The 72,089-nt window shown below is 47.4% G+C and overlaps 1 protein-coding gene across 1 annotated transcript; it reads right to left on the reverse strand.

Moving 5' to 3' along the window:
• Positions 1-14,376: 14,376 nt before the first annotated feature.
• On the reverse strand, positions 14,377-53,369 carry CAMKV (CaM kinase like vesicle associated). The gene is made up of 10 exons (XM_044301585.1): positions 53,275-53,369; positions 51,634-51,765; positions 51,307-51,381; positions 39,260-39,398; positions 35,008-35,128; positions 32,247-32,322; positions 32,033-32,169; positions 31,640-31,718; positions 30,214-30,301; positions 14,377-14,565 (listed from the first exon to the last, which is right to left on the reverse strand). The coding sequence occupies exons 1-10, from the start codon at positions 53,367-53,369 to the stop codon at positions 14,377-14,379; spliced, it is 1,131 nt and encodes a 376-aa protein (XP_044157520.1).
• Between the last annotated feature and the right edge of the window lie 18,720 nt (positions 53,370-72,089).

Below are 72,089 nucleotides of genomic sequence, written 5' to 3' on the forward strand. Positions count from 1 at the left end.
GCTTTGTGACATGTATAGAGGTCACTGAGCAGGGAGGGGAGTTGATAAGCGGTGTGTATCACATATCTGGTAGAGTATTGTAAGCATGCTTTGTGACCTGTGTATAGAGGTCACTGTGCAGGGAGGGGAGTAGATAAGCGGTGTGTATCAGCTATCTGGTAGAGTATTGTAAGCATGCTTGTGGCCTGTATAGCGGTCACTGTGCAGGGAGGGGAGTAGATAAGCTGTATCACCTATCTGGTAGAGTATTGTAAGCATGCTTTGTGACCTGTAAGGGTCACTGTGCAGGGAGGGGAGTAGATAAGCTGTGTGTACCACCTATCTGGTAGAGTATTGTAAACATGCTTTGTGACCTGTAAGGGTCACTGTGCAGGGAGGGGAGTAGATAAGCTGTGTGTATCACATATCGGATAGAGTATTGTGAGCATGCTTTGTGACCTGTAAGGGTCACTGTGCACGGAGGGGAGTAGATTAGCTGTGTGTATCACATATCTGGTAGAGTATTGTAAGCATGCTTTGTGACCTGTAAGGGTCACTGTGCAGGGAGGGGAGTAGATAAGCTGTGTGTATCACATATCTGGTAGAGTATTGTAAGCATGCTTTGTGACCTGTTTATAGGGTCACTGTACAGGGAGGGGAGTAGATAAGCTGTGTGTATCACATATCTGGTAGAGTATTGTAAGCATGCTTTGTGACCTGTATAGAGGTCACTGTGCCTGGAGGGGAGTAGATAAGCTGTGTGTATCACATATCTGGTAGAGTATTGTAAGCATGCTTTGTGACCTGTATAGAGGTCACTGTGCAGGGAGGGGAGTAGATAAGCTGTGTGTATCACATATCGGGTAGAGTATTGTAAGCATGCTTTGTGACCTGTATAGAGGTCACTGTGCAGGGAGGGGAGTAGATAAGCTGTGTGTATCACATATCTGGTAGAGTATTGTAAGCATGCTTTGTGACCTGTATAGAGGTCACTGTGCAGGGAGGGGAGTAGATAAGCTGTGTGTATCACATATCGGGTAGAGTATTGTAAGCATGCTTTGTGACCTGTATAGAGGTCACTGTGCAGGGAGGGGAGTAGATAAGCTGTGTGTATCACATATCTGGTAGAGTATTGTAGGCATGCTTTGTGACCTGTATGGAGGTCACTGTGCAGGGAGGGGAGTAGATAAGCTGTGTGTATCACATATCTGGTAGAGTATTGTAAGCATGCTTTGTGACCTGTATAGAGGTCACAGTGCAGGGAGGGGAGTAGATAAGCTGTGTGTATCACATATCGGGTAGAGTATTGTAAGCATGCTTTGTGACCTGTATAGAGGTCACTGTGCTGGGAGGGGAGTAGATAAGCTGTGTGTATCACATATCTGGTAGAGTATTGTAGGCATGCTTTGTGACCTGTATAGAGGTCACAGTGCAGGGAGGGGAGTAGATAAGCTGTGTGTATCACATATCTGGTAGAGTATTGTAGGCATGCTTTGTGACCTGTATAGAGGTCACTGTGCAGGGAGGGGAGTAGATAAGCTGTGTGTATCACATATCTGGTAGAGTATTGTAGGCATGCTTTGTGACCTGTATAGAGGTCACAGTGCAGGGAGGGGAGTAGATAAGCTGTGTGTATCACATATCTGGTAGAGTATTGTAAGCATGCTTTGTGACCTGTATAGAGGTCACTGTGCACGGAGAGAAGTAGATAAGCTGTGTGTATCACATATCTGGTAGAGTATTGTAAGCATGCTTTGTGACCTGTATAGAGGTCACTGTGCACGGAGGGGAGTAGATAAGCTGTGTGTATCACATATCTGGTAGAGTATTGTAGGCATGTTTTGTGACCTGTATAGAGGTCACTGTGCAGGGAGGGGAGTAGATAAGCTGTGTGTATCACATATCTGGTAGAATATTGTAAGCATGCTTTGGGACCGGTATAGAGGTCACTGTGCAGGGAGGGGAGTAGATAAGCTGTGTGTATCACTTATCTGGTAGAGTATTGCTCCGATCTCTGGAGCATTTCCTATAGTGTGGAAGCACGACCACTACTAGTGGATCACACTGTCATTGTAATCCTGCCTGTAATAATGATGAGGTGACTGCTGAGGTGTCAGCCCATTGTGAGGGGTGAAAGCTGCAGGGTATCGTATGGATAGTGACATGGAAAACCCTTCAACAGGTCTTTTTATGACACTTCTGAAGTGTATTTCCCTGTCTACTTACCTGCTAAATGCGCGCCGTTTTGCTGCTTCCTGATTCCAGAGTATTGTAAGCATGCTTTGTGACCTGTATAGAGGTCACTGTGCAGGGAGGGGAGTAGATAATCTGTGTGTATCACATATCGGGTAGAGTATTGTAAGCATGCTTTGTGACCTGTATAGAGGTCACTGTGCAGGGAGGGGAGTAGATAAGCTGTGTGTATTACTTATCTGGTAAAGTATTGTAAGCATGCTTTGTGACCTGTATAGAGGTCACTGTGCAGGGAGGGGAGTAGATAAGCTGTGTGTATCACATATCTGGTAGAGTATTGAAATCATGCTTTGTGACATGTATAGAGGTCACTGAGCAGGGAGGGGAGTTGATAAGCGGTGTGTATCACATATCTGGTAGAGTATTGTAAGCATGCTTTGTGACCTGTGTATAGAGGTCACTGTGCAGGGAGGGGAGTAGATAAGCGGTGTGTATCAGCTATCTGGTAGAGTATTGTAAGCATGCTTGTGGCCTGTATAGCGGTCACTGTGCAGGGAGGGGAGTAGATAAGCTGTATCACCTATCTGGTAGAGTATTGTAAGCATGCTTTGTGACCTGTAAGGGTCACTGTGCAGGGAGGGGAGTAGATAAGCTGTGTGTACCACCTATCTGGTAGAGTATTGTAAACATGCTTTGTGACCTGTAAGGGTCACTGTGCAGGGAGGGGAGTAGATAAGCTGTGTGTATCACATATCGGATAGAGTATTGTGAGCATGCTTTGTGACCTGTAAGGGTCACTGTGCACGGAGGGGAGTAGATTAGCTGTGTGTATCACATATCTGGTAGAGTATTGTAAGCATGCTTTGTGACCTGTATAGAGGTCACTGTGCAGGGAGGGGAGTAGATAAGCTGTGTGTATCACATATCGGGTAGAGTATTGTAAGCATGCTTTGTGACCTGTATAGAGGTCACTGTGCAGGGAGGGGAGTAGATAAGCTGTGTGTATCACATATCTGGTAGAGTATTGTAAGCATGCTTTGTGACCTGTATAGAGGTCACTGTGCAGGGAGGGGAGTAGATAAGCTGTGTGTATCACATATCGGGTAGAGTATTGTAAGCATGCTTTGTGACCTGTATAGAGGTCACTGTGCAGGGAGGGGAGTAGATAAGCTGTGTGTATCACATATCTGGTAGAGTATTGTAGGCATGCTTTGTGACCTGTATGGAGGTCACTGTGCAGGGAGGGGAGTAGATAAGCTGTGTGTATCACATATCTGGTAGAGTATTGTAAGCATGCTTTGTGACCTGTATAGAGGTCACAGTGCAGGGAGGGGAGTAGATAAGCTGTGTGTATCACATATCGGGTAGAGTATTGTAAGCATGCTTTGTGACCTGTATAGAGGTCACTGTGCTGGGAGGGGAGTAGATAAGCTGTGTGTATCACATATCTGGTAGAGTATTGTAGGCATGCTTTGTGACCTGTATAGAGGTCACAGTGCAGGGAGGGGAGTAGATAAGCTGTGTGTATCACATATCTGGTAGAGTATTGTAGGCATGCTTTGTGACCTGTATAGAGGTCACTGTGCAGGGAGGGGAGTAGATAAGCTGTGTGTATCACATATCTGGTAGAGTATTGTAGGCATGCTTTGTGACCTGTGTATAGAGGTCACTGTGCAGGGAGGGGAGTAGATAAGCTGTGTGTATCACATATCTGGTAGAGTATTGTAAGCATGCTTTGTGACCTGTATAGAGGTCACAGTGCAGGGAGGGGAGTAGATAAGCTGTGTGTATCACATATCTGGTAGAGTATTGTAAGCATGCTTTGTGACCTGTATAGAGGTCACTGTGCAGGGAGGGGAGTAGATAAGCTGTGTGTATTACATTTCTGGTAGAGTATTGTAAGCATGCTTTGTGACTGGTATAGAGGTCACTGTGCAGGGAGGGGAGTAGATAAGCTGTGTGTATCACATATCTGGTAGAGTATTGTAGGCATGCTTTGTGACCTGTATAGAGGTCACAGTGCAGGGAGGGGAGTAGATAAGCTGTGTGTATCACATATCTGGTAGAGTATTGTAGGCATGCTTTGTGACCTGTATAGAGGTCACTGTGCACGGAGGGGAGTAGATAAGCTGTGTGTATCACATATCTGGTAGAGTATTGTAAGCATGCTTTGTGACCTGTATAGAGGTCACAGTGCAGGGAGGGGAGTAGATAAGCTGTGTGTATCACATATCTGGTAGAGTATTGTAAGCATGCTTTGTGACCTGTATAGAGGTCACTGTGCCTGGAGGGGAGTAGATAAGCTGTGTGTATCACATATCTGGTAGAGTATTGTAGGCATGCTTTGTGACCTGTATAGAGGTCACTGTGCCTGGAGGGGAGTAGATAAGCTGTGTGTATCACATATCTGGTAGAGTATTGTAAGCATGCTTTGTGACCTGTATAGAGGTCACAGTGCAGGGAGGGGAGTAGATAAGCTGTGTGTATCACATATCTGGTAGAGTATTGTAGGCATGCTTTGTGACTGGTATAGAGGTCACTGTGCAGGGAGGGGAGTAGATAAGCTGTGTGTATCACATATCTGGTAGAGTATTGTAGGCATGCTTTGTGACTGGTATAGAGGTCACTGTGCAGGGAGGGGAGTAGATAAGCTGTGTGTATCACATATCTGGTAGAGTATTGTAGGCATGCTTTGTGACCTGTAAGGGTCCTCTGACTGCAGCAGGTGAAATATATCAGGTAGAGAAAGTTCCTAAAAGGCTCTACCTAATGTACTGTGATTCTCCATGTTGCCTCCTTTGCTGCTTCATTCATTTTTCCATCACATTATACACGGCTCGTTTCCATGGTTACGGCCACCGCTTCAACGCAGGAGCTGCCATGCATGCGTGCCTATGCGGGCTCCCACAGTCCCGATCTCTGGAGCATTTCCTATAGTGTGGAAGCACGACCACTACTAGTGGATCACACTGTCATTGTAATCCTGCCTGTAATAATGATGAGGTGACTGCTGAGGTGTCAGCCCATTGTGAGGGGTGAAAGCTGCAGGGTATCGTATGGATAGTGACATGGAAAACCCTTCAACAGGTCTTTTTATGACACTTCTGAAGTGTATTTCCCTGTCTACTTACCTGCTAAATGCGCGCCGTTTTGCTGCTTCCTGATTCCAGCGATGACACGTCGTGCTTAGTGACATCATCGCCGAATTCTTATAAGCCTCTTCTGGATTCACTCTGATGGTGAGGGTGGGTTTAAACGTCAGGAACCAGTGACATCAAAAAATCACAGCAAAATACGCAGTTTCTGCGACTTGTCAACACACCTGGAGGACTACGGTAACGTGGCAGCAATGTCTGCGTGCACGTGGCCGATCTCAGCGGCGCCTCTTATGACCGCGTCTTCATCACCTGCGCCATTCCCACATGATGACAATCATTCATCTCCCATCATGCAGAAGCCGCCAGAACACACAGGAGCTCGTGCATCAGTCCATGGGGGAGCTGGTGTCGTACGGAGGTCTGGCGGATGCCATTTTGTCCCTTCAGTAACTGGATTCAGCTCGAGGAGAATACTAGTCGATAGAACAACCATGACCGGTAAAGAGATGACGCAAAGCGCTTCATATTTGTTAGGATTGATCTTTAAAATGCTAGACTTAAAATAAATTGTTGGCCTATTTGCACTAAATTTATTAAAACCTCTGCACCTCTTTTTAGTACATTTAGTAACATTGGGGCCCATTACTGATATACACCACTTTTGCAAATTTTGTGGCACACTATTATAACCGGTGTGAAAAAAAAAGCCAATATTGATAAATGAGCCCCATAGTTTGTAAGGCTAGTTTCACAACCTAAAGGCTAGGTCTACACAACATGTAGTTGATGTCGCACCAATGTCACGTGACAATTTCTTGCCCATTCCATTGGGGGACACAGACCATGGGTATAGCTTAGGCCATTACTAGGAGGAGACACTATGCAAATAATAAAAGACAGCTCCTCCTCCACTGGCTATACCCCCATGCTCCCACAGGAGGACCTCAGGTTTTAGCTTAGTGTCGGATAAGGAGGTGACACTCCTGCTCCTGCAGGCTTGTCCCTGTAGTTTTTTCTTCTCCTGTTTGTTTTTTTTCTAAACAGAGGACGCAGGGTCGCATGGTGCGTCCCTGGTCTCTCAGTGGAGCGAGCTCCGCGGTCGAATGGCCGTCCCCGGCTTCCTCCTTTTCCCCCCAGAAGATAAGTGGAACCGGGCTCGACCTGCAGCTCCGGTGGGCTACCAGATCCGGGGTCACCTAGTCCTGCCCTATATCCAGTGCACTGCCACTCCTTGTGCCAGATGACTGAAGAGGTGACCCCATGCTGGTCCGGAACAGAGGGTGAAGACTGCAGGACTCAGATAAGTACATCGGCTCTCCTGCAGCTTCCCCTCCCCCCGTGCTCACACTGTGACACGGTTGTTTAGGGCTTACCTGTAAGAGGGAGGAGGGATTCCTTCTTGTCCCCTGTATCCTGGTGGTGGGCGCCATTTTCGGAGCCGGGATCTGCCTTTTTTCATATTCCCACAATTTTTCCCCCCGCAATTTTTTCCAGCGATTTCTGTGACGCGACTGGGGGGCGGAGCCTATTGCGTCAGCTCCGACGTTTCCGCTTTGCATCAGCGCCTCTCCACGCTTGGCTGCTACTCCAGCTCCTCACAGGTCACAGTAGGACTGATAGTGTTCTGCAAAACTTTAGGAGACCCTGACTCCGGGATTGCCGCCATCATGCCAAGACCTGGGGCCTCCCAAAAATCTAAAGCGACACTTTATGTCCCACTGGGATCCTGTAAGATCTGCTGCTTGCCACTATCGGTTACAGGCTCCTGTGACTCTTGCCTTGCCTCGGGACAGGATCATCCACCGCCTCCTCCCCCTCCACCAAACCAGCCCAGTCCCTCCTCCGCCCCTTCGGAGTCCACGGAGCCCTCCTGGGCCTCTGCCATAGCTAGGGCGGCCGCAGACTTGGCCCAAGTCTCGCACGCGGCCATGGCCTTTATGGAACGCATGGTGGCCACTGATCTGATGCCTGTGGTCGGCACCGCTCAACCTCCCGGTGCCCCCCACAGAGGACACTCGACCGCTAAAAGGCAGCGTACGCAGCAGGGAGGTCTGGTTGAAGGTCTGGGACGCCGAAGCTTCCTCCAAGCGCTCCATCACTAGCCTCCCCTTTGCGGGCTCCAGGCTCTTCGGTGCTAAGCTGGATGAGACTATCTCTGACGCTACGGGTGGCAAGAGTACACACCTGCCCCAATCTAGATCCAAGCGTGCCTTCAGAGCTCGCCCCTCTGGCTCTAGAAACCAGTCCTTTCTGCGCTTCGCCTCCTCTAGGTCCGGACAGCCCCCTCCTCCGGTGGCTCTCAAGACTCCCGCAAGAAGCCTTCCTTTAAGCCTCAACCTTCCTGGCGCCCGCGGGCACAGTTCCAGGGGAGTTCTGCCCACCCCGCGGTTCCCAAGCAGTCCTCCGCCTGAAGGTGCGCCCCACCGCTTGCGGTGGGGGGCCGTCTGCTCTCCTTTCAGCGTGTCTGGAGAGCTCACGTTTAAAACGCCTGGGCCCTGGAAATTGTAACGGTTACAAGATAGAATTTGTTTCCAGACCTCCGGAACGTTTCTTTCAGTCTCGTGTTCCGGGGGATCCGGCCCAAGCCTCAGCCCTTTTACAAGCTGTCTCTTCCCTTCTGGTCCGGGGGGTAGTTGCCCCAGTTCCGCTGGAGGAACAGGGAGCAGGTTTTTACTCAAATCTCTTTGTAGTGCCAAAGAAAGAGGGATCAGTGCGTCTGGTCTTAGACCTGAAGCTGTTAAACATATACCTGCGGGTGCGGAGGTTCCGGATGGAATCCCTCCGCTCCGTTATTGCTTCTCTTCTTCCAGGGGAGTTCCGCGCCTAGGTGGACATCCGGGACGCCTATCGCAGAATCTCGCCACAGGTTCCTGCGCTTCGCCATTGGCGACCGTCATTATCAGTTCGTTGCCCTTCCCTTTGGGCTGGCGACAGCCCCGTGGGTATTCACAAAGACCTTGGCGCCGATTATGGCGCTTATCCGTATTAGGGGCATATCTCTGTTGCCCTACTTGGACGACATTCTGATAAAGGCTCCCTCTCGTCCCCAGGCCGAAGACAGCGTCAGGATCACTGTTCAGACTCTGCAACAGTTCGGCTGGCTGATCAACTTCCCGAAGTCCTCTCTCCAACCTTCCCAGAGGGTATGATTATGGACACTACTGCAGCCCGAGTATTCCTTCCGGATTGCAAGTTCTCACGGATACAGGAGTCGGTGTCTCGCCTTCTACATTACCCGTGTCTCTCCATCCGGGAGTGCATGCAGGTTCTGGGGCTTATGGTGGCCTCCTTCGAGGCAGTCCCCTTTGCCCAGTTTCGCACTCGGCAGCAGGCGATCCTGTCCTTCTGGGACAGTCCAATAAATAGAAGTGGAGGCAGCATGTCCGGTACAAAAAATCCCTTTATTGGGAGCCGCTTAAGTGAAAAAACACGTGCAGAGGGTCTGGGATAGGACATCGAGGGGTCTGGACTCTCGGATCCGCCTTCCTCCTCGGGTTCGCATGGAACTCCCGTGGTGGCTGTTCCCTCAGAATCTGACTTCGGGGAAATCCTTCCTCCCAATCTTGTGGTCAGTAGTCACCACCGATGCCAGTCTCCTGGGTTGGGGCGGCGTTCTCCAGGCTCAGACGGTTCAGGGGGTGTGGTCAAAAGTGGAAGCCCGCCTTCCGATCAACATATTGGAGCTCAGAGCAATTTTCTTCTCTCTGACTTATTGGACCCCCTCCTAATGGGTCTCCCGGTAAGGATCCAGTCGGACAATGGCACAGCCATGGCCTACATCAATCATCAGGGCGGAACCTGTAGCCGGCCGGTGATGCAGGAGGTAAAGAGGATCCTCCAGTGGGCGGAAGTTCACGTTCCAATATTGTCTGCAGTATACATTCCAGGGGTCGAAAACTGGACGGCGGATTTTCTCAGCCGCAACAGGGTGGATCCGGGAGAGTGGTCTCTGCATCCGGACGTATTCGAGGGCCTCTGTTGCCCTTGGGGCCGCCCGGATGTGGACTTGATGGCGTCCAGGCTCAACAACAAGGTTCCCATGTTTCTGGCCCGAGCTTGGGATCCGGAGGCATACGGGGTGGACGCTCTGGTGTCTCCGAGGCAAGACTTTGCACTCCTCTATGTCTTCCCACCATTGCCTCTACTCCCAAAGTGTCTTCGCAGGGTCGCGGCAGAAGGAATACCGACCATCCTCATCGCCCCTGATTAGCCTCGCCACGCCTGGTTCTCGGAGGTCACTCGGATGCTGGCGGACGTCCCGTGGCCTCTTCCTCTCAGGGAGGACCTACTGTCTCAAGGACCTCTCTTCCACCAGAATTTACAACCACTTTGTTTAACGGCGTGGCTGTTGAGACCACCATCTTGAAGAAGAGGGGCTTCTCGGACTCTGTCGTGAAGACCATGATCAAAGCTAGGAAACCAGTTTCCTCCCGGATATACTATCGTACCTGGAAGGCCTTTCTTGCCTTTTGTGAGAAGATGGGTTTTTTTCCCCTTCATTTCTCCATTCCGGTGGTCCTCTCCTTTCTCCAGTCGGGTCTTGAGATGAGAATGTCCCTGAGCTCTCTTAAGGGTCAGGTCTCCGCTCTGGCCATTTTCTTTCAGCGCTCTCTGGCTCTGCTAGGTCCAGTGAGGACCTTCCTGCAGGGGGTGGCGCATTCGGTCCCTCCGTATGTCCCTCCTTTGCCCCCCTGGGATTTGAACCTGGTTCTGTCTTCTCTCCAGGCGGCTCCTTTTGAGCCCCTGAGGGACATGTCCCTGAGTTTTCTCACCTGGAAGGTGGCCTTTTTGGTGGCCATCACTTCTATCAGGAGGGTATCGGAGCTGGCGACCCTTTACTCTAAGGAGCCCTTTTTGGTCTTCCACTGCACCCTGTCCCTTCCCTTTTGCCCAAGGTGGTCTCTGCCTTCCACCTTAATGAGGACATAGTCCTGCCATCCTTTTGCCCCGCTCCGGCGAACCCTAAGGAGCGCACTCTCCTTTCTCTGGATGTTGTCCTTGCTTTACGGGTGTACCTGTCGGTTACTGCCCCATTTCCCTGCTCAAACTCCCTTTTTGTGGTTCCTGAGGGGCCTCGTAAGGGTCTGCCGGCCTCCAAGGTCACTGTGGCTCAGTGGATTCGGTCGACTATTGCCATGGCCTATCGATCCCGGGGTAGGGTTCCCCCAGCAGGGGTTAGGGCCAGGCGCAATCGAGCTTCTACATCACATCTTTGTAAGGCGGCCACCTGGTCGTCCTTGCATACCTTTACAAAGTTCTACCAGCTGCACTCTTTGGCGTCTGCTGATGCTGCCCTAGGGCGCAAGGTATTGCAGGCTGTGGTTCCTGTTTAACCGTTGGACGTTTTCCCTCTGGAGGTGCTGGTCTTCCCACCCCATGGACTGCTCTAGGACGTCCCATGGTCTGTGTCGCCCAATGGAATAGGCGAGAAAAGGAGATTCTTTGTGAAACTCGCCTGTAAAATCTTTTTCTCGTCTTTTCCATTGGGGGACACAGCTCCCACCCATTCTTGTCTGTTGCAGGAGGGGTTGGTTCTATTCTAGTGGGACCTTATGGTTAACGGCCTGATGGCGGTGTTCCTTGGTTCTGCTTTTCTTTGTTAATATTTGGTCTCTGATCTCCTTCTCCTACTGCTTTTGCATGCACTGAGGTCCTCCTGTTGGAACATGGGGGTATAGCCAGTGGAGGAGGAGCTGTCTTTTATTATTTGCATAGTGTCTCTTCCTAGTAATGGCCTAAGCTATACCCATGGTCTGTGCCCCCCAATGGAAAAGACGAGAAAAAGATTTTACAGGTGAGTTATAAAATCTCCTTTTTTATAATGATAGTTTATTTCAAATAGATTTTTTACGACTGTCGCAGTCGCAACATGTCGCTGTCCGACACCATAGACTATCATTATAAAAACTGTCGGGCGACAATGGTGAGACAAAATGTGTCGCGCAACAAATGCCGTCGTGTAAACCTAGCCAAACTGTTCCAGCTGTAAAGACTGAGGACCGAACCTGCTATAAAGACTGAGGACCGAACCTGCTGTAAAGATTATATACAGGAGACACCCAGGTTATACCAGCTGTACATATATAATTATATACAGGAGACACCCAGGTTATACCAGCTGTACATATATAATCATATACAGGAGATGCCCAGGTTATACCAGCTGTACATATATAATTATATACAGGAGACACCCAGGTTATACCAGCTGTACATATATAATCATATACAGGAGATGCCCAGGTTATACCAGCTGTACATATATAATTATATACAGGAGATACCCAGTTTATACCAGCTGTACATATATAATTATATACAGGAGATGCCCAGGTTATACCAGCTGTACATATATAATTACATACAGGAGATGCCCGGGTTATACCAGCATGCTCCATATCACTATATACAAGAAGATGTATAACTGATGCCAGCTGTACATATATAATTATATACAGGAGATGCCCGGGTTATACCAGCATGCTCCATATCACTATATACAAGAAGATGTATAACTGATACCAGCTGTACATATATAATTATATATAGGAGATGCCCAGGTTATACCAGCTGTACATATATAATTGTATACAGGAGATGCCCAGGTTATACCAGCTGTACATATATAATTATATACAGGAGATACCCAGGTTATACCAGCATGGTCTATATCACTATATACAAGAAGATGTATAACTTATACCAGCTGTACATATATAATTATATACAGGAGATGCCCAGGTTATACCAGCTGTACATATATAACTATATACAGGAGATGCCCAGGTTATACCAGCTGTACATATATAATTATATACAGGAGATGCCCAGGTTACACCAGCTGTACATATATAATTATATACAGGAGATGCCCAGGTTATACCAGCTGTACATATATAATTATATACAGGTGATGCCCAGGTTATACCAGCTGTACATATATAATTATATACAGGAGATGCCCAGGTTATACCAGCTGTACATATATAATTATATACAGGAGATGCCCAGGTTATACCAGCTGTACATATATAATTATATACAGGAGATGCCCAGGTTATACCAGCTGTACATATATAATTATATATAGGAGATGCCCAGGTTATACCAGCATGGTCTATATCACTATATACAAGAAGATGTATAACTTATACCAGCTGTACATATATAATTATATACAGGAGATGCCCAGGTTATACCAGCTGTACATATATAATTATATACAGGAGATGCCCAGGTTATACCAGCTGTACATATATAATTATATACCGGAGATGCCCAGGTTATACCAGCTGTACATATATAATTATATATAGGAGATGCCCAGGATATACCAGCTGTACATATATAATTATATACAGGAGATACCCAGGTTATACCAGCTGTACATATATAATTATATACAGGAGATGCCCAGGTTATACCAGCTGTACATATATAATTATATACAGGTGATGCCCAGGTTATACCAGCTGTACATATATAATTATATACAGGAGATGCCCAGGTTATACCAGCTGTACATATATAATTATATACAGGAGATGCCCAGGTTATACCAGCTGTACATATATAATTATATACCGGAGATGCCCAGGTTATACCAGCTGTACATATATAATTATATATAGGAGATGCCCAGGTTATACCAGCTGTACATATATAATTATATATAGGAGATGCCCAGGTTATACCAGCATGCTCCATATCACTAGGTATAATAAGATGCTCAGGTTGTAGCAGGATGACCTATCTTGCTGTGTCCTCGGAGATTACTGGGTTTTTATGGCCATATTCAGTAGATTATACAGAACATAGATATAATATTATCCTCCGTATACAGTTTACGCCTCCCTCGCCCCCCCCCCGCTCACCGTCGGCCGCACTTCTGCCTCCACACGGTGTAACGTCTGTCCTCTTCCGTGAGACCTTTCAGCCCCATCTGTCTGACACATCTCGGTGTAGATAGATATGTGATGTAAGAGTATAGAGGGGATCAGGAGGCGGATAATGCTGTGTGCCTCATATATTACAGGAACCAGTCACAGAACGTGTGCTGGATGACATGGAGGAACGTCTTGAGATTTTCATACATTTCTAACCTTTTCAGATTCCATCCACGTTCAGTGATGACTGCTCTGAAACATAATTTTCTGTGCAGAGAGGGGTGCGTGCTTTTTATATGAAGGTGGTGCTTGGAAATGGTTCAGAAGGGGAGGGATTTTGCTCCCCCTTAGTCTCCGCCCCCGAGGAGTTTTCATGCAGGCTGTGTACATCACACTCACGGTTTGCAGTCAGTCTGGGACCCCTCCCCAATGATGGACACTGTACAACTGGGACAAGCAGCACATTTATTCAAAGAAAGCTTACAAAACACAGGGCAAAGGTCTGTACAAGACGTGTCCCCCAAGTGGGGCACAGAGGGGTTGAGAAACAAGGGGCAGCCTGGAGATAGAAGCTTGCCACCTGTCAGGTGAACAGGAATATAATACAGCCCAGGCTTGAAGTGGACCTGTCAAGCCTGTGACGTCCTGTACCGAAGAGGGGGGTATGGCTCTCATGTTCTAACGCTTCCCCTCCCAGGCACAGGGCAGAAGCCATATTACATGCTCTTTATAAATACCAAGGTAGTAAGGAAATGCCACAAAGAGGCAGTGAGCTAAAAAGGTACACTTCATCAAAACGCCTCAGTAATAAACTTTTTGTATGTAGATTCACGTTTGTGGCGAGAGGTCCACTTAATGACGGTGCAAGACGCCTTCATTCCTAGCGTCATAGCGAGGAGGGGATGAGGGCAAATAACGTTCCTCTAACAGTGCACAAATCTCTAGCAACTAAGAGGATGCGGAATCAAAATAAAGGCTCTGCTCTAGCAGTGGAGGGGTTAATGGGGCAATGCAATGGGGTTAGTGCTGCGGTTCTGCCTAGCATTCGACGGATCTGACATGGCTCGTCGCTGCAGTCAGGTGCAGTTCTCTCTGACAGCGACAATGTTAATGACATGACTGCAGAGAACCCCTCCTGAGCGGAGGGGAAGGAAGGGTTAATGAGAGTATGCTCTGCGGTGAAGAGGGTTTCGGGTTGGCAGCTCTCCTCTCCAGAACTCTCAGCCGGTTCCATCAGGAGATGGAGTCAGCAGAGTTGGAGTGTCCTCGGCTGGCGTGCTGGCCGGTGACGGGGCCGGGGTGGCCAGGCCTGGTGTCCTCTCGTTCTCCGTGGATGGAGAAGGGGTTTTGGACTCAGTCTGTTCCGGAGCTCTCAACCTTTTCATCATGGTGGTCACTCGTACGGCTTTCTGAAATAGACAAAGGGTTGTGGAAGGGGTGAGCAAGCAGAAGGAAGGAACCCGTATAGCAGAGCTGAGCTTGTCATTTTGTTCTACTGCTTAAATATCAGGCAGCACAGTCTGCCAGCCTAGTCCTAGCACTGACATCACATCGCCCCCTGCTGGTTCATTGTCTGCGCAGAGCGTATTCGGCTGCGCTCACTACAGCACACGCATTGCAGAAGTAGAGCTTTAGTGGCATGGCCTTCATCACAGAGCTGGTAGATACCTTGGTAACCAGCAGAATTGTGAATGCAGCTCTTGATTTGACTATGAGACAGGTTAAAACTCAGTACAAATTATTGAAGAACAGAATTCACTAAACTTCTGCATGTAGTGAATATAGAGAATCCCTGAGGGGGTCCGATATCCTGTAACCCACAATATTATTCTGACAGGAGGGAGTGAGGGCGTGTGATGGGGGTCACCTTATATCATGGTGGTATCTAATATCAGAGTGCTTTAGTTTAATCATCTAATATCAGAGTGCTTTAGTTTAATCATCTAATATCAGAGTGCTTTAGTTTAATCATCTAATATCAGAGCGCTCTCATCTCACATCAGAGTGCATTCATCTAATATCAGAGTGCCCTCATCTCACATCAGAGTGCATTCATCTCACATCAGAGCGCTCTCATCTAACATCAGAGCGCTCTCATCTTACATCAGAGTGCATTCATCTAATATCAGAGTGCTCTCATCTCACATCAGAGTGCATTCATCTAATATCAGAGTGCCCTCATCTCACATCAGAGTGCATTCATCTCACATCAGAGTGCATTCATCTCACATCAGAGCGCTCTCATCTAACATCAGAGCGCTCTCATCTCACATCAGAGTGCATTCATCTAATATCAGAGTGCCCTCATCTCACATCAGAGTGCATTCATCTCACATCAGAGCGCTCTCATCTAACATCAGAGCGCTCTCATCTTACATCAGAGTGCATTCATCTCACATCAGAGTGCATTCATCTAATATCAGAGTGCTCTCATCTCACATCAGAGTGCATTCATCTAATATCAGAGTGCCCTCATCTCACATCAGAGTGCATTCATCTCACATCAGAGTGCATTCATCTCACATCAGAGCGCTCTCATCTAACATCAGAGCGCTCTCATCTCACATCAGAGTGCATTCATCTCACATCAGAGTGCATTCATCTCACATCAGAGCGCTCTCATCTAACATCAGAGCGCTCTCATCTTACATCAGAGTGCATTCATCTCACATCAGAGTGCATTCATCTAATATCAGAGCGCTCTCATCTCACATCAGAGTGCATTCATCTCACATCAGAGTGCATTCATCTAATATCAGAGCGCTCTCATCTTACATCAGAGTGCATTCATCTAATATCAGAGCGCTCTCATCTTACATCAGAGTGCTCTCATCTTACATCAGAGTGCTCTCATCTTACATCAGAGTGCATTCATCTAATATCAGAGCGCTCTCATCTAATATCAGAGCGCTCTCATCTTACAACAGAGTGCTTTCATTTAATCATCTAATATCAGAGCGCTCTCATCTCACATCAGAGTGCCCTCATCTCACATCAGAGTGCCCTCATCTCACATCAGAGTGCCCTCATCTCACATCAGAGTGCATTCATCTCACATCAGAGCGCTCTCATCTTACAACAGAGTGCATTCATCTAACATCAGAGCGCATTCATCTCACATCAGAGCGCTCTCATCTAACATCAGAGTGCATTCATCTAACATCAGAGCGCATTCATCTCACATCAGAGCGCTCTCATCTAACATCAGAGTGCATTCATCTCACATCAGAGTGCCCTCATCTAACATCAGAGTGCATTCATCTAACATCAGAGTGCATTCATCTAACATCAGAGCGCATTCATCTCACATCAGAGTGCATCCATCTAATATCAGAGCGCTCTCATCTTACATCAGAGTGCATTCATCTTACATCAGAGTGCCCTCATCTAACATCAGAGTGCATTCATCTAATAGAGTGAATTAATCTAATATCAGAGCGCTCTCATCTGACATCAAAGTGCTCTCAACTTACATCAGAGTGCATTCATCTAATATCAGAGTGCATTCATCTCACATCAGAGTGCATCCATCTAATATCAGAGCGCTCTCATCTTACATCAGAGTGCATCCATCTAATATCAGTGCTCTCATCTTACATCAGAGTTCATTCATCTGACATTAAAATGCTCTCATCTTACATCAGAGTGCCCTTGTCTAATATCAGAGGGCATTTATCCAATATCAGAGTGCTCTCATCTTACATCAGAGTGCATTTATCCAATATCAGAGTGCTCTCATCTTACATCAGAGTGAATCAGATTGCATTCATCTTACATCAGAGTGCATTCATCTAATATCGGAGTGCATTCATGTAATATCAGAGCGCTCTCATCTTACATCAGAGTTCTCTCATCTTACATCAGAGTGCCCTTGTCTAATAAATCAGAGTGCATTCATCCAATATCAGAGTGCTCTCATCTTACATCAGAGTGCATTCATCTAATATCAGAGTGCATTCATCTTACATCAGAGTGCATTCATCTAATATCGGAGTGCATTCATCTAATATCAGAGCGCTCTCATCTTATATCAGAGTTCTCTCATCTTACATCAGAGTGCATTCATCTAATATCAGAGCGCTCTCATCTTACATCAGAGTGCTCTCATCTTACATCAGAGTGCATTCATCTAATATCAGAGCGCTCTCATCTTATATCAGTGCCCTCATCTTACATCAGAGTGCATTCATCTTACATCAGAGTGCATTCATCTAATATCAGAGTGCATTCATCTTACATCAGAGTGCATTCATCTAATATCAGAGTGCATTCATCTTACATCAGAGCGCATTCATCTAATATCAGAGTGCATTCATCTAATATCAGAGCGCATTCATCTAATATCAGAGTGCATTCATCTAATATCAGAGCGCATTCATCTAATATCAGAGCGCATTCATCTAATATCAGAGTGCATTCATCTAATATCAGAGCGCATTCATCTAATTCATCTTGCATCAGAGTGCCCTTATCTTACATCAGAGTGCATCCATCTAATATCAGTGCTCTCATCTTACATCAGAGTTCATTCATCTGACATTAAAATGCTCTCATCTTACATCAGAGTGCCCTTGTCTAATATCAGAGGGCATTTATCCAATATCAGAGTGCTCTCATCTTACATCAGAGTGCATTTATCCAATATCAGAGTGCTCTCATCTTACATCAGAGTGCATTTATCTAATATCAGAGTGCATTCATCTAATATCAGAGCGCTCTCATCTTACATCGGAGCGCATTCATCTAATATCAGAGTGCATTCATCTAATATCAGAGTGCATTCATCTAATAGAGTGAATTAATCTAATATCAGATAGCTCTCATCTGACATCAAAGTGCTCTCAACTTACATCAGAGTGCATTCATCCAATATAAGAGTGCTCTCATCCAATATCAGGGCGCTCTCATCTTATATCAGAGCGCTCTCATCCAATATCATAGCGCTCTCATCTTATATCAGAGCGCTCTTATCCAATATCAGAGCACTATCATCTTATATCAGAGCGCTCTCATCCAATATCAGAGCGCTCTCATCTTATATCAGAGCGCTCTCATCCAATATCAGAGCACTTTCAGCACTTTAATCTAATATCAGAGTGCTCTCATATCAAAAGGCTCTACCTTAGTGGCAGCCAACACTGGATCCTTCTGGAGTCTAGCTTTGGACGCCATAATGGAGACCAGCGAGGACCCTGGTCACTTCTAGATCTGGTAGATGCGAGGTCCATGCTAACCGTGTCTGATGGTGAAGTCAGCACTTATTACACCATCATAAAGAACCTGCTCTACAGAGGATGATCCACGTTGGGAGTTGTGCTCCACTCAGCCGCCGCCGGTCACAGCGCCTCAGAAAGAGAACGTGTAATTCAATCAACTCTTCTGAGACTAAGATGCTGAGAGCAGCGGCGTCGTGTGCATGTGAGACGCTGACATGTGCTGAGCACATTACATGCTAATCACACGCTGCAGATGTAAATGAGCACCATTTTATTTACCGCTAAATACATTACAAGCCTCAAATCCACACAAGCAGATTGTAATGAGCGAGCCGAGGTCAGCGGCACGAGCACAGCGACGCCATATCAGCAGAGAGAAGAAGCCTCCAGACATCAGTAATGTCACAGAAGATCCAGGAGACGTCCTCATTACAGAGACTGCCGAGAGAGAGGAGCAACCATCTGCAGAACACGCTCTGTTCTGTATATACTGTCACCATACAGCTTTATGGACCTGTCCGTAGGAGGTGGATAGTCTGTAGATATATTCTTGTACATAGGAGGCAGTATTATAGTAGTTATATTCTTGTACATAGGAGCAGTATTATAGTAGTTATATTCCTGTACATAGGAGCAGTATTATAGTAGTTATATTCTTGTACATAGGAGCCAGTATTATAGTAGTTATATTCTTGTACATAGGAGCAGTATTATAGTAGTTATATTCCTGTACATAGGAGCAGTATTATAGTAGTTATATTCCTGTACATAGGAGCAGTATTATAGTAGTTATATTCTTGTATATAGGAGCAGTATTATAGCAGTTATATTCTTGTACATAGGAGCAGTATTATAGTAGTTATATTCTTGTACATAGGAGCAGTATTATAGTAGTTATATTCTTGTACATAGGAGCAGTATTATAGTAGTTATATTCTTGTACATAGGAGCAGTATTATAGTAGTTATATTCTTGTACATAGGAGCAGTATTATAGTAGTTATATTCTTGTACATAGGAGCAGTATTATAGTAGTTATATTCTTGTACATAGGAGGCAGTATTATAGTAGTTATATTCTTCTACATAGGAGCAGTATTATAGTAGTTATATTCTTGTACATAGGAGCAGTATTATAGTAGTTATATTCTTGTACATAGGAGGCAGTATTATAGTAGTTATATTCTTGTACATAGGAGCAGTATTATAGTAGTTATATTCTTGTACATAGGAGGCAGTATTATAGTAGTTATATTCTTGTACATAGGAGCAGTATTATAGTAGTTATATTCTTGTACATAGGAGCAGTATTATAGTAGTTATATTCCTGTACATAGGAGCAGTATTATAGTAGTTATATTCTTGTACATAGGAGCAGTATTATAGTAGTTATATTCTTGTACATAGGAGGCAGTATTATAGTAGTTATATTCTTGTACATAGGAGCCAGTATTATAGTAGTTATATTCTTGTACATAGGAGGCAGTATTATAGTAGTTATATTCTTGTACATAGGAGGCAGTATTATAGTAGTTATATTCTTGTACACAGGAGCAGTATTATAGTAGGTATATTCTTGTACATAGGAGCAGTATTATAGTAGTTATATTCTTGTACACAGGAGCAGTATTATAGTAGGTATATTCTTGTACATAGGAGCAGTATTATAGTAGTTATATTCTTGTACATAGGAGCAGTATTATAGTAGTTATATTCTTGTATATAGGAGGCAGTATTATAGTAGTTATATTCTTGTACATAGGAGGCAGTATTATAGCAGTTATATTCTTGTACATAGGAGCAGTATTATAGCAGTTATATTCTTCTACATAGGAGCAGTATTATAGCAGTTATATTCTTCTACATAGGAGGCAGTATTATAGTAGTTATAGTCTTGTACATAGGAGCAGTATTATAGTAGTTATATTCTTGTACATAGGAGCCAGTATTATAGTAGTTATATTCTTGTACATAGGAGCAGTATTATAGTAGTTATATTCCTGTACATAGGAGCAGTATTATAGTAGTTATATTCTTGTACATAGGGGCAGTATTATAGTAGTTATATTCTTGTACATAGGAGCAGTATTATAGTAGTTATATTCTTGTACATAGGAGCAGTATTATAGTAGTTATATTCTTGTACATAGGAGCAGTATTATAGTAGTTATATTCTTGTACATAGGAGCAGTATAAGGCTACTTTCACACTAGCGTTCGGGCGGATCCGTTCTGAACGGATCCGCTCATATTAATGCAGACGGAGGCTCCGTTCAGTACGGATCCGTCTGCATTAATAACTTTAAAAAAAATCGCAAGTGCGCAAGTGCGAAAGTAGCCTGCGCGGATCCGTTCAGACTTTCAATGTAAAGTCAATGGGGGACGGATCCGCTTGAAGATTGAGCCACATTGTGGCATCTTCAAACGGATCCGTCCCCATTGACTTACATTGAAAGTCTGGACGGATCCGCACGGATCCGCACGCCTCCGAACGGCCAGGCGGACACCCGAACGCTGCAAGCAGCGTTCAGCTGTCCGCCTGTCCGTGCGGAGGCGAGCGGAGCGGAGGCTGAACGCCGCCAGACTGATGCAGTCTGAGCGGATCCGCCTCCATTCAGACTGCATCAGGGCTGGACGGCTGCGTTCGGGTCCGCTCGTGAGCCCCTTCAAACGGAGCTCACGAACGGAAACCCGAACGCTAGTGTGAAAGTAGCCTTATAGTAGTTATATTCCTGTACATAGGAGCAGTATTATAGTAGTTATATTCTTGTACATAGGAGCAGTATTATAGTAGTTATATTCTTGTACATAGGAGCAGTATTATAGTAGTTATATTCTTGTACATAGGAGCAGTATTATAGTAGTTATATTCTTGTACATAGGAGCAGTATTATAGTAGTTATATTCTTGTACATAGGAGGCAGTATTATAGTAGTTATATTCTTGTACATAGGAGCCAGTATTATAGTAGTTATATTCTTGTACATAGGAGGCAGTATTATAGTAGTTATATTCTTATACATAGGAGCAGTATTATAGTAGATATATTCCTGTACATAGGAGCAGTATTATAGTAGTTATATTCTTGTACATAGGAGCAGTATTATAGTAGTTATATTCTTGTACATAGGAGGCAGTATTATAGTAGTTATATTCTTGTACATAGGAGGCAGTATTATAGTAGTTATATTCTTGTACATAGGAGGCAGTATTATAGTAGTTATATTCTTGTACATAGGGGGCAGTATTATAGTAGTTATATTCCTGTACATAGGAGGCAGTATTATAGTAGTTATATTCTTGTACATAGGAGCCAGTATTATAGTAGTTATATTCTTGTACATAGGAGCAGTATTATAGTAGTTATATTCTTATACATAGGAGCAGTATTATAGTAGATATATTCCTGTACATAGGAGCAGTATTATAGTAGTTATATTCTTGTACATAGGAGCAGTATTATAGTAGTTATATTCTTGTACATAGGAGGCAGTATTATAGTAGTTATATTCTTGTACATAGGAGGCAGTATTATAGTAGTTATATTCTTGTACATAGGAGGCAGTATTATAGTAGTTATATTCTTGTACATAGGGGGCAGTATTATAGTAGTTATATTCCTGTACATAGGAGCAGTATTATAGTAGTTATATTCTTGTACATAGGAGGCAGTATTATAGTAGTTATATTCCTGTACATAGGAGCAGTATTATAGTAGTTATATTCCTGTACATAGGAGGCAGTATTATAGTAGTTATATTCTTGTACATAGGAGGCAGTATTATAGTAGTTATATTCTTGTACATAGGAGCAGTATTATAGCAGTTATATTCTTGTACATAGGAGACAGTATTATAGTAGTTATATTCTTGTACATAGGAGGCAGTATTATAGCAGTTATATTCTTGTACATAGGAGCAGTATTATAGCAGTTATATTCTTGTACATAGGAGACAGTATTATAGTAGTTATATTCTTGTACATAGGAGGCAGTATTATAGCAGTTATATTCTTGTACATAGGAGGCAGTATTATAGTAGTTATATTCCTGTACATAGGAGCAGTATTATAGTAGTTATATTCTTGTATCTAGGGGCAGTATTATAGCAGTTATATTCTTGTACATAGGAGGCAGTATTATAGTAGTTATATTTCTGTACATAGGAGCAGTATTATAGTAGTAATATTCCTGTACATAGGAGCAGTATTATAGTAGTTATATTCTTGTACATAGGAGCAGTATTATAGTAGTATATTCCTGTACATAGGAGCAGTATTATAGTAGTTATATTCCTGTACATAGGAGCAGTATTATAGTAGTTATATTCTTGTACATAGGAGCAGTATTATAGTAGTTATATTCTTGTACATAGGAGGCAGTATTATAGCAGTTATATTCTTCTACATAGGAGCAGTATTATAGTAGTTATATTCTTGTACATAGGAGGCAGTATTATAGTAGTTATATTCTTGTACATAGGAGGCAGTATTATAGTAGTTATATTCTTGTACATAGGAGCAGTATTATAGTAGTATATTCTGTACATAGGAGGCAGTATTATAGCTAGTTATATTCTTGTACATAGGAGCAGTATTATAGTAGTTATATTCCTGTACATAGGAGCAGTATTATAGTAGTATATTCCTTGTACATAGGAGCAGTATTATAGTAGTTATATTCTTGTACATAGGAGCAGTATTATAGTAGTTATATTCTTGTACATAGGAGCAGTATTATAGTAGTTATATTCTTGTACATAGGAGCAGTATTATAGTAGTTATATTCTTGTACATAGGAGCAGTATTATAGTAGTTATATTCTTGTACATAGGAGCAGTATTATAGTAGTTATATTCTTGTACATAGGAGGCAGTATTATAGCAGTTATATTCTTCTACATAGGAGCAGTATTATAGCAGTTATATTCTTCTACATAGGAGCAGTATTATAGTAGTTATATTCTTGTACATAGGAGCAGTATTATAGCAGTTATATTCTTCTACATAGGAGCAGTATTATAGTAGTTATATTCTTAACCAAATCTCTTTTTATTGAGAAAGCAAATAGATATAAAGTGCCACAATACAGCAAACGCCATACGCAGATGGCAGCAGAATAGTGCAATCAAATATAACAAAAGTCAAACAAATGAAGGGGGGGGGGGGGGGAACACAAATAGACAAACAGGACAACGGACAGGGATAAAGAAATACCAAACAAGAAGAAGGGAGGGAGGGAGAGGGAGGGAGGGGGGGTGGTGGGTTCAATAATGGCGGTGTCAGTCAGATCATGACAGGGTCTTTCAAGACGCCGGGTGGCGATAGGCTTTCCAGGGACTCCATATGTCCAGAAAACGAGGGCGAGTGTGAGATTCCCAGTGAGCCAGTTCTTCAAAACGACATATCTGATCCACTTTCTCTTGCCACATCAGCAGCGTAGGTGCAGAGACGTTCTTCCACAGCAGAGGGACTAGCAGGCGGGCAGCAGTTAGAAGTAACGTTGGTAGGTTGTTTTTAGAAGGGGCGAGGGTTATATTGGGGCACCAAAGCAGGACTAATTGCGCATCTAGACTTATAGGGGAGCCGCAAATGCGCCCGATTAGGCTCTCAATCTGTGTCCAGAAGGGACGGATTAGACTGCAGGACCACCATATGTGAGATAGGGACCCCTTCTCTGTTCCACACCTCCAGCACTGATTGGGTATTTCGTGATTAAGATTATGGAGGAATTCAGGCGTTTTGTACCAACGCGTAAGAAGCTTAAAGGAATTTTCCTGTATTTTGATACAACGACTGAATCCGTGAGAGTTGGAGAGGATAAATGCTTTTTCGGGTTCTGAGAGGGGGTACGAGAGCTCCTTCTCCCAGGCCACTAAAAAGGATAGTACTGGGGGTGTGGAAGAGAGTAACTCCTTGTAGAGAGTTGACAGGGGCTTCTTCGGGGGGATCGGCATATCTAGTTTCTTTTCCAGCCAGGTGGATTCTTCCGTGCAGAAGGGAGGGAGTTTCAAAATCGCGATATCCTTGCGAAAGGCAGCAAGAGCCAAGAAGGATTGCTTTCGAACCTCAGGCAAGGCCCGAATCGTGTCCCATGCCAAGTCCCCACTCGCAGATACAACCTCCTGTAGTGTGTGGTTAGACAACTGATACCAAACACCTGAAGGGGCAGTGGTCTCGGGATGAACTAAGTTTTGCAATAAGTGCAGAGGGAGGCGAGGATTCGGGAATCTTAGATCTTTAGATCTATAGAGTTTAGCCCATTCAACGAGCATGCCCTTCCAAATGGGGGAGGCAAAGGAATGTGAGGGCGTACAGCTACGGACCCCCCACAGGACGAGATAATCTTTGTATGTAACGAGGCCTCGCTCTAGAGCTGTGCATAGATTTGGGGGGCTTCGGGAAAGAAGAGAGAAGCACCTATTTAGGTGCGTGGCAGTGTAATACAGGTGTACATCGGGAAGGCCGAAGCCACCAAACCTCTTTTCCCTCGTCAATGTGGAGTAAGCTATCCTAGATGGTTTGTTCGACCAGAGGAAAAGGGAGAATCTCCTACGCAACTCTGTAAAGTACGAGCGCGGGAGCCATATGGGCAACGTCTGCAGCAGGTATAGGAGTTTGGGGACAATGAAGGTCTTGAGATAATTCTTCCTGCCTATCCAGGAGATGAAGGGAAGTTTAACCGACTGTAGATGGGATTTAATTGAGTTGAGCATAGGGGTGTAATTAAGGCTGTAAAGGTCATTCAGATTCGCAGAGATGTGAATCCCCAAAAATGTGATGTCCCGAGCGGCCCAAGTGAAGGGGGTGGAGCGTTTAAGCGACGCAACAAGAGCGGGTTTACATGTAACATTCAGGGCAAGGGATTTGCTATAGTTGATCTTGAAATTGGAGACCCAACCGAATTCTTCAAATATAGAGTGTAGCCGGGGGAAGGATGTCTCAGGGTTGGTGGTCATAATAAGGAGGTCGTCTGCAAATGCCGCCGTGAGGTGAGTATGGGAGGCTCTCTGGAGACCTTCAATATCGGGATCTTGCCTGATTTTGCACAGGAGAGTTTCCATGACTATCACAAAAAGCGAGGGGGAGAGAGGGCAACCCTGCCTAGTGCCATTAGTAATGGCAAAGGCGGGTGAAAGAGTGCCGTTGACTTTGACCCTGGCAGAGGGGGCAGAGTACAGAGAGAGGATAGCGGAAATGAGTTGGTCAGGAAAGCCAAATTTCGACAGAGCCAGTGACATATACTGCCAGCTCACTCTGTCAAAAGCTTTCTCTGCATCAGTGCTCAGCAGAGCTAGCGGGGTAGAGGTAGACCGTGCCCAGTTCATGAGATGAAGGAGGCGAACAGTATTCTCATTACCCTGTCTGCCAGAGACAAAGCCAACTTGTTCTTTGTGAATAACATCCGGGAGAACTTTTTGAATCCGTTGAGCCAGGATCTTAGCCCACCATTTAATGTCCGTGTTTAGTAGGGAGATAGGGCGGTAACTGCCACATTGCAACGGGTCTTTATTCTCCTTATGGATAATGGTGATGTGGGCTGTGAGTGACTGGGCAGGGAGGTGGCCACCACCCAGGAGATAATTACATAGGGAGCTAAATTGAGGGGCTAGGACAGATTTAAAAGTTTTATAATAAGAGATGGTGAAACCGTCAGGGCCGGGACTGCGACCGGAGGGGATAGTGGCTAGGACTTTCAGGACTTCCGGGCCAGAGATGGGAGCTAATAGTTGGGAGGACTGATCCGGGGATATAGAGGGAAGCTGAAGGGAGGAGAGGAATTTATTCGAGGCCTCCGCGACGGAGCAGGGAGATGACCCAGGAGGGGGCGGGAGGTTGTAAAGGTCTTCGTAGAAGGCACAAAATGCTTTGGCTATATCAGGGGTAGACTTAAGGTGATTGCCCGCCGCATCTTTGATCGCCGGAATGAAGGAGTCAGAAAATTGTTGTTTAGTTAGCGCCGCCATAAGTCTGTTCCCTCTGTCGCCATGTGCGTAGGATTTGAAGCGTGCACGAAGGAGCAATTTAGCTGAAGTAACGTTCAACATATCTTTTAATTGAGATCGCGCGACAGAAAGCTCCTCCGCAAGGCTTAACGCTTGGGATTGCTTATGGCTGAGCTCGAGGGTGGCGATACGGGATAGGAGGGTGGACATGGCCTGGGCTCTTTGTTTTTTAAGATGGGAGCCGAGAGCGATAAGCTCTCCACGGATCACGGCCTTGTGGGTTTCCCAGATTACAGCGGGGGAGGGAGGGGAGGGACCTGCGGTGTTAGTACTGAAGAACTCCTGGAGGGAGGTGGCTATTTTCCCCGATGACACCTGGTCCTGGATGATGGTCTCATTGAGACGCCAGTTCCATTCCCGTGTAGGGAGAGTGGACAGCGAAACTGTCAGAAAGACAGGGGCGTGGTCCGACAACGTGATGTTGCCTATTCGGGTGTTTACAATTTGTTTGACATGCTCAGAGGAGAGAAAGACATAGTCTAATCTGTGGTGTGAGGACTTGGCATGGGAGTAGAACGAGTAGTCACGACCCGTGGGGTTCAGGGTACGCCAGGTATCAATAACACCTAGTTTACGCAGAGCCACCTTCAGGCGTCTAAGACGTACGTGAGTGATAGCCGATTTCCCCGAGGAGGAATCCAGAAGTGGGTCTAGGGTCACATTAAAATCTCCCCCCAGAATTACCATACCCTGTTTGAATGCAGCCAGCGCAGCGAGGGTCTGAACCAGCCATGCAACCTGTCCCCTATTTGGCGCGTAAATATTGGCCAGTGTAACCGGAGTGCCCGCTATAGAGCCCTTCACAAATAAGTACCGGCCATCAGGATCCGAGGAGGAGGCTGTAACCGCAAAGGGTACCTGCTTGTGAATGGCAATACTGACACCCCGGCCAGCGGAGGCCTGTGCGCTGTGGAACCACTGAGTGAACTTTTTGGAAGGAAGATTGGGAATCTTACCTGCCCGGAAATGTGTTTCTTGAAAAAAGGCTATTGAGACTTTGTCTTTTAGTAGTAAGGAAATCACCTGGGATCTTTTGCACGGCTCGTTCAGGCCCCGGACATTAAGGGAAGAAACTATAAGAGAAGCCATGTTAAGTCAGCAGGAAAGCACAAAGCAATCATAATCTGAGCGAACCAAGTAAGAACATTAGGATGGGATAAGAGGACACAGAAGGGGAAACACATGAGGGCAAAAGAAGGGAGACAAGAATGCAAACAGTAAATCATAATCACAGAATGCAGAACTAAGAGCTCCACGGAGCGCCTGGGAATCAGAGGATCCTTTCTCATCACGGCCTGGTGCCGGGATCCATCAGGCGGGGGGTCTCGTAGAGCTGGGAGAGGCCATGAAAAGGCCATCAGGTAACAAGGAAGTCAATGAGGGAAACAACGGCAAACAAATCCCCTGTGCAGAGGGGGTGGGAGGGAAGAGGTAGATAACATTCAGGAGGGTGAAGTCCTCAGGGAGGTGAACAAAGGCCTGGATACACCTAGAAAGGCCATGTCAAAAGGCTAGACGGCTCCTATGCATGTCCTGAACAATATAACAGGAGAAAACCGTAACTTCCGGAGGTCCACTTCAGGAGAACACCTGAACTGTGAACGGCGAAAATGGTGGCCAACGTAGCAGAGAAGAATCAGCGATGAGGAGAGCGACCCGCAGCAGCGGAGGCCTGGGAACTCTGACTGGGTCGGGATTTCTTCCCGGCAGGCACAAGGGACCAGGTGTCTGCAGTCGGAGGCGAGGGTATAGGATCTCCCTGGTCTGCCGGCATCCAGGACGGAATTTCAATTGGAGCAATACCCAGTGGGACCCAGGCCCCGGATAGGTCCTGAGGCGTGCGTATGGTGATCTGCCGTCCGTTTTTGACGACGGCCAAGCCAAAGGGGTACAGCCAGCGGAACTGGGTCCCGGAAGATTTAAGAACTTCAAGAAGCGGACGCAAAATACGTCTCTTTGCCAACGTGGAAGGTGCCAAGTCCTGAAAGAACTGCAGCTGCGAGCCTTCATATTCCAGGCGGTCCGCCTCTCTACTGGCTTTCAATAGAGCCGCAGTGTCCACAAAACTGAGGATACCGCAGACAACATCTCTCGGAGGGTCTGAAGCCTTTGGCTTGGGGCGAAGAGCGCGATGTATGCGTTCAATGACAATATTTGCTGCTCTTTCTGGAGTTAAAAGATTCGCGAATATTTCTTTCGCGATTTTTTCGAGAACTTCCAATGCGAATATTTCAGGGAGGCCGCGGATGCGAATATTACGTCTACGGCTGCGATTTTCCTGATCTTCAATTCGCAGGAGGGCATCGTTAAGAAGATCTTTATGCGATCCGAGGGTGGAGCATGTTTCCTCACCGAAGCGAATAATCGCGTCTTGCGAGTTTTCCAGTGCAGCGACTCTCTGGCCGATGGATCGGAGATCGGTCTTTATTTCAGTCAAGTCCTGCTTCAGGGGAGCTAGCGCAGAGTCCAAAATTTCGCAAAGGATCGCTTTTGAAAGATTCGTTCCCCGCTTGCGATTTTTATATTCGGAAGCATCCGAAATACTTCCCGCTTCCGAAAATTCATCCGGATCGGAATGAATAGAAGGAGCCGGCGCCATCTTAGGTGTCCCAGCAGCGGTGCCCTTGGCAGCTTTCCTCAGGAATTTCTCCATGTCAGGCTGTTTGGAGCGGCTCACAGGTGGGTCAGCAGGTTCCCTGGGGCGATCTCTCTCCACTTTGCCCATTTCAAGCTTCTAAAAGGTGCTATAAAAGGGGGTTTGTGCCGGCTAGGATGAGGAGCTCAGTCACCGGCAGCCATGCAGCTCAGCGGCCAAACTCCGCCCCATAGTAGTTATATTCTTGTACATAGGAGCAGTATTATAGTAGTTATATTCCTGTACATAGGAGCAGTATTATAGTAGTTATATTCTTGTACATAGGAGCAGTATTATAGTAGTTATATTCTTGTACATAGGAGCAGTATTATAGTAGTTATATTCTTGTACATAGGAGGCAGTATTATAGCAGTTATATTCTTCTACATAGGAGCAGTATTATAGTAGTTATATTCCTGTACATAGGAGCAGTATTATAGTAGTTATATTCTTGTACATAGGAGGCAGTATTATAGTAGTTATATTCTTGTACATAGGAGGCAGTATTATAGCAGTTATATTCTTCTACATAGGAGCAGTATTATAGTAGTTATATTCCTGTACATAGGAGGCAGTATTATAGTAGTTATATTCTTGTACATAGGAGGGAGTATTATAGTAGTTATATTCTTCTACATAGGAGCAGTATTATAGTAGTTATATTCTTGTACATAGGAGCAGTATTATAGTAGTTATATTCCTGTACATAGGAGGCAGTATTATAGTAGTTATATTCTTGTACATAGGAGGGAGTATTATAGTAGTTATATTCTTCTACATAGGAGCAGTATTATAGTAGTTATATTCCTGTACATAGGAGCAGTATTATAGCAGTTATATTCTTGTACACGGGAGGCAGTATTATAGTAGTTATATTCTTCTACATAGGAGCAGTATTATAGTAGTTATATTCTTGTACATAGGAGCAGTATTATAGTAGTTATATTCTTGTACATAGGAGCAGTATTATAGTAGTTATATTCTTCTACATAGGAGCAGTATTATAGTAGTTATATTCTTCTACATAGGAGCAGTATTATAGTAGTTATATTCTTCTACATAGGAGGCAGTATTATAGCAGTTATATTCTTCTACATAGGAGCAGTATTATAGTAGTTATATTCTTCTACATAGGAGCAGTATTATAGTAGTTATATTCTTCTACATAGGAGCAGTATTATAGATGCAGATAGAAGAAACTTCTCACCTTCCATTTGGCTTTAGCAAAGTTTTTCTCGATCTGAGCGCAGACTCCATCTTTGATGTTTTTGTCGGATGCTGCGTTCCCAGAAATCCTGTAACAGATGATTGCAGGTAATTACTGATGCAGCTTGAGCCGAGTGGGGCTCAGGTCGGGGTCACAGTCATTGATGATTATTAGTTATCACAGCGATCACTGAGGCTCAGGTTTTACACTCCGGTTTTTAGACGCGGTCTATGCTGATCCACAGACAGGCTCGTTTTGGGGCTGTTTTTCACACACAAAACATGTCTGTGTACTTTACTACTGTTGTCAGTGTTTTTCACAGCCGTGAGCGGTCCGTGGAACCACGGGCTGGATTCCTGCTGAGAGCAGGAGCGCACGGCGTCATTGGTTGCTATGACTCCGTGCGCTCCCTGCTGCCGCCACAGTACAGTAATACACTGGTATAGATCATACCAGTGTATGTATTGCGGCGGCAGCAGGGAGCGCACGGCGTCATAGCAACCAATGACGCCGTGCGCTCCTGCTCTCAGCGGGAATCCAGCCCGTGGTTCCACGGACCGCTCAGGGCCGTGTGCAAGAGCCCTTATTCTGCTCCAGGAATTCTAATCTGTGAGTCTAAGGCTCCATTCACACATCCGCAATTCCATTCCGCATTTTGCAGAACGGAATTGCGGACCCATACATTTCTATGGGGATCCGGAATTGCGGACCCATACATTTCTATGGGGATCCGGAATTGCGGACCCACACTTCCGGGTCCGCAATTTTGATCCTGAAAAAAATAGAACATGTCCTATTCTTCTCCGCAATAGCGGACAAGAATAGGCATATTCTATTAGTGCCGGCAATGTGCGGAACACACATTGCCGCTGTCCGTGTTTTGCGGATCTGCTAAACACACACAGATGTGTGAATGTACCCTCACTGTCTATTGAGATCATCTACGCTCTGCTCTGTCCTCCATGCTTTACCCTGCACAGCTGGGGTGACTGCAGGTTCTCGGAGATACACCCCTGCCTCATCAGTGGCTCCGGCTGCTGCTCTGTCTCCTGAGCCTTTCTGTATTCAGCAGTTTATAGATGATATCCTGGAATCTAGAGCAGGTGGCTCCCGACGGCGCAGCCATGTCCGATGGCGGTCAGGTGGCGGGTCTGTCACTGGTACATGTCACCATGGTAGTAAGTGGTTGTTGGTCACCCACCTAGCAGCACTCTGGAACAAGGACCCACTAATGTAAGCCCCCAGTCACTGAGGGTCCTGTCTACGGACCACAGGTGGCTATGCCACCAGATGGGGCCACGTAGAACCAGGAGTGGGATCCGTGTCATGTTCTATCTGCTAATGAATGTGTATGGAGTTTACCTCTACATGCTGGGACATGATGGGTATGAATAATGACTGGAGTGGGACAGAAGTGAAACGTCACCATTCATGACTGATGGCATCGGCCGCCGTCACCCGCTGGTCCTGGTCCACCTCCATCAGCCGGGTCACCAGGTCCTTGGCTGCAGAGAATGAAGTGTTAGTTGTAGATGATGAGGATTAATTCATTATTACTGCTCTGTATCAGACTTCAGTCGCTGTTTAAGGATCTCTGCTTGCTGTCAACAAGAGGGAGCACAGTGTATATCCAGAGGCTCGTCCTGACCTGATCCGAGGCCTGGTTACAATGTGAGCTACTCCGCAGGATTCTGCTGATACATTGTAACGAGCTCCTCAGCTGTAGGACCAGAAAAATGACAGCAGTGATGAAGCCTCATTTACAGCAGGTTGGACGAGCGCTGGCGATGTAAGTAGATGACGCATGGCGGCCACCTACCTGCTGGTGAAATATCATCCCAGTATGGGGAGTCGAACTCGTAGTCTCCATGCAGGATCTTTCTGAACAAGTTCTTGTCGTGGCTTTCATAGTCCTCGTCCTCCGTCTCGTCATAGAACGGGGGGTTCCCGGAGAGCCTGCGGAAGAAGACGCATGAACCCCGTCTATCTCCCCCCCTCCCGGCCGTGCCGTCATATAACTCCCCGCCACTCACAGTATGTACATGATGACTCCAATCGCCCAGCAGTCGACGGGGCGCCCATATCTCTGCCGCGCCACCACTTCTGGGGCTGCAAGAAGAAAGAAGAGGGGGATTAGGGTGCCCACCCTCCCACGCTGCCAGCCTCAGCCGCCACCTGTAAGATGTGATCTGAGGACCAGTCTGCCTAGAACATTCAGTCCCTCAAAATCCTCTGCTGTACATTTACTGTCCTCATCAGGGTTTTCACTCCATTCACACCCAGAGCTGCAGGTGCATAGACCCTGTCCAAGCTGTAGGCCCTCACATCTCACTCCTGCCCCCTGCTGGTTGAGCTGAATATGTATGCATTGCAGTGCTTTGTGGGCCAGGCCACGTATTGTGTCCCCTGAGCCTCCTATGTGGATGTGAGAAACACTGACTGTGGGGCCGGCGGTACTGTTAGGCCTCATGCACACGACCGTTGTGTGCATCCGTGGCCGTTGTGCCGTTTTCCGTTTTTTTTCGCGGACCCATTGACTTTCAATGGGTCCGTGGAAAAATCGGAAAATGCACAGTTTTGCAGCCGAGGCCGTGATCCGTGTATCCTGTCCGTCAAAAAAATATGACCTGTCCTATTTTTTTGACGGACAACGGTTCACGGACCCATTCAAGTCAATGGGTCCGTGAAAGAACACGGATGCACACAAGATTGGCATCCGTGTCCGTGATCCGTGGCCGTAGGTTGCTTTCATACAGACGGATCCGAAGATCCGTCTGCATAAAAGCTTTTTCTGATCTAAGTTTTCACTTCGTGAAAACTCATATCCGACAGTATATTCTAACACAGAAGCGTTCCCATGGTGATGGGGACGCTTCTAGTTAGAATACACTGCAAACTTTGTACAAGACTGCCCCCTGCTGCCTGGCAGCACCCGATCTCTTACAGGGGGATATGGTAGCACAATTACCCCCTTCAGGTGCGGCACCTAAAGGGGTTAATTGTACTATCATATTCCCCTGTAAGAGATCAGGGCTGCCAGGCAGCAGGGGGCAGACCCCCCCCCCCCCTCCTCCCCAGTTTGAATATCGTTGGTGGCACAGTGTGCGCCCCCCATCGGGCCCCCCCTTCCTCCCTCTAATGTTAGAAATCGTTGGTGGCACAGTGTGCGCCCACCATCGCCCCCCCCCCTCCCTCCCTCTATTGTAATAAATCGTTGGTGGCACAGTGTGCCCCCACCATCGCCCCCCCCCACCTCCCTCTATTGTAATAAATCGTTGGTGGCACAGTGTGCCAACCACCATCGGCCCCCCCTCCCTCTATAGCAGTAACAACATTGGTGGCAGTGTGCGGCCTCCCATTCCCCCCCCCCCCCCCCATCATTGGTGGCAGCGGAGTTCCGATCGGAGTCCCAGTTTAATCGCTGGGGCTCCGATCGGTAACCATGGCAACCATGAAGCTACTGCAGCCCTGGTTGCCATGGTTACTTAGCAATAGTACAACAGTAGAAGATTCATACTTACCTGCTTGCTGCTGCGATGTCTGTGAACGGCCGGGAGCTCCTCCTACTGGTAAGTGACAGTTCTTTAGCAATGCGCCGCACAGACCTTTCACTTACCAGTAGGAGGAGCTCCCGGCCGTTCACAGACATCGCAGCAGCAAGCAGGTAAGTATGAATCTTCTACTGTTGTACTATTGCTAAGTAACCATAGGCAACCAGGACTGCAGTAGCGTCCTGGTTGCCGATGGTTACCGATCGGAGCCCCAGCGATTAAACTGGGACTCCGATCAGAACTCCGCTGCCACCAATGATGGGGGGGGGGGGGGAATGGGAGGCCGCACACTGCCACCAATGTTGTTACTGCTATAGAGGGAGGGGGGGCCGATGGTGGTTGGCACACTGTGCCACCAACGATTTAATACAATAGAGGGAGGGAGGGGGGGGCGATGGTGGGCACACACTGTGCCACCAACGATTTATTACAATAGAGGGAGGGAGGGGGGGCGATGGTGGGTGCACACTGTGCCACCAACGATTTCTAACATTAGAGGGAGGAAGGGGGGGCCCGATGGGGGGCGCACACTGTGCCACCAACGATATTCAAACTGGGGAGGGGAGGGGGGTCTGCCCCCTGCTGCCTGGCAGCCCTGATCTCTTACAGGGGAATATGATAGTACAATTAACCCCTTTAGGTGCCGCACCTGAAGGGGTTAATTGTGCTATCATATCCCCCTGTAAGAGATCGGGTGCTGCCAGGCAGCAGGGGGCAGTCTTGTACAAAGTTTGTAGTGTATTCTAACCTGAAGCGTCCCCATCACCATGGGAACGCCTCTGTGTTAGAATATACTGTCGGATCTGAGGTTCACGAAGTAGCTCATATCCGACAGTATATTCTAACATAGAGGCGTTCCCATGGTGATGGGGACGCTTCAAGTTAAAATATACCATCGGATTGGAGAAAACTCCAATCCGATGGTATAAAAGAACTCCAGACTTTACATTGAAAGTCAATGGGGACGGATCCGTTTGCAATTGCACCATATTGTGTCAACATCAAACGGATCCGTCCCCATTGACTTGCATTGTAATTCAGGACGGATCCGTTCGGCTCCGCACGGCCAGGCGGACACCAAAACGACTTTTTTTTCATGTCCGTGGATCCTCCAAAAATCAAGGAAGACCCACGGACGAAAAAACGGTCACGGATCACGGACCCCGTTTTTGCGGACCGTGAAAAAAAACTGTCGTGTGCATGAGGCCTTAGTCTGCGACCAGTCGCTGGGCCTTGCTCTCACCCAGGTACTCGGGGGTCCCGCACGGCTCTTTAAGAAGACTCGTCTCTACTTTGGCCAAATGGAAATCACTGATGACGATCTTAGAATTCTTCATCCGGTTAAAATACAGCAAATTCTCCAACTACAGGAAAAGAAAAGTGAGGAGAGAGAGAGAGAGACCCCCGCCCACAGGGTACACATCAGACCTAATGGGGTCTGTGCTCCCCCCACATGGTGACACCCCTGGCCTGACCCCTCGTATACCCCCCTCTGTCCTGACCCCTCATATACCCCCTCTGTCCCGACCCCTCGTATACCCCCTCTGTCCCGACCCCTCGTATACCCCCCTCTGTCCTGACCCCTCATATACCCCCCTCTGTCCTGACCCCTCATATACCCCCTCTGTCCTGACCCCTCATATACCCCCCTCTGGCCTGACCCCTCATATACCCCCTCTGTCCTGACCCCTCATATACCCCCCTCTGTCCTGACCCCTCATATACCCCCCTGTCCTGACCCCTCGTATACCCCCCTCTGTCCTGACCCCTCATATACCCCCCTCTGTCCTGACCCCTCATATACCTACCTCTGTCCTGACCCCTCGTATACCCCCCTCTGTCCTGACCCCTCGTATACCCCCCTCTGTCCTGACCCCTCGTATACCCCCCTCTGTCCTGACCCCTCATATACCCCTTCTGTCCTGACCCCTCATATACCCCCCTCTGGCCTGACCCCTCATATACCCCCTCTGTCCTGACCCCTCATATACCCCCCTCTGTCCTGACCCCTCATATACCCCCCCTGTCCTGACCCCTCGTATACCCCCCTCTGTCCTGACCCCTCATATACCCCCCTCTGTCCTGACCCCTCATATACCTACCTCTGTCCTGACCCCTTGTATACCCCCCTCTGTCCTGACCCCTTGTATACCCCCCTCTGTCCTGACTCCTCGTATACCCCCCTCTGTCCTGACTCCTCGTATACCCCCTCTGTCCTGACCCCTTGTATACCCCCCTCTGTCCTGAACCTTCGTATACCCCCCTCTGTCCTGACCCCTCGTATACCCCCCTCTGTCCTGACCCCTTGTATACCCCCCCTCTGTCCTGACCCCTCATATACCCCCCTCTGGCCTGACACCTCAATACCCCCCTCTCTCCTGACCCCTCATATACCCCCCTCTGTCCTGACCCCTCGTATACCCCCCTCTGTCCTGACCCCTTGTATACCCCCCTCTGTCCTGACCCCTCGTATACCCCCCTCTGTCCTGACCCCTCATATACCCCCCTCTGTCCTGACCCCTCAAATACCCCCCCTCTGTCCTGACCCCTCATATACCCCGCCTCTGTCCTGACCCCTCGTATACCCCCCTCTGTCCTGACCCCTCGTATACCCCCTCTGTCCTGACCCCTCATATACCCCCCTCTGTCCTGACCCCTCGTATACCCCCCTCTGTCCTGACCCCTTGTATACCCCCTCTGTCCTGACCCCTCATATACCCCCTCTGTCCCAACCCTCATATACCCCCCTCTGTCCTGACCCCTTGTATACCCCCTCTGTCCTGACTCCTCATATACCCCCCCTCTGTCATGACCCCTCATACCCCCCTCTGTCCTGACCCCTCATATACCCCCCTCTGTCATGACCCCTCATACCCCCCTCTGTCCTGACTCCTCATATACCCCCCCTCTGTCATGACCCCTCATACCCCCCTCTGTCCTGACTCCTCATATACCCCCCCTCTGTCATGACCCCTCATACCCCCCTCTGTCCTGACCCCTTATATACCCCCTCTGTCCTGACCCCTCATATACCCCCTCTGTCCCGACCCCTCGTATAGCCCCTCTGTCCTGACCCCTCATATACCCCCCTCTGTCCTGACCCCTCATATACCCCCCCTCTGTCCTGACCCCTCGTATACCCCCCCTCTGTCCTGACCCCTCGTATACCCCCCTCTGTCCTGACCCCTCATATACCCCCCTCTGTCCTGACCCCTCATATACCCCCTCTGTCCCGACCCCTCGTATACCCCCCTCTGTCCTGACCCCTCGTATACCCCCCTCTGTCCTGACCCCTTGTATACCCCCTCTGTCCTGACCCCTCATATACCCCCTCTGTCCCAACCCTCATATACCCCCCTCTGTCCTGACCCCTTGTATACCCCCTCTGTCCTGACCCCTCATATACCCCCCCTCTGTCATGACCCCTCATACCCCCCTCTGTCCTGACCCCTCATATACCCCCCTCTGTCCTGACCCCATATACCCCCTCTGTCCCGACCCCTCGTATACCCCCCTCTGTCCTGACCCCTCATATACCCCCCTCTGTCCTGACCCCATATACCCCCTCTGTCCTGACCCCTCATATACCCCCCTCTGTCCTGACCCCTCATATACCCCCCCTCTGTCCTGACCCCTCGTATACCCCCCTCTGTCCTGACCCCTCATATACCCCCTCTGTCCCGACCCCTCGTATACCCCCTCTGTCCCGACCCCTCGTATACCCCCCTCTGTCCTGACCCCTCATATACCCCCCCTCTGTCCTGACCCCTCATATACCCCCTCTGTCCTGACCCCTCATATACCCCCTCTGTCCCGACCCCTCGTATAGCCCCTCTGTCCTGACCCCTCATATACCCCCCTCTGTTTTGGCCCCTCATATACCCCCTCTGTCCCGACCCCTCGTATAGCCCCTCTGTCCTGACCCCTCATATACCCCCCTCTGTTTTGGCCCCTCATATACCCCCCTCTGTCCTGATCCCTCATATACCCCCCTCTGTCCTGATCCCTCATATACCCCCCCTCTGTCCTGATCCCTCATATACCCCCCTCTGGCCTGACCCCTCATATACCCCCTCTGTCCTGACCCCTCATATACCCCCTCTGTCCTGACCTCTCATATACCCCCCCTGTCCTGATCCCTCATATACCCCCCTCTGTCCTGACCCCTCATATACCCCCTCTGTCCCGACCCCTCGTATACCCCCTCTGTCCTGACCCCTCATATACCCCCTCTGTCCCGACCCCTCGTATACCCCCTCTGTCCTGACCCCTCATATACCCCCTCTGTCCTGACCTCTCATATACCCCCCTCTGGCCTGATCCCTCATATACCCCCCTCTGTCCTGATCCCTCATATACCCCCCCCCCCTCTGTCCTGATCCCTCATATACCCCCCCTCTGTCCTGATCCCTCATATACCCCCCCTCTGTCCTGATCCCTCATATACCCCCCCTCTGGCCTGATCCCTCATATACCCCCCTCTGTCCTGACCCCTCATATACCCCCCTCTGTCCTGACCCCTCATATACCCCCCCTCTATCCTGACCCCTCGTATACCCCCCCTCTGTCCTGACCCCTCGTATACCCCCCTCTGTCCTGACCCCTCATATACCCCCTCTGTCCCGACCCCTCATATACCCCCTCTGTCCCGACCCCTCGTATACCCCCCCTCTGTCCTGACCCCTCATATACCCCCCCTCTGTCCTGACCCCTCATATACCCCCTCTGTCCTGACCCCTCATATATCCCCTCTTTCCTGACCCCTCATATACCCCCTCTGTCCCGACCCCTCGTATAGCCCCTCTGTCCTGACCCCTCATATACCCCCCTCTGTTTTGGCCCCTCATATACCCCCCTCTGTCCTGATCCCTCATATACCCCCCCTCTGTCCTGATCCCTCATATACCCCCTCTGTCCTGACCCCTCATATACCCCCTCTGTCCTGACCTCTCATATACCCCCCTCTGGCCTGACCCCTCATATACCCCCCCTCTGTCCTGACCCCTCATATACCCCCTCTTTCCCGACCCCTCGTATACCCCCTCTGTCCTGACCCCTCATATACCCCCTCTTTCCCGACCCCTCGTATACCCCCTCTGTCCTGACCCCTCATATACCCCTCTGTCCTGACCTCTCATATACCCCCCTCTGGCCTGATCCCTCATATACCCCCCTCTGTCCTGATCCCTCATATACCCCCCTCTGTCCTGACCCCTCATATACCCCCTCTGTCCTGACCTCTCATATACCCCCCTCTGGCCTGACCTCTCATACCCCCCTCTGGCCTGACCTCTCATACCCCCCTCTGGCCTGACCCCTCATTGCTCCCAGTAACACTCATGGCCTGACCCCTCATACCTCCTGGTAAATACCCGTGGCCTGACTCCCCATACCTCTGGGTAAATACCCGTGGCCTGACCCATCATACCTCCCAGTAACAGCCATTGCCATGACCCCTCATTGCTCCCAGTTACACTCATGGCCTGAGCCCTCACCTTCAGGTTCCTGTGCACAATACAGAGTGAGTGCAGATACGCCACTGCCTCCAGGACCTGCCGGATGACGTTACTGGTGTCCTTCTCTGAGTAATATCCCTGATCCAGGATCCAGTCAAAGACTTCACGCCCCGATGCCCTGAACGTAAGTAACAGCCAATCAGAGAGCAGCGAATATATATGTGTATTCAGTCCCTCCACTGGTCCAGCAGATCAGTGTAAGGGCTTGTTCACACGACCGTGGCCCAACCGCATGGGGATCGCGGACCCATCCGTCCGTTCCGCAAAAAGCTAGGCACCGTTCCGCATCTCCGGATTTGCGGACCCATTGAAGTGATCAGGTCCTCATCCGTGATGCGGAATGCAGACGGATCCGCAAAACGGCAACAGGCAGCACACGTTCGTGTGAATGAGCCCTAAAGCATATCAGTGTAAATCTGTAGGCAATGGCGGCGCTGAGTGGGGGTCACCCAGCTGTATCTGTAGGAGCTCCAGGACAGATGTAGAGACCCCTAATTATCTAGAACGTCTTCCTGTGGCTGCGGCACTCGTTACGTGACTCCATATTGTATGGTGACAGCGAGGGACGGGCAGAGGAGCCGCATCACCAGGAGCTTTCTGCTCCCAGATTCCTCCAAGAATCAAATGTCTTCAGATTTATTATTCAGCTGCAGTTTTCACATAGGAGGATGGAGCACGCAGAGCATCGCAACAGGCTGCAGGATAGAATAATGATCACAAGCTGTTCTGCAGAACATTTACCAGTGTCCTGCAGAACATCCACCCTGCACCAGAGCCCTGCAGAACATCCCCCCTGCACCACGGCCCTGCAGAACATCCACCCTGCACCACAGCCCTGCAGAACATCCACCCTGCACCACGTCCCTGCAGAATATCCACCCTCAACCAGAGCCCTGTAGAACATCCACCCTTCACCAGGGCCCTGCAGAACATACACCCTGCACCACGGCCCTGCAGAACATCCCCCCTGCACCACGGCCCTGCAGAACATACACCCTGCACCAGAGCCCTGCAGAAAATCCACCCTTCATCACAGCCCTGCAGAACATCCACCCTGCACCACAGCCCTGCAGAACATCCACCCTGCACCACAGCCCTGCAGAACATCCACCCTGTACCAGAGCCCCGCAGAATATACACCCTCAACGAGAGCTCTGCAGAACATCCACCCTGCACTAGAGCCCTGCAAAACATCCACCCTGCACCACAACCCTGCAGAAAATCCACCCTCAAACAGAGCCCTGCAGAACATCTACCCTGAACCAGAGCCCTACAGAACATCCACCTTTCACCAGAGCCCTGCAGAACATCCACCCTTCACCACAGCCCTGCAGAAAATCCACCCTCAAACAGAGCCCTGCAGAACATCTACCCTGAACCAGAGCCCTACAGAACATCCACCTTTCACCAGAGCCCTGCAGAACATCCACCCTGCACCACAACCCTGCAGAAAATCCACCCTCAAACAGAGCCCTGCAGAACATCTACCCTGAACCAGAGCCCTACAGAACATCCACCTTTCACCAGAGCCCTGCAGAACATCCACCCTTCACCACAGCCCTGCAGATCATCACTCCTAAACCAGACATATGCTTTTTTTAAATCTGACACGCAATAATTCTTTACAGTGAACATACATGGCAGACTTGTTGAGGTGCATGTGGGTACCATTATTTTTTCTTCAATGTGTGCCTGCGTGTTCAGGTGGGCCAGGCTCTGGAGAGTACACTGACTGTGACCTGCCTGCAGTGCTGCTCTCTTCCCACTAGGTGGCAGCACTGCTCCATGTGGCCCCACAACCTGCTGTAGAGCTCAGTGTAGACTGCAATGCGCCTGGCAGAGAGGAGCCAGGGCTGTGATGGTGCACAGGAGACTCCCCTCCAGCCACCGCTGCATCTCCTCTCCTTGATGAGGCCGCAGTATTCTCCCGGTATCCCGAGCGATGTCCATTCCTGCCATACAATAACACATGCAGCTCTGCTTAATTAAAGTGAGATCTGTTCAGCTGAATCCTCACAAAATCTGACATTCTCATCTCGTATAGCGATGTAATTACTGTGATAAGTCATTGGACTCAGCAAAATGAGATGAAGGCGAGAACTGCGTAAATTACAGAACCGCCGCATTATCAGCGATATCAGTGTTACACAACCTGCTGACACTACATCATACAATATGGAGTCATTTAAAGGGCCGGTGACCCGAAGGACAAGGTTTACAACAGTACTGGAGCGTTATAAGAGGAGCGGCTGATATCAGTCACATAGGATGTAATGTCTCTGGAGGATATATCAGTACTGGAGCATTATAAGAGGAGCGGCTGATATCAGTCACATATGATGTAATGTCTGGAGGTTATATCGGTGCTGGAGCATTATAAGAGGAGCGGCCGATATCAGTCACATAGGATGTAATGTCTGGAGGTTATATCAGTGCTGGAGCGTTATAAGAGGAGCGGCCGATATCAGTCACATAGGATGTAATGTCTCTGGAGGTTATATCAGCGCTGGAGCGTTATACGAGGAGCGGCTGATATCAGTCACATATGATGTAATGTCTCTGGAGGTTATATCAGTGCTGGAGCGTTATAAGAGGAGCGGCCGATATCAGTCACATAGGATGTAATGTCTCTGGAGGTTATATCAGTGCTGGAGCGTTATAAGAGGAGCGGCCGATATCAGTCACATAGGATGTAATGTCTCTGGAGGTTATATCAGCGCTGGAGCGTTATAAGAGGAGCGGCCGATATCAGTCACATAGGATGTAATGTCTCTGGAGGTTATATCAGCGCTGGAGCGTTATACGAGGAGCGGCTGATATCAGTCACATGTGATGTAATGTCTGGAGGTTATATCAGTGCTGGAGCGTTATAAGAGGAGCGGCCGATATCAGTCAGATAGGATGTAATGTCTCTGGAGGTTATATCAGTGCTGGAGCATTATAAGAGGAGCGGCTGATATCGGTCACATGTGATGTAATGTCTCTGGAGGTTATATCAGTACTGGAGCGTTATAAGAGGAGCGGCTGATATCAGTCACATAGGATGTAATGTCTCTGGAGGTTATATCAGCACTGGAGCGTTATAAGAGGAGCGGCTGATATCAGTCACATAGGATGTAATGTCTCTGGAGGTTATATCAGTACTGGAGCGTTATAAGAGGAGCGGCTGATATCAGTCACATAGGATGTAATGTCTCTGGAGGTTATATCAGCACTGGAGCGTTATAAGAGGAGCGGCTGATATCAGTCACATAGGATGTAATGTCTCTGGAGGTTATATCAGCGCTGGAGCGATATAAGAGGTGCGGCTGATATCAGTCACATATGATGTAGTGTCTGGAGGTTATATCAGCGCTGGAGCGTTATAAGAGGAGCGGCCGATATCAGTCACATAGGATGTAATGTCTCTGGAGGTTATATCAGCGCTGGAGCGTTATACGAGGAGCGGCTGATATCAGTCACATGTGATGTAATGTCTCTGGAGGTTATATCAGTACTGGAGCGTTATAAGAGGAGCGGCTGATATCAGTCACATAGGATGTAATGTCTCTGGAGGTTATATCAGTGCTGGAGCGTTATAAGAGGAGCGGCTGATATCAGTCACATGTGATGTAATGTCTCTGGAGGTTATATCAGCGCTGGAGCGTTATAAGAGGAGCGGCTGATATCAGTCACATAGGATGTAATGTCTGGAGGTTATATCAGTGCTGGAGCGTTATAAGAGGAGTGGCTGATATCAGTCACATAGGATGTAATGTCTCTGGAGGTTATATCGGCGCTGGAGCGTTATAAGAGGAGCTGCTGATATCAGTCACATATGATGTAATGTCTCTGGAGATTATATCAGCGCTGGAGCGTTATAAGAGGAGCGGCTGATATCAGTCACATGTGATGTAATGTCTCCGGAGGTTATATCAGTACTGGAGAATTATAAGAGGAGCGGCTGATATCAGTCACATAGGATGTAATGTCTGGAGGTTATATCAGTGCTGGAGCGTTATAAGAGGAGTGGCTGATATCAGTCACATAGGATGTAATGTCTCTGGAGGTTATATCGGCGCTGGAGCGTTATAAGAGGAGCTGCTGATATCAGTCACATATGATGTAATGTCTCTGGAGATTATATCAGCGCTGGAGCGTTATAAGAGGAGCCGCTGATATCAGTCACATATGATGTAATGTCTCTGGAGGTTATATCAGCGCTGGAGCGTTATAAGAGGAGCGGCTGATATCAGTCACATATGATGTAATGTCTCTGGAGGTTATATCAGCGCTGGAGCGTTATAAGAGGAGCGGCTGATATCAGTCACATATGATGTAATGTCTCTGGAGGTTATATCAGTGCTGGAGCGTTATAAGAGGAGCGGCTGATATCAGTCACATATGATGTAATGTCTCTGGAGGTTATATCAGCGCTGGAGCGTTATAAGAGGAGCGGCTGATATCAGTCACATGTGATGTAATGTCTCTGGAGGTTATATCAGCGCTGGAGCGTTATAAGAGGAGCGGCTGATATCAGTTCCATGTGATGTAATGTCTCTGGAGGTTATATCAGCGCTGGAGCGTTATAAGAGGAGCGGCTGATATCAGTCACATAGGATGTAATGTCTGGAGGTTATATCGGCGCAGGAGCGTTATAAGAGGAGCGGCTGATATCAGTCACATGTGATGTAATGTCTCTGGAGGTTATATCAGTGCTGGAGCGTTATAAGAGGAGCGGCTGATATCAGTCACATGTGATGTAATGTCTCTGGAGGTTATATCAGCGCTGGAGCGTTATAAGAGGAGCAGCTGATATCAGTCACATAGGATGTAATGTCTCTGGAGGTTATATCAGCGCTGGAGCGTTATAAGAGGAGCGGCTGATATCAGTCACATGTGATGTAATGTCTCCGGAGGTTATATCAGCGCTGGAGCGTTATAAGAGGTGCGGCTGATATCAGTCACATATGATGTAATGTCTCTGGAGGTTATATCAGCGCTGGAGCGTTATAGGAGGAGCGGCTGATATCAGTCACATATGATGTAATGTCTCTGGAGGTTATATCAGCGCTGGAGCGTTATAAGAGGAGCGGCTGATATCAGTCACATATGATGTAATGTCTCTGAAGGTTATATCAGTGCTGGAGCGTTATAAGAGGAGCGGCTGATATCAGTCACATGTGATGTAATGTCTGGAGGTTATATCAGTGCTGGAGCGTTATAAGAGGAGCGGCTGATATCAGTCGCATATGATGTAATGTCTCTGGAGGTTATATCAGTGCTGGAGCGTTATAAGAGGAGCGGCTGATATCAGTCACATGTGATGTAATGTCTGGAGGTTATATCAGCACTGGAGCGTTATAAGAGGAGCGGCTGATATCAGTCACATAGGATGTAATGTCTCTGGAGGTTATATCAGCGCTGGAGCGTTATAAGAGGAGCGGCTGATATCAGTCACATGTGATGTAATGTCTCTGGAGGTTATATCAGCGCTGGAGCGTTATAAGAGGAGCGGCTGATATCAGTCACATATGATGTAATGTCTCTGAAGGTTATATCAGTGCTGGAGCGTTATAAGAGGAGCGGCTGATATCAGTCACATGTGATGTAATGTCTGGAGGTTATATCAGCGCTGGAGCGTTATAAGAGGAGCGGCTGATATCAGTCACATGTGATGTAATGTCTCTGGAGGTTATATCAGTGCTGGAGCGTTATAAGAGGAGCGGCTGATATCAGTCGCATATGATGTAATGTCTCTGGAGGTTATATCAGTGCTGGAGCGTTATAATAGGAGCGGGTGATATCAGTCACATGTGATGTAATGTCTCTGGAGGTTATATCCGTGCTGGAGCGTTATAAGAGGAGCGGCCGATATCAGTCACATAGGATGTAATGTCTCTGGAGGTTATATCAGTGCTGGAGCGTTATAAGAGGAGCGGCTGATATCAGTCGCATATGATGTAATGTCTCTGGAGGTTATATCAGTGCTGGAGCGTTATAATAGGAGCGGGTGATATCAGTCACATGTGATGTAATGTCTCTGGAGGTTATATCAGCGCTGGAGCGTTATAAGAGGAGCGGCTGATATCAGTCGCATATGATGTAATGTCTCTGGAGGTTATATCAGTGCTGGAGCGTTATAATAGGAGCGGGTGATATCAGTCACATGTGATGTAATGTCTCTGGAGGTTATATCCGTGCTGGAGCGTTATAAGAGGAGCGGCCGATATCAGTCACATAGGATGTAATGTCTCTGGAGGTTATATCAGTGCTGGAGCGTTATAAGAGGAGCGGCTGATATCAGTCACATAGGATGTAATGTCTGGAGGTTATATCAGCGCTGGAGCGTTATAAGAGGAGCGGCTGATATCAGTCACATAGGATGTAATGTCTCTGGAGGTTATATCAGCGCTGGAGCGTTATAATAGGAGCGGGTGATATCAGTCACATAGGATGTAATGTCTCTGGAGGTTATATCAGCGCTGGAGCGATATAAGAGGAGCGGCTGATATCAGTCACATGTGATGTAATGTCTGGAGGTTATATCAGTGCTGGAGCGTTATAAGAGGAGCGGCTGATATCAGTCACATAGGATGTAATGTCTCTGGAGGTTATATCAGCGCTGGAGCGTTATAAGAGGAGCGGCTGATATCAGTCACATGTGATGTAATGTCTCTGGAGGTTATATCAGCGCTGGAGCGTTATAAGAGGAGCGGCTGATATCAGTCACATAGGATGTAATGTCTCTGGAGGTTATATCAGCGCTGGAGCGTTATAAGAGGAGCGGCTGATATCAGTCACATGTGATGTAATGTCTCTGGAGGTTATATCAGCGCTGGAGCGTTATAAGAGGAGCGGCCGATATCAGTCACATGTGATGTAATGTCTGGAGGTTATATCAGCGCTGGAGCGTTATAAGAGGAGCGGCTGATATCAGTCACATGTGATGTAATGTCTGGAGGTTATATCAGCGCTGGAGCGTTATAATAGGAGCGGGTGATATCAGTCACATAGGATGTAATGTCTCTGGTGGTTATATCAGTGCTGGAGCGTTATAAGAGGAGCGGCTGATATCAGTCACATAGGATGTAATGTCTCTGGAGGTTATATCAGCACTAGTGCGTTATAAGAGGAGCGGCTGATATCAGTCACATAGGATGTAATGTCTGGAGGTTATATCAGTGCTGGAGCGTTATAAGAGGAGCGGCTGATATCAGTCGCATATGATGTAATGTCTCTGGAGGTTATATCAGTGCTGGAGCGTTATAATAGGAGCGGGTGATATCAGTCACATGTGATGTAATGTCTCTGGAGGTTATATCCGTGCTGGAGCGTTATAAGAGGAGCGGCCGATATCAGTCACATAGGATGTAATGTCTCTGGAGGTTATATCAGTGCTGGAGCGTTATAAGAGGAGCGGCTGATATCAGTCACATAGGATGTAATGTCTGGAGGTTATATCAGCGCTGGAGCGTTATAAGAGGAGCGGCTGATATCAGTCACATAGGATGTAATGTCTCTGGAGGTTATATCAGCGCTGGAGCGTTATAATAGGAGCGGGTGATATCAGTCACATAGGATGTAATGTCTCTGGAGGTTATATCAGCGCTGGAGCGATATAAGAGGAGCGGCTGATATCAGTCACATGTGATGTAATGTCTGGAGGTTATATCAGTGCTGGAGCGTTATAAGAGGAGCGGCTGATATCAGTCACATAGGATGTAATGTCTCTGGAGGTTATATCAGCGCTGGAGCGTTATAAGAGGAGCGGCTGATATCAGTCACATGTGATGTAATGTCTCTGGAGGTTATATCAGCGCTGGAGCGTTATAAGAGGAGCGGCTGATATCAGTCACATAGGATGTAATGTCTCTGGAGGTTATATCAGCGCTGGAGCGTTATAAGAGGAGCGGCTGATATCAGTCACATGTGATGTAATGTCTCTGGAGGTTATATCAGCGCTGGAGCGTTATAAGAGGAGCGGCCGATATCAGTCACATGTGATGTAATGTCTGGAGGTTATATCAGCGCTGGAGCGTTATAAGAGGAGCGGCTGATATCAGTCACATGTGATGTAATGTCTGGAGGTTATATCAGCGCTGGAGCGTTATAATAGGAGCGGGTGATATCAGTCACATAGGATGTAATGTCTCTGGTGGTTATATCAGTGCTGGAGCGTTATAAGAGGAGCGGCTGATATCAGTCACATAGGATGTAATGTCTCTGGAGGTTATATCAGCACTAGTGCGTTATAAGAGGAGCGGCTGATATCAGTCACATAGGATGTAATGTCTGGAGGTTATATCAGCGCTGGAGCGTTATAAGAGGAGCGGCTGATATCAGTCACATGTGATGTAATGTCTCTGGAGGTTATATCAGCGCTGGAGCGTTATAAGAGGAGCGGCCGATATCAGTCACATGTGATGTAATGTCTGGAGGTTATATCAGCGCTGGAGCGTTATAAGAGGAGCGGCTGATATCAGTCACATGTGATGTAATGTCTGGAGGTTATATCAGCGCTGGAGCGTTATAATAGGAGCGGGTGATATCAGTCACATAGGATGTAATGTCTCTGGTGGTTATATCAGTGCTGGAGCGTTATAAGAGGAGCGGCTGATATCAGTCACATAGGATGTAATGTCTCTGGAGGTTATATCAGCACTAGTGCGTTATAAGAGGAGCGGCTGATATCAGTCACATAGGATGTAATGTCTGGAGGTTATTTCAGCGCTGGAGCGTTATAAGAGGAGCGGCTGATATCAGTCACATGTGATGTAATGTCTCTGGAGGTTATATCAGCGCTGGAGCGTTATAAGAGGAGCGGCTGATATCAGTCACATAGGATGTAATGTCTCTGGAGGTTATATCAGCGCTGGAGCGTTATAAGAGGAGCGGCTGATATCAGTCACATGTGATGTAATGTCTCTGGAGGTTATATCAGCGCTGGAGCGTTATAAGAGGAGCGGCCGATATCAGTCACATGTGATGTAATGTCTGGAGGTTATATCAGCGCTGGAGCGTTATAAGAGGAGCGGCTGATATCAGTCACATGTGATGTAATGTCTGGAGGTTATATCAGCGCTGGAGCGTTATAATAGGAGCGGGTGATATCAGTCACATAGGATGTAATGTCTCTGGTGGTTATATCAGTGCTGGAGCGTTATAAGAGGAGCGGCTGATATCAGTCACATAGGATGTAATGTCTCTGGAGGTTATATCAGCACTAGTGCGTTATAAGAGGAGCGGCTGATATCAGTCACATAGGATGTAATGTCTGGAGGTTATTTCAGCACTGGAGCGTTATAAGAGGAGTGGCTGATATCAGTCACATGTGATGTAATGTCTGGAGGTTATATTATATCAGTACTGGAGCGTTACGTCAGTGAGGAGATGTGTGATATAAAATGATGGGGGGAGGGGAGTTCCTGAATGACTGATAACAGTGAGCAGCAGATTCTCTTCACTTTTGCAGCTCATGAAGGTAAGTGTTAAGTGCAGGGTCCCTTTAATTGGATGTGGCTTTAAATTCATTGATATGATGGGTGTCAGATATGTGAAGTGTGAGATATGGGGTGCATCAGTCCATTATATATAAGATGGGAACCAGTGACCAGCCCCTCCCTGGCTGCTCTCCCACTGCCTGGTTCTGGTAATCAAAGCAGCGAGAGAGGGGCTGGCCATATATAGGAGGGGAGCTTGGGTGGAAGAGCAACGGTGACGCCCTTATTGCACCAAAGGCCTAAAAAGGTAACATAACTGGGGAACGGCGCCTCCGATCACAAAAGAGAACCAGCCGAGCTCTGTGTCTGTGCAGAGACATAGGGCGGCCGCTGGTGGCTCAGGTGCATTGTCTGTTGGGAGTCTGAGGTGGTCTGAGCTCCCGGCCCTTAGCGGCTCGGGCCCCTGTCGGCCCCCATGCTGTAGACTGACTGTATAAGGACAATCCCGCCACTCGCTGTCTTCATTCAATCAATCTTTTTATTGTTATAACAGGGGCGCGTTTCGGACCGTCCTGAGCCAATATGTAGATGTGGGCGGCGCCTCCGGAAGGCGTAGGACGCCGTCGTCCGGGCAACCTTAATAAACAAGGAAAACAATTCCACTATCTTCTCATTTCTGACCGGTCTAAAAAGACAATTATGTTGTTTAAAGATTAATTATTTTTCAGAAACGTGGCTCGACAGTGAGAGTGCACGTGGCCCCCCATATGCAAATGGCTAAATGGCTAATTTAGAGGAAAAATATATCCAAACAGTGATTTCCAGGCATATGTCACATGCTGGACAGTCCCGGATTTCAGTGGCGGATCCCATGGTCCCAGTACGGAGGCGGTATGTCCCGCTCTCAGGCAGCCATCTTCCATAGGACGCAGAGACAGCTGCCATCGGCTTCCTGCTCCATCATTCCTTCCCTCCTGCAGGCGCTCCACACCACAGGTTTCTGCAGGGGGCGGGGCCGCCAGCAGTCAGCTCCTCCTCCTCCACAGACCAGAGCAGCCGATGTGGATCCTGCTGCTGCTGCTGAAGGAGGTGAGTATGTGGAGTTTTCTTTTTACTTTCTGTGAGGGGGCACAGATGGGTATATATTCTGAGGGGGCTCAGTTGGGCATATTGCTGTGAGGGGTCACATAACTACTGTGAGGGGGCACAGCTGGGCATAATCTGTGAAAGGGCACAATGCTCACATAAATACTGTGAGGGGGCATAAAGGAGGAATAATTACTACATGGGGGCATTTAGGTGACTGGGTGTGATCAGGTGTTTAGTTATGTTTTGGGCGGAGTTAAAGGCGTGGCCTAATGCTGAGAAAATATGCCGTGGCGCGCCGCACATAGTGTCCCTCTTCCTTCTTGGAGGTATGAGAAGAGATTCATAGACGATATATTTTGCACACGGGGGGGGGGGACACAGGAGACCCTAAACCAACGGACAGCCTCCCCCACTACCATAGAGGACATGCTGAACCGAGGTGTCCGTTACAGAGGGTGCGACATAATGAGGGAAATGGGCAATAAATTCCGACAGAGAGGGAGCCCACATATATTTTACAAAAAGCTCTAAGTGATGTGAAAAACACTAATATGGCACAAAAAAATAGAGAGAAAAAGTGAAAATAGAAGAATACCTTTTCTACATAAATTCTATCCACCACAGTCCCTGATTGACAATGTCATTAACAAGCATTGGTCCACAAATAGAGGAGTGTGCCAGCCCACGGATCTGTGCGTCCACGCTGATACCGCTAGACGTGGCACATTCCCTGCTTGTGGTGCATGCCGCGCTCCAATGTAAAGTCTGTGGCCTCTGGTATGTGGGGGACACCATACAGCATGGAAGTCCACGGTACCTACCACAAATGTGACACACGTGGCCAGAATATCTACTGAAATATCAGATAATAGAGCAAATGGAATACCGAAAGAGAGGGGGAAATATTCAAGGATTTCTCCAGTGCTGCAGACCCTGGAACGCAAGGGGTTAAATAGGGAATACGAGGCTTTAAGTTGAATAATGTGATATTATCTATGATGTTATTTTTATCTGTAATCCAGATATTCGTGTTTTATTGATGTCTTTTACCTTTTTGGACCGGGCAGAAATGACGAGAGGAATCCTTTCCCTTGTTTATTAAGGTTACCCGGACGACGGCGTCCCAACCGGAGGTGCCGCCCACATCTATATATTGTGCGATTTATTTGTTTGTGTTATGGTTGAAAAAGGCCCAGGAGGGGCTGAAGCGCGTTCCCGTTATAACAATACAAAGAGATTCATTGATTGGAGACAGTGAGTGGCGGGATTCTATTTATACCACATTGGTGCTGCTCCCGCCACATGCGCCGCCAACCTCCCGAGTGCCGACCGGAACCTACTGTTCAGCCGGAGGGGAGTCCGAGATTATTACATAGGACCCAGGCACACAGAACTGCGCGGATCTGCGTCACCAGAGACAGACGGTCAGGAACTGCAGGGGAGGGGCCTGAATTAGGGGGGCGGGATCTGAAGAGCTGTGGGTGTGTCTGTACAGATGAACGTTCGGCCACTTACAGCTCCATGAAGATAAAATATTCCTGTTTCGTTTCGAAGACGTCAACCAGCTGCAGGATGTTGTGGTGTTTAACCCTACGAGAGAAATACAGCAGAAGCGTCAGACGTCAGCGCCATCTCTGCACCTCACATTAACCCCTTCCCTGCAGTTATAAGAGAACTGCCTAATATCCACCAATCAGAAAGCAGCATGAAGAGGCACGCCTCTGTCCCCACCCACTGCACGCATCTGATACAATGTAACCCCTGCAGTGGATTCCACATGGAGAAAAGTAAATGCATCACATCAGCCCACGGGGCCCCCTTTATGTCTCCCCGGTCACTCACATTTTCAGGATGTTGATCTCATTCTTGGCCGCTTTTCTGACCTTACGGCCGTCTCTCTTCAGGAACCTTTTGCAGGTGTAAAGTTTCCCAGAAGATTTCTCTTTGGCGCGAAATACTTCACAAAACTCCTCCCTAGGGAGACATCACAAGAGGCTGTAGAAAGATGGCTGACGAGTTCCATGGGAGCGGTCACGGCAGCCATATTGGATGTCACCCAGCTTTTCCAGAAATCGTCTTAGGTTTGTTTCACACTTGGCTTTTTTTTAAACAGCGCAGTTCTTGACCAAAGCACCAACACAGCATCCCGCCCAAAAGAAAAGTGGAGGTGCATGAAAAATGTATGAGGAGAGGCCGACCCCACCGATTGTATGAGGGTGACACCGCTGATTGTACGAGGGGAGGCCGACACCGTCGATTGTATGAGGGTGACACCGCTGATTGTACGAGGGGAGGCCGACACCGCCGATTATACGAGGGGAGGCTGACACCACCAATTGTATGAGGGTGACACCGCTGATTGTACGAGGGGAGGCCGACACCGCCGATTGTATGAGGGTGACACTGCCGATTGTACGAGGGGAGGCTGACGACGACGATTATACGAGGGGAGGCCGACCCCACCGATTGTATGAGGGTGACACCGCTGATTGTACAAGGGGAGGCCGACACTGCCGATTGTATGAGGGTGACACCGCCGATTGTACAAGGGGAGGCCGACACCGCCTATTGTATGAGGGTGACACCGCTGATTGTACGAGGGGAGGGCAACATCGCTGATTGTACGAGGGGATGCTGACGCCGCCGATTATACGAGGGGAGGCCTACACCGCAGATTGTATGAGGGTGACACCACCGATTGTACGAGGGGAGGCCGACACTGCCGATTGTATGAGGGTGACAACGCCGATTGTACGAGGGGAGGCCGACACTGCCGATTGTATGAGGGTGACACCGCCGATTGTACGAGGGGAGGCTGACACCGCCGATTATACGAGGGGAGGCTGAAACCGCCGATTATACGAGGGGAGGCCGACACGCCAATTGTATGAGGGTGACACCGCCGATTGTACGAGGGGAGGGTGACACCGCCGATTGTACGAGGGGAGGCCGACACCGCTGATTGTACAAGGGGAGGCCAAAACCACCGATTGTACAAGGGCAGGCCGACACTGCCGATTGTATGAGGGTGACACTGCCGATTGTATGAGGGGAGGCCGACACCGCCGATTGTATGAGGGTGACACCGTCATTTGTACGAGGGGAGGTTGACACCGCCGATTGTACGAGGGGAGGTTGACACCGTCATTTGTACGAGGGGAGGTTGACACCGCCGATTGTACGAGGGGAGGTTGACACCGCCGATTGTACGAGGGGAGGTTGACACCGCCGATTGTACGAGGGGAGGTTGACACCGCCGATTGTACGAGGGGAGGTTGACACCGCCGATTGTAAGAGGGGAGGTTGACACCGCCGATTGTATGAGGGTGACACTGCCGATTGTACGAGGGGAGGCCAGCACTGCCAATTGTTTGAGGGTGACACCGCCGATTGTATGAGGGGAGGCCGACACCGCCGATTGTATAAGGTTGATACCGCCATTCCCCTTGGAACATGTCAGTAGTATTCTGATCTCACACTTACGTCTTGATGAGTTGACCCAGATCATATCTGTCGCTTACTTCTGTGGGGTGATTATAATCCTTCTTGTCGCCTAGAGTCACACATCCAAACGGCATTGCCCGCCTGCAGCAGAAGACAGAGAGCGTTCCATGATTATATCATTCCGTGTCATAGATCACATCATGGCCTAACTGGGTACCTACCTGTCCTTCCATCTGTCATAGGTTGCAGGGGTGGGGCTGGAGCTGTATATCCTCTATATACTGTATATACGTGTGTTGCGTGGGGCTTGAGCTGTATATCCTCTATATACTGTATATACGTGTGTTGCGGGTGGGCTGGAGCTGTATATCCTCTATATACTGTATATACGTGGGCTGGAGCTGTATATCCTCTATATACTGTATATACGTGTGTTGCGGGTGGGTTGGAGCTGTATATCCTCTATATACTGTATATACGTGTGTTGCGGGTGGGCTGGAGCTGTATATCCTCTATATACTGTATATACGTGGGTTGCGGGTGGGCTGGAGCTGTATATCCTCTATATACTGTATATACGTGTGTTGCGGGTGGGCTGGAGCTGTATATCCTCTATATACTGTATATACGTGTGTTGCGGGTGGGTTGGAGCTGTATATCCTCTATATACTTGTGTTGCGGGTGGGCTGGAGCTGTATATCCTCTATATACTGTATATACGTGGGTTGCGGGTGGGCTGGAGCTGTATATCCTCTATATACTGTCTTGCGCTGGGCGGGAGGGCGTTCTTTCCCCGGAGCGATGTGCAGTGACAGGCGCCGGGCTCTTCGCTCACTGACCTGGAATGGGAGCACTTAGGGGAAGAGCCGCTACAAGTCACTACCTCTAGGATTAACGCCATTAACTCCTGCAGTGCTGGGAGCAGCAGCGCCATCACGGGGGGCCGCCATCACTCTGCAGATATTCTATAGATTCTGACATTAATACCATGATGCTTTGCAGCAGGCATCAGCTCTGTCCACGCTCAGTACTGGGTGGGGGAAGCGCTGTGACAACCACCTGGACAGCGGGACAGATGGAAAAGAGTCACACGACCTCCATAGAATACTAATAAGGATCTGTATGGGGCCCCTGGGGCCCCACTAAAGCTAAAGGATGCAGTCTTGTAAAATATGTATGTGGCATTTCTAGTGCAAGTATCTAAACGTGGATACAAATGTAGCAATGTTGCTGTCACCTGGCCACACACCTTATAGGGAAAATGGTGCGATCTCCCGATGAGTGTGCGGCACGGCGGCGCTCTGAGGCTCAGGGAGAGGTCGCCGCTTTTATGATCGTTATCAGGTGACACATGGACATAACCCTGGCACCGCTGATCACTGACAGAAAGATGGCGTCCTCTCGCCATGGCGCTGTAATAATGACCGCCGCGGCTTTGACTTTCTTCCGCCTCTCATGGTTCTGCTTTTACTTTTCTATCTGAAGCTCCAGTTTTAGTTCATTTGTTTTTCACGTCTCTGTGTTTCCTTTGAGAGGAGCGGCCCGTGGAGACGAGCGCGTCCCAGGATCGTCTCATCAGCGACGTCTCTACCTCTGGTAGAATGTGAGCGCGCAGTCACGTGGATTTCACCGGGGTCATCTTTTATTCATAGTGGTCGTCCTTTTATCCACATGACGCGCTTTGTCTTTGAGTTCTGGAGGGAAAGGCAATTGTGTGGCGGCGGACGCTGCGCTGCGCGTGCCGAGTGCTTTATCTGTATTCTACTTGTTAAATTGTCAGTAAAATCCCAGAGAAAAAAGAGCAAGAAATCCGTCCCATAGAGAACCCTAAGGCCTCTTTCAGACGAGCGAGTTTTCTGCGCGGATGCAATGCGTGATGTGAGCGCATTGCGCCCGCACTCAATCCGGGCCCATTCATTTCAATGGGTCTGTGTACATGAGCCTTGGTTTTCACACATCACGTTTGCGTTGCGTGTAAATCGCAGCATGTTCTATATTCAGCGATTTTCACACAACGCTGGCTCCATAGAAGTGAATGAAGCTGCGTGAAAATCGCGTCCGCAAGCAAGTGCAGATGCGATGTGTTTTTCACGGTTGGTTGCTAAGAGATGTTGTTTGTATGCCTTCAGTTTTGTATCACGCGCGTGCAAAACGCATTAAATCGCTTTGCACCCACGCGATAAAAACTGAACAACTGAACGCGATCGCAGACAAAACTGAATGACTTTGTTTGTGAAATCATGCATTTTTCACTGAACGCATTTAAAAAAACGCATCCGGCCTCAATCCACATACACTCGTCTGCAAGGGGCCTAAAAGTCACTGTACAAACTGCCCCAGACTACAAGAGACAATCAACATAGAATATCAGCATCACATCTGCACTGAGGAGTCACTGATCTACATCTCCAGAGCTGCACTCACTATTCTGCTGGTGCAGTCACTGTGTACATACATTACTTATCCTGTACTGATCCTGAGTTACATCCTGTATTATACTGCAGAGCTGCACTCACTATTCTGCTGGTGCAGTCACTGTTTACATACATTACTGATCCTGTACTGATCCTGAGTTACATCCTGTATTATACTCCAGAGCTGCACTCGCTATTCTGCTGGTGCAGTCACTGTGTACATACATTACTTATCCTGTACTGATCCTGAGTTACATCCTGTATTATACTGCAGAGCTGCACTCACTATTCTGCTGGTGCAGTCACTGTGTACATACATTACTTATCCTGTACTGATCCCGAGTTACATCCTGTATTATACTCCAGAGCTGCACTCACTATTCTGCTGGTGCAGTCACTGTGTACATACATTACTTATCCTGTACTGATCCTGAGTTACATCCTGTATTATCCTCCAGAGCTGCACTCACTATTCTGCTGGTGCAGTCACTGTTTACATACATTACTTATCCTGTACTGATCCTGAGTTACATCCTGTATTATACTCCAGAGCTGCACTCACTATTCTGCTGGTGCAGTCACTGTGTACATACATTACTTATCCTGTACTGATCCTGAGTTACATCCTGTATTATACTCCACAGCTGCACTCACTATTCTGCTGGTGTAGTCACTGTGTACACACATTACTTATCCTGTACTGATCCTGAGTTATATCCTGTATTATACTCCAGAGCTGCGCTCACTATTCTGCTGGTGCAGTCACTGTGTACATACATTACTTATCCTGTACTGATCCTGAGTTACATCCTGTATTATACTCCAGAGCTGCACTCACTATTCTGCTGGTGCAGTCACTGTGTACATACATTACTTATCCTGTACTGATCCTGAGTTACATCCTGTATTATACTCCAGAGCTGCACTCACTATTCTGCTGGTGCAGTCACTGTGTACATACATTACTTACCCTGTACTGATCCCGAGTTACAGCCTGTATTATACCCCAGAGCTGCACTCACTATTCTGCTGGTGCAGTCACTGTGTACATACATTACTTATCCTGTACTGATCCTGAGTTACATCCTGTATTATACTCCAGAGCTGCACTCACTATTCTGCTGGTGCAGTCACAGTGTACATACATTACTTACCCTGTACTGATCCCGAGTTACAGCCTGTATTATACCCCAGAGCTGCACTCACTATTCTGCTGGTGCAGTCACTGTGTACATACATTACTTATCCTGTACTGATCCCGAGTTACAGCCTGTATTATACCCCAGAGCTGCACTCACTATTCTGCTGGTGCAGTCACTGTGTACATACATTACTTATCCTGTACTGATCCTGAGTTACATCCTGTATTATACTCCAGAGCTGCACTCACTATTCTGCTGGTGCAGTCACTGTGTACATACATTACTTATCCTGTACTGATCCTGAGTTACATCCTGTATTATACTCCAGAGCTGCACTCACTATTCTGCTGGTGCAGTCACAGTGTACATACATTACTTACCCTGTACTGATCCCGAGTTACATCCTGTATTATACTCCAGAGCTGCACTCACTATTCTGCTGGTGCAGTCCCTGTGTACATACATTACTTATCCTGTACTGATCCTGAGTTACATCCTGTATTACACTCCAGAGCTGCACTCACTATTCTGCTGGTGCAGTCACTGTGTACATACATTACTTATCCTGTACTGACCCTGAGTTACATCCTGTATTATACCCCAGAGCTGCACTCACTATTCTGCTGGTGCAGTCACTGTGTACATACATTACTTATCCTGTACTGATCCTGAGTTACATCCTGTATTATACTCCAGAGCTGCACTCACTATTCTGCTGGTGCAGTCACTATTTATATACATTACTTATCCTGTACTGATCCTGAGTTACATCCTGTATTATACTCCAGAGCTGCACTCACTATTCTGCTGGTGCAGTCACTGTGTACATACATTACTTATCCTGTACTGATCCTGAGTTACATCCTGTATTATACTCCAGAGCTGCACTCACTATTCTGCTGGTGCAGTCACTGTGTACATACATTACTTATCCTGTACTGATCCTGAGTTACATCCTGTATTATACTCCAGAGCTGCACTCACTATTCTGCTGGTGCAGTCACTGTGTACATACATTACTTATCCTGTACTGATCCTCAGTTACATCCTGTATTATACTCCAGAGCTGCACTCACTATTCTGCTGGTGCAGTCACTGTTTACATGTAGCATATCAGAAGAAGTTGGTGGATAGTGTGGCTCCCCTTGAAGTGACACATCATGGTGCTGGAGACGGTGAGCAGTGACTCCTCATGTCAGTAATGAGTAGACCATGTTTGGCCCCATTTGCGTTCTGTCCTTTTTTTCTGGACACATTTTTTCTTCTGTGGATTTCTATTAGACTTATTGTTTCAATTCATCTCTGCTTGCTGTCAGTGAATGAGAAGATTCTGACCTGGCCCTGCTGTCACAGCTGAGTACTACTGTACAAAATAACATAACCCAAACCTTGTATATATTTCATGGTTTGGGTTCTGGGCAGGAGCCCTTGCCCTCCCCATGGCCATCTCTGCTATCAAGGAATTACAAGGAGCAGCCTCTTCCTCGGGATCTACTGGAGAGTGACAACTGTCACACATACAGGTGTCGGTGCCAGCAAACAGTCACTACGGAGCTGTGCACGTGGATCGGCTATATTTACTGCTCGATAATGTGTCAAACATCCAACTGAGGGGATCATCCCGAATACTGCTTACTGCCGCATGTCCCCTTGGCAAGTATAAACCTCCATCATCTGCTCCACCATCCATACAAGTATAAACCTCCATCATCTGCTAAAACATCCCTACAAGTATTAACCTCTGTCATCTGCTCTACCATCCCTACAAGAAGAAACCTCCATCATCTGCTCTACCATCCCAAGTATAAACCTTAATCATCTGCTCTACCATCCCTACAAGTTTAAACCTCCATCATCTGCTACAACATCCCTACAAGTATAAACCTCCATCATCTGCTCTACCATCCCTACAAGAAGAAACCTCCATCATCTGCTCTACCATCTCTACAACTATAAGCCTCTGTCATCTGCTCCTACCGTCCCTACAAGTATAAACCACCGTCATCTGCTTTGCCATCTCTACAATTAGAAACCTTCATCACCTGCTCTACCATCTCTACAAGTATAAGCCTCCATCATTGCTCTACCATCCTTATAAGTAGTGATGAGCGAACTTCTGTTTTAAGTTCGGCGTCTAAAGTTCGGCTTCCGGTTAACGGAGAATCCCGATCTGGAACCGGATATGGATTCCGACTTCCGTTGTGGTCCGTGGTAGCGGAATCAATAATCGGCCATTATTGATTCCGCTACCAGGGACCACAACGGTATTCGGAATCCATATCGGGATTCTCCGCTAACCGGAAGCCGGACTTTAGACGCCGAACATAAAACACAAGTTCGCTCATCTCTACTTATAAGTATTAACCTCTGTCATCTTCTCTACCATCCCTCCAAGTATAAACTTCCATCATCTGCTCTACAATCTCTACAAGTATAAACCTCCACCATCTTCTCCAACATCCCTACAAATATAAACCTCCATCATCTTCTCCAACATCCCTTCAAGTATAAACCTCCATCATTTACTGCACCATCCATACAAATATAAACCTCCATCATCTGCTCAACCATCCCTACAAGTAGAAACCTCCATCATCTGCTCAACCATCCCTACAAGTAGAAACCTCCATCATCTGCTCAACCATCCCTACAAGTAGAAACCTCTATCGCCTGCTCTACCATCCCTACAAGTAAAAACCTCCATCATCTGCTCTACCATCCCTACAAGTAAAAACATCCATCATCTGCTCTACCATCTCTACAACTATAAGCCTCCGTCATCTGCCCCTACCATCCCTACAAGTATAAACCTCCATCATCTGCATCTACCATCCTCTGAATAGGTCGTCAGTATCTGATCATTGGGGGTCCGACACCTGGGACCTCCGCCGATCAGCTGTTTGAGCTCCACTGCCTTCTCACACCAGTCTCACCGCCGTCCATTGTATAGTGGATGTGCTTGGTATCACGCTCCGCTCTATACAAGTGAAGGATGGGACATGACACTAATGGGATTATTGACTGTGGGATTGGGGGGAGTGGTGACCCCTCGCCATAAGGTGAGGAGCCTGCCTGATACCCGAGACCACAGAATAAGTGTCAACTGTGGGACCATATGTAAGTCACTGTAACATTACAGATCTGATCGTGGCCACGGGAGCCTCCAGTATATTTATATATCAAAGTTCGATTCCCTTGAGCAGTGGAGGTCATAATGTGAATGCTAGGGGGACACAGGTCTCCAGGACACCAACCTTCAGGGGCCCAGAGGATCTCATGAACTCCTGGGTTTTTGAAGCTGCTTTGCTCATCAGTTTTCTCCATACTGAAATCACACATTTTTATTTTTTGCTGCAGTTTTTGAGCCACACACAGAAGTGGACCCGGCAGGAAGGGCAAGTATCGGTCCATCCACTACAGTCCTCCTTCATCCGACCTGGGGTTGGGCTCAAACACTGCACCAAAAAGTGCATGTGTGATACCAGCAGCTACCATGTATATAACCACGGACCACATATACTAACAGGAGCCTTATCTGTACCACTGCCCCTATATAACCACGGACCACATATACTAACAGGAGCCTTATCTGTACCACTGCCCCTCTATAACCACGGACCACATATACTAACAGGAGCCTTATCTGTACCACTGCCCCTATATAACCACGGACCACATATACTAACAGGAGCCTTATCTGTACCACTGCCCCTATATAACCACGGACCACATATACTAACAGGAGCCTTATCTGTACCACTGCCCCTCTATAACCACGGACCACATATACTAACAGGAGCCTTATCTTTACCACTGCTCCTATATAACCACGGACCACATATACTAACAGGAGCCTTCTCTGTACCACTGCCCCTCTATAACCACAGACCACATATACTAACAGGAGCCTTATCTGTACCACTGCCCCTTTATAACCACGGACCACATATACTAACAGGAGCCTTCTCTGTACCACTGCCCCTCTATAACCACTGACCACATATACTAACAGGAGCCTTATCTGTACCACTGCCCCTCTATAACCACGGACCACATATACTAACAGGAGCCTTATCTGTACCACTGCCCCTCTATAACCACGGACCACATATACTAACAGGAGCCTTATCTGTACCACTGCCCCTCTATAACCACGGACCACATATACTAACAGGAGCCTTATCTGTACCACTGCCCCTCTATAACCACGGACCACATATACTAACAGGAGCCTTATCTGTACCATGTTTAGCAGGTGGTCAGACTGTGGTCCTGTGGGCACTGATTCTGTATGGAGGATGTATAACAAGAAGTAAGCGACATGACACTGACATCTGCCCAGGGGTGAGGATACCCTGAGCTCATTAACTGTCTATCAGCCGCCTAGTGCATCCCATACAGAGAGGAACTGTACAGAACATGTAAGTGTATATGTGTATATACAGGTCCTGTGTACAGTGTAGTGTGTATATACAGGTCCTGTGTACAGTGTAGTGTGTATATACAGGTCCTGTGTACAGTGTAGTGTGTATATACAGGTCCTGTGTAGTGTGTATATACAGGTCCTGTGTACAGTGTAGTGTGTATATACAGGTCCTGTGTACAGTGTAGTGTGTATATACAGGTCCTGTGTACAGTGTAGTGTGTATATACAGGTCCTGTGTAGTGTGTATATACAGGTCCTGTGTACAGTGTAGTGTGTATATACAGGTCCTGTGTACAGTGTAGTGTGTGAATACAGGTCCTGTGTACAGTGTAGTGTGTATATACAGGCCCTGTGCACAGTGTAGTGTGTATATACAGGTCCTGTGTACAGTGTAGTGTGTATATACAGGCCCTGTGTACAGTGTAATGTGTATATACAGGCCCTGTGTACAGTGTAGTGTGTATATACAGGTCCTGTGTACAGTGTAGTGTGTATATACAGGTCCTGTGTACAGTGTAGTGTGTATATACAGGTCCTGTGTACAGTGTAGTGTGTATATACAGGTCCTGTGTACAGTGTAGTGTGTATATACAGGTCCTGTGTACAGTGTAATGTGTATATACAGGCCCTGTGTACAGTGTAGTGTGTATATACAGGTCCTGTGTACAGTGTAGTGTGTATATACAGGTCCTGTGTACAGTGTAGTGTGTATATACAGGTCCTGTGTAGTGTGTATATACAGGTCCTGTGCACAGTGTAGTGTGTATATACAGGTCCTGTGTACAGTGTAGTGTGTATATACAGGCCCTGTGTACAGTGTAATGTGTATATACAGGCCCTGTGTACAGTGTAGTGTGTATATACAGGTCCTGTGTACAGTGTAGTGTGTATATACAGGTCCTGTGTACAGTGTAGTGTGTATATACAGGTCCTGTGTACAGTGTAGTGTGTATATACAGGTCCTGTGTACAGTGTAGTGTGTATATACAGGTCCTGTGTACAGTGTAATGTGTATATACAGGCCCTGTGTACAGTGTAGTGTGTATATACAGGTCCTGTGTACAGTGTAGTGTGTATATACAGGTCCTGTGTACAGTGTAGTGTGTATATACAGGTCCTGTGTACAGTGTAGTGTGTATATACAGGCCCTGTGTACAGTGTAATGTGTATATACAGGCCCTGTGTACAGTGTAGTGTGTATATACAGGTCCTGTGTACAGTGTAGTGTGTATATACAGGTCCTGTGTACAGTGTAGTGTGTATATACAGGTCCTGTGTACAGTGTAATGTGTATATACAGGTCCTGTGCACAGTGTAGTGTATATACAGGTCCTGTGTACAGTGTAGTGTGTATATATAGGTCCTGTGTACAGTGTAGTGTGTGTATATACAGGTCCTGTGTACAGTGTAGTGTGTATATACAGGTCCTGTGCACAGTGTAGTGTATATACAGGTCCTGTGTACAGTGTAGTGTGTATATACAGGTCCTGTGTACAGTGTAATGTGTATATACAGGTCCTGTGTACAGTGTAGTGTGTATATACAGGTCCTGTGTACAGTGTAATATGTATATACAGGTCCTGTGTACAGTGTAATGTGTATATACAGGTCCTGTGTACAGTGTAGTGTGTATATACAGGTCCTGTGTACAGTGTAGTGTGTATATACAGGTCCTGTGTACAGTGTAGTGTGTATATACAGGTCCTGTGTACAGTGTAATGTGTATATACAGGTCCTGTGTACAGTGTAGTGTGTATATACAGGTCCTGTGTACAGTGTAATGTGTATATACAGGTCCTGTGTACAGTGTAATGTGTATATACAGGTCCTGTGTACAGTGTAGTGTATATACAGGTCCTGTGTACAGTGTAGTGTGTATATACAGGTCCTGTGTACAGTGTAATGTGTATATACAGGTCCTGTGTACAGTGTAATGTGTGTATATACAGGTCCTGTGTACAGTGTAGTGTGTATATACAGGTCCTGTGTACAGTGTAATGTGTATATACAGGTCCTGTGTACAGTGTAGTGTATATACAGGTCCTGTGTACAGTGTAGTGTATATACAGGTCCTGTGTACAGTTTAGTGTGTGAATACAGGTCCTGTGTACAGTGTAGTGTATATACAGGTCCTGTGTACAGTGTAGTGTGTATATACAGGTCCTGTGTACAGTGTAGTGTATATACAGGTCCTGTGTACAGTTTAGTGTGTATATACAGGTCCTGTGTACAGTGTAGTGTGTATATACAGGTCCTGTGTACAGTGTAATGTGTATATACAGGTCCTGTGCACAGTGTAGTGTATATACAGGTCCTGTGTAGTGTGTATATACAGGTCCTGTGTACAGTGTAGTGTGTATATACAGGTCCTGTGTACAGTGTAGTGTGTATATACAGGTCCTGTGCACAGTGTAGTGTGTATATACAGGTCCTGTGTACAGTGTAGTGTGTATATACAGGTCCTGTGTACAGTGTAGTGTGTGTATATACAGGTCCTGTGCACAGTGTAGTGTATATACAGGTCCTGTGTAGTGTGTATATACAGGTCCTGTGCACAGTGTAGTGTGTATATACAGGTCCTGTGTACAGTGTAGTGTGTATATACAGGTCCTGTGTACAGTGTAATGTGTATATACAGGTCCTGTGCACAGTGTAGTGTATATATACAGGTCCTGTGTAGTGTGTATATACAGGTCCTGTGCACAGTGTAGTGTGTATATACAGGTCCTGTGTACAGTGTAGTGTGTATATACAGGTCCTGTGTACAGTGTAGTGTGTATATACAGGTCCTGTGTACAGTGTAGTGTGTATATACAGGTCCTGTGTAGTGTGTATATACAGGTCCTGTGTACAGTGTAGTGTGTATATACAGGTCCTGTGTACAGTGTAATGTGTATATACAGGTCCTGTGTACAGTGTAGTGTGTATATATAGGTCCTGTGTACAGTGTAGTGTGTATATATAGGTCCTGTGTACAGTGTAGTGTATATACAGGTCCTGTGTACAGTGTAGTGTATATACAGGTCCTGTGTACAGTGTAGTGTGTATATACAGGTCCTGTGTACAGTGTAGTGTATATACAGGTCCTGTGTACAGTGTAGTGTGTATATACAGGTCCTGTGTACAGTGTAGTGTGTATATACAGGTCCTGTGTACAGTGTAATGTGTATATACAGGTCCTGTGCACAGTGTAGTGTGTATATACAGGTCCTGTGTACAGTGTAGTGTGTATATACAGGTCCTGTGTACAGTGTAGTGTATATATAGGTCCTGTGTACAGTGTAGTGTGTGAATACAGGTATTGTGTACTATATATATATCATATATATATATTTTTTCAGCTTGTTCAGTGCGGGGGTGCTGACATTAGCTAATGAGTCACGCACAGAAAAATGGCGTCCTCTGCTCAGGTACGTGCGGAGGATGGATTGTATTTAACTTTTTAGTGGGGTTAAATCTGGGCGTTACCATAGCGACCTATTCCCAGCCGGAGTACGCAGCTCCTACTGTGAACACATCAGGGTGCAGAGTACTGGGGTAAAAATAATGAGACAGCTGGAGTACCGGGACAAGAAGTAATGAGACAGCTGGAGTACCAGGACAAGGAATAAAGAGACAGCGTAGTATTGGGGCAAGAAGTAGTGAGACACCAGGAGTATCGAGGCAAGAAGTAATGAGACAGCTGGAGTACCGGGGCTAGAAATATTGAGACAGCCAGAGTATCGGGGCGAGAAGTCATGAGACAGCCGGAGTACCGGGGCAAGAAGTAATGAGACAGCCAGAGTACCATGGCAAGAAGTAATGAGACACCTGTTGTACCAGGGTAAGAAGTAATGAGACAGTTGGAGTACCGGAGCAAGAAGTAATGAGACTGCTGGAATACTGGGGCAAGAAGTAATGAGACGGCTGGAGTACTGGGGCAAGAAGTAATGAGACATCTGGAGTACCGTGGCAAGAAATATTGAGACAGCTAGAGTACCGGGGCAAGAAGTAATGAGACACCTGGAGTACCAGGGCAAGAAATAAGATAGCTGGAGTACCGTCACAAGAAGTAATGAGACAGCTGGAGTATCGGGGCAAGAAATAATGAGACAGCCGGAGTACCGGGGAGAGAAGTAATGAGACATCGGGAGTGTCGAGGCAAGAAGTAATGAGACAGCCGGAGTACCAGGGCAAGAAATAATGAGACAGCTGGAGTACTAGTGTCATGGCGCGGTGTGGGTGGTTAACTCCACACCGAACACAGGAGGGAAGAGAAGAGGTACTAGGCCTGGAAACTAGAGAAAGGGGAAAGGTCACCACCTAGTGAATCCCTAAACCGAGCCCAAACTACTATCCGTATGAACAGACCTCGATGGTAGAAATTTGAATACACAGGAACATAGAGCCCAATCTGACCCTAAAGTACCCTGGAAATAATGTCAGGACAAAAGACGACCTGTTCCTTCCCAGCTGAAGGAACAGGAGACTCCCTCAGGCCTAATATCAAAAGTTAGGGGAATACAATAAACTAGAAATAGACATTTAACTCCAAAGTACGTGGACGAGCAGGAACTCAGTGGAGAACCAAATACTGGCACTTCCACAACCAGAAAGGAGCTGTCAACCGCATAGCATGATGGGTGAGACTAAATAGAGGAGTTGGAATGACCACTTAAGCTACACCTGAGGCCAGAGCTGTGGTCATAACCAGCAACAACACAGAAACAAGTGAAACCAGAGAGGCTGTCAGATCACATCACGTGCAGCCAGTCTCTTAGATCTTCTGACCCCGGGTTTCACCAGACGACTAGCATTAATGTCGGCTGCTGGAACCCACATCCTCTCTTCTGGTCCATAACCCTTCCAGTGAACGAGATACTGGAGGGATCTATGGAGAATTCGGGAGTCCGTTATCCTGCCTATCTGAAATTCCAGATTACCTTCCACCATGATAGGAGCAAGAGGCACGGAGGAGAGCTCAACTGGTTCAACATATCTCTTCAACGACTTATGGATGACATTATGAATCTTCAAAGCCTGAGGAAGTTCAAGACAAAAGGCAACTGAGTTGATAATGGCAGAGATCTTATATGGACCAATAAACCTTGGACCCCTTCCAAGAAGGTACTTTCAACTTAATATTTCTTGTGGACAGCCACTCAGATTCACCCACTCTCAGGTCCGGACCATTCATACGTCACTTGTCAGCCATAAGTTTATACTTGTTGCCCATCTTTTTCAGATTATTCAGAATTTTCCACCAAATAGATGACAAAGAAGAGGAAAATCGTTCCTCCTCAGGAATACTGGAAGTTTGAGAACCAGAAAATGTGCCAAACTGCGGATGGAACCCATATACCCCAAAAAACAGCAACCTATCAATGGACTCCTGTCTGCGGTTATTTATGGAAAACTCGCCTAAAGACATGTCACGGGCGTTCCCATGACAGGTACAAGGAGATCGGAGAGACTGGCAAATCGTGGGTTAAATTGACTAAGTTTACTGTGGATCTTATTGTGTCTGTGTTTTGGTGAATGCCACACCCCTTGCTTCAGGTGTTGCTTGTTGGTAATTTACCTTCCCCATAAGTAGCCGCTTCTCACTCTTGGAGTTGCTGCTTCTGGAGTCGCCAGTTTTCTACTTTCAGATGAGTCTTGTCTGTTTTTATTGTTTTGTGTTTGTTATATTCCCTGTTGTTTGTATCTGGGCCTGAGACAGAGACTTCCATTTGTCCATCTGGGGAGAAATGGGTTGTCTCTGGTCCTAACCTCATTCCAGGGACTTATAGGGATATAAGGGTCTAGGTATGCAGCCTATGAATATTCCTACCTTAAAGGTCTATTCATATTGATAGGTAGTTAGGGCCCAGATTAGGGTTGTTTAGGAGGTGACCTGTCCCTTCCCTAGTTTCCAGGCCCAGTTACTGTTCCGCTTCCCTTCTGTGTTTAGTGTGGAGTTTTTTCCCCACACTGATCGTGATATTATAAACCGCCGAATAATCGTCATTTTGTTGTCGGTATCAGTTCAGCCATGGATGTATGTTATCGCTGCACTGACCAGACAGCTACAGGGGCTGTCTATGGAGGTGGATGACCTCTCGGGGGGGGGGGGGGGGGGGGGGTGATTATTTTATTCGGTTCAGGGAAGCGTCCAAATTGTACTTTAAGTTGCGTCCACACTCATCTGGGGACGAGAGCCAGAGAGCGAGTGTGATTGTTTTGTTGCCCAGTCTTGTGCTTTTTCTCTGCCGACCGGATCACAGTCTCTCCAATCAGTAGATACATTTTTTGGAGCTTTAGGTCTCATCTATGATGACCCGGACCGAACCTCCCTGGCCGAGACTAAATTACGCAGCCTGCGTCAAGGATAGCGTTCGGCAGAGATCTATTTTTCAGAATTTAGGAGGTGGGCTATGGATATTGAGTGGAACGATCCAGCTCTCCTTAGCCAGTTTTATCAGGAATTATCTGAGAGGCTGAAAGACGCTTTGGCCTTTCATGAGAATCCTGAGTCTTTGGAAGCCACTATGTCTAGGACGTTCTATTACATAACGTACCGTATTCCTTTGACTCTTTGGGTGAAGAGACTCCTGAGCTTATACCTGGGGATGAACCCATGCAATTAGGGGGAGCGACTCCGGGATCTGCTTGCAAAAGTAGGAGTCGCAAGCAGGGAGCATGTTTTTTCTGTGGTCAAAGGGGACATTTTCTCAATATACGTCCAAGCCTTTCAGCGGCAAAAAGAGAAACAAAAAGGGCGTCTAAATCCCATCTGACTATCGGAGGTGTGAGTTGGGAGTCAAAGAATGTGCATTTGTCCTTTGCTGGTAGTACCCGATTTCTCCTGACTGCCGAGGTGGCGCTAGAGTCCAAAACTGTGGGAATTGAAGTATTTATCGACAGCGGGGCCGGGGTCAACCTGATTGATGCTCAGTTTGTCCGCATGCACCATTTATCACCAAGTACATTAAAAAATACATTCCTGTATTTGCTATTGATTCTGCCCCTCTTACTCAGAGGTGCTTGTCGCAAGTTTTGCATGATATCAGATTAAGAGCGGGTGACTTTCATCAAGAAGTTATCTTGTGTTTTGTCTTGGAAGGTCTCCCTGCACCTATGGTTCTGGGTTTACCGTGGCTTGCCAAGCATAATCCAACTCGATCGGCAAACTAGGCAGATTCTGGATTGGGGGACTATTGCATTGATAATTGTCTCAATACATTCTTTTCTGTGGTTTCTACTAAGGCTGCACCCTCTTTTATATCCAAGTTTGCCAATGTGTTTTCTGAGAGTGGATGTCAGGATTTACAGTGCCATCGGGAATATGATTGCCCTGTCAATCTTATTCCCGGGGATAAATTGCCTAAATCTAGGTTGTATAATCTTTCTGGACCTGAAAGGCAGGCCATAAGATAATATATTGCCGAGAGTTTGAAGAAAGGGCACATAAGACCTTCCAAGTCTCCAGTGGCTGCAGGGTTCTTTTTTGTAAAAAAAAAAAAAAGATGGAGGTCTTCAGCCATGTCTGGATTTTCATGAACTCAATCAGATTACTATCTGTGATCCTTACCTTCTTCCTTTGATTCCCGATTTGTTTAACCAGATTATTGGTGCCAAGGTACTCTCCAAGTTGGACTTAAGGGAGGCAAATAATCTGGTTAGGATCAAGGAAGGGGGTGAATGGAAGACGGCTTTGGAAGACTTTGAGAACCTGGTCATGCCTTTCGGGTTGACCAATGCCCCGGCGGTCTTCCAACTTTTTGTGAATTACACCTTTCATCACCTTGTGGAGAGGTTTGTGATCGTTTATTTGGATGACATTCTTATTTATTCTCCTGACATGGAGACACATCAGAATCATGTGAGACAGGTGTTACAGATTCTAAGGGATAATAAATTGTTTGCAAAATTAGAGAAATGTGTTTTTGCAGTTGACAAGGTGCAGTTCTTGGGCTACCTGCTGTCATCTTCGGGTTTTCAAATGGATCCTGAGAAAGTCCGTGCTGTATTGGACTGGGATCAACCCGAAAATCTGAAGGCTCTTATGCAGTTTTTAGGATTCGACAACTATTATCAAAAATGTATTAAGAATTATTCGACAATAGTAAAACCCTTAACGGACATGACTAAGAAAGGGTCGGATGTCTTAGTGTGGTTGTCACAGATGGTGTTGCAGAAAACAAGAAGTAACAAATAAAGATCCAACTGACTTGATCCCAAAACTAAGGAACAAAAGGGTGAGCCCTATTAAAGCCCTATAGCTCTCCCTGATTGCTCAGCCCATGCAAAGATCTCTGTGATAGAAAGTTGCATGTCCACGTACCTAGACTGAGTGACACCTGAAACCCCTCTAATAGTGAGGGGACACGACCACCGGCTCCCTGCACTTAATACGGAGGGAGTCAGGGTCACCTAGGATCAAGCCAACAGGAAAACACAAATAAAGTAACAGACTTATCTGAAGAGCCAGCAGTTGCAGCATCTAGCAGTGAGCACCGTCCAGGAAGTTGTATAAACCGCAAAGTGAGGCAGTATGGGAGGGGATATAAAGGGAGGCAATCACTGCTAATAGATGACAGCTGGGAGAGGAGATGTCAAAGCGAAACCATAACAAAAGAACATCATGCAGGAGGTACTGAAGAACATCTATCAGAACTTCTCAGAGATCTGGTGGTGAGAGTGGTCTGATTCGGCGTTGCAAATATTGATAGGTAGTTAGGGCCCGGATTAGGGTTGTTTAGGAGGTGACCTGTTTCTTCCCTCGTTTCCAGGCCCAGTTACTGTTCCCCTTCCCTCCTGTGTTTAGTGTGGAGTTTTTCCTCCACACTTATCGTGACAAGACAAAAATGAAGACCACTCCTCCTGATTCTCCGAGACAAAACATCTCAAATAAGTCTCTAGATTCTGATAAGTGCGTTCAGTCTGTCTGTTCGACTGAGGATAAAAGGCCAAAGAGAAGGACAATTGTACCTCCAGACGAGTACAGAACGTCTTCAAGAATTTGGAAAGAAACTGAGTCCCCCTATCAGACACCACAAAAAAAACATACTCCCTTCCTAGGACTAAAACTCTTGCAAGCAGGCCCAGGGGTAGCTACCCCTAACTGCACAGGTTCATCACCAGGCATCAACTCAGAAGTCTCTCCACCCAAGGTGTCAGAGTAATAAGACAGCTAGAGTACCTGGGCTAGAAGTAATGAAATAGCCAGAGTATCGGGGCAAGAAGTAATGAGACAGCTAGAGTATCGGGGCAAGGAGTAATGTTTCAAGTTATTACACCCATTATCCTCTCATGTTATTACACCCATCATCCTCTCAAGTCTCATGTTATTACACCCATCATCCCCTCTTATATCACCATATTATAGCACTGCCCCATTATAAGGTGCTGAGTGGTTTTTACGGGTTATTTAATTGTGCCGTTGCCTCCCTGGTGGCCTCCACTTAGCGGCGCTCAGCCTCTCATTAGCTGTAATTCACAATCCAGATTTCTGCTTGTTAATTGACTGAATGAGATTTTGGCTAATCCCTCATTTTTCCGGGATGTCAGCAGACGGAGGAAGCGTTCGCCGATCTGTAATTCCTCGGTCACAGAGCTCATCTGTCATCTGCTCATTTATTCAGAATCCAAACTTCCCAAAATATCTCCTCTGCTCCTGCACCCCTCATCATGTACCCTGCACCCCACACCCTGCACCCCTCATCCTGTACCCTGCACCCCTCATCCTGTACCCTGCACCCCTCATCATGTACCCTGCACCCCTCATCCTGCACCCCTCATCATGTACCCTGCACCTCACACCCTGGCCTGCACCCCTCATCCTGAACCCTGCACCCCATTATCCTGAACCCTGCACCCCTCATCCTGTACTCTACACCTCACACCCTGCACCCCTCATCCTGGACCCCTCATCGTGTACTCTACACCTCACACCCTGCACCCCTCATCGTGTACTCTACACCTCACACCCTGCACCCCTCATCCTGCACCCCTCATCCTGAACCCTGCACCCCTCATCCTGTACTCTACACCTCACACCCTGCACCCTCATCCTGAACCCTGCACCCCTCATCCTGTACTCTGCACCCCTCATCCTGAACCCTGCACCCCTCATCCTGTACTCTACACCTCACATCCTGAACCCTGCACCCCTCATCCTGAACCCTGCACCCCTCATCCTGGACCCCTCATCGTGTACTCTACACCTCACACCCTGCACCCCTCATCCTGAACCCTGCACCCCTTATCCTGTACTCTACACCTCACACCCTGCACCCCTCATCCTGAACCCTGCACCCCTTATCCTGTACTCTGCACCTCACACCCTGCACCCCTCATCCTGCACCCCTCATCCTGAACCCTGCACCCCTCATCCTGTACTCTGCACCCCTCATCCTGAACCCTGCACCCCTCATCCTGGACCCCTCATCCTGGACCCCTCATCGTGTACTCTACACCTCACACCCTGCACCCCTCATCGTGTACTCTACACCTCACACCCTGCACCCCTCATCCTGCACCCCTCATCCTGAACCCTGCACCCCTCATCCTGTACTCTACACCTCACACCCTGCACCCTCATCCTGAACCCTGCACCCCTCATCCTGTACTCTGCACCCCTCATCCTGAACCCTGCACCCCTCATCCTGTACTCTACACCTCACATCCTGAACCCTGCACCCCTCATCCTGAACCCTGCACCCCTCATCCTGGACCCCTCATCGTGTACTCTACACCTCACACCCTGCACCCCTCATCCTGAACCCTGCACCCCTTATCCTGTACTCTACACCTCACACCCTGCACCCCTCATCCTGAACCCTGCACCCCTTATCCTGTACTCTGCACCTCACACCCTGCACCCCTCATCCTGCACCCCTCATCCTGAAC

This window comes from Bufo gargarizans, chromosome 7 (genome assembly GCF_014858855.1).
Source record: "Bufo gargarizans isolate SCDJY-AF-19 chromosome 7, ASM1485885v1, whole genome shotgun sequence".
Classification (NCBI taxonomy): Eukaryota; Metazoa; Chordata; class Amphibia; order Anura; family Bufonidae; genus Bufo; species Bufo gargarizans.

What these genes read in the sequence shown, in the direction of transcription:
- CAMKV (XM_044301585.1), bottom strand. Translation starts at nt 53,369, where the DNA reads ATGCCGTTTGGATGTGTGACTCTAGGCGACAAGAAGGATTATAATCAC. An exon ending in CTGGGTCAACTCATCAAGAC is followed by an intron (nt 51,766 to 53,274) that starts GTAAGTGTGAGA and finishes ATGTCTCCCTAG; the next exon opens with GGAGGAGTTTTGTGAAGTAT. An exon ending in GAGATCAACATCCTGAAAAT is followed by an intron (nt 51,382 to 51,633) that starts GTGAGTGACCGG and finishes TTTCTCTCGTAG; the next exon opens with GGTTAAACACCACAACATCC.